This window comes from Ascidiella aspersa, chromosome 6, assembly GCF_963924565.1.
Source record: "Ascidiella aspersa chromosome 6, kaAscAspe10.2, whole genome shotgun sequence".
Lineage (NCBI taxonomy): Eukaryota > Metazoa > Chordata > Ascidiacea > Phlebobranchia > Ascidiidae > Ascidiella > Ascidiella aspersa.
In genome coordinates this window covers 29,127,791-29,199,879 of record NC_139452.1, presented here as the reverse complement: position 1 = coordinate 29,199,879, position 72,089 = coordinate 29,127,791, and the positions used below count along the sequence as shown (strand labels likewise).

Here is a 72,089-nt window from a genome sequence, read left to right as displayed (position 1 = left end):
AAAAGGGGATTTACATAGACACGTCGTATAGGCGTCTATTAAATTATTAAACGCCCTATTAAAAACCAGTTATTAACATATTTCTAAATAAGGATGTAGTGTAGCCATTTGGATCTCAGGTAGCAACAGCACAACTACACTTTAGCAGAAACGTTATAATATCGACAGTTCTGTTATTATAACTAAACTTACAGTTTCATCAAGACAAACGACCACATGTGCTCTTCTGACCAGCAACATTTGCCAGAATTCCTCTTCATTATCTTCTATTGGACACTGGGAGGCGATAAATTTACCACCAAACATTAAATCCTCAACGTAGGAAGCATTTAATTCTACGGTGTCTTGCAACTTATCCGACCAGATCTTAACAGTGTTGTATTTATCTTAGAAAACAAATAAACAAAGAGGTTAAGATAAGTTCAATATAGAAAGATAAAACTTAACTTACAACTAGTTAAACCGTTTTGACCAGTAATCCATACATCTCCGAATCTCCACTTGTTTAAGGTTGCAAACTCGTTTCTGGCAAGTTGATTTCTGTGCAAATCGAAATTACGTACTGAGTGTAGGAATGTTGAAAACTTGCCATGTTAATATGCAAAATAATAGTTTAAAAATTTAATAAAGATATATAAAACTAAACGTTATTTGGATTTTTTGTCAAATAATTTAAGTTTTCCAAGGTATATAAAAAAATCGGTATCGGGTATCGGTTGACAAAATTGTAAAAAATCGGTTATCGGTATCGGCCCAAAAAAGTGATGTCGGTCGATCTCTAGACTATAAAGCGTTACGTTGGATCGCAAATTATGGCAAGAGGTTTTTACAGCAATTTGGTATCGGATCGGCACTGATATCGCCCTAGTGTAGGACTAGTAGCGATACTGCCACTTGGTATTAGATATCGGCTATCAGACAACCCTTAAACTAACATATCAACATATTACTGCAACATGAACTTGAAATAATCAATAGATTATTTTACAGATATCTATAAACGAAACTCACAGCTGAGCCTTTGACATCCTTTGTAGTTTGCTTACATTTCTGTCCGAATCCGGTAGAGAGACATATTCGAGAACAAGTTTATTTATGAGTGCGTACTGTTTCTAAAGACAAAATACTCGCACATTAAAAAACAAAATTCAAACATTTTCGTGTTTGAAACAATTAAAAATAAGTTAACATTTTTTTAGCCAGGTGTAATCTTACCCAGTTTTGGACCATTTCGGATCTATTTTCTCTCATTTTTAAAACACATTCCTTCACATTAACTTTTCCATTGATGTCTGCTTCGTCAAATAAAACGTCCATTGCAATGTAAGTTCCTGTTCTACCAACTCCAGCACTAAAGTAAATCATATTGAAAAGACACTTTTAACATGGCTTGGCAAATTTAACGAAGAGGTTAATTAGCAGCGATAAAATAAGCAAAATTATAAAACATTTTCAGTGTACGTTTCATTTGGGAGACAAAACAATATCGTCTAGTGTTAAACAGTGTTGTAATGACTTAAGTAATTGCTTTCAATAGACTTGACCTGGCAAATTTCAATAGTTTAACTTTTACTTTTTACAACAAGGACTTCACTTGAAATTGACTTACTCTTTTAAAACTTGACTTGGTCTTGCTTGTTTTTTATTCAAATTAACTTGACTTGGACTTAAGTCATTTTAAAATAACTTGTGTAGAACGCTGATATTCAAGGTTAGAATTTTGTTTTTTAAATGACATTTACCTGCAATGTACAACGATTGGATTCCTTCTGTTGTGGCTTTCTTCGACCATTTTACGCAATCTAATAAGACTAGTTGTAGTTATTGGTGTTCCGTGGTCAGGCCAACCAATGTAGTGGAGCTGAATGACTATGCGTTGTTCCTAAATGTAAACAGAAGGTTAAGTTTCTATATATATATATATATATATATACAAAGGGTTAGTTTTATGTTACAGAAACTTAGTATAATTTATGGCTAAGTATATAAATAATATATGACGAGATAGCAAATACCCTTAATGTAGAAACTTTAAATTTCCGTTGAATAATAGCACCGAATACGTTTTCTTCCAGTGTGTTAATTCTGTATTTTCCAAACGTCATGCTGGAACCCACTTCTGGCCAGTATTGCTCGCATTTTGTCTGCACAAAGCAATATTAGGCTTAAAACTCATTAAGTAAATGAATGCGCAAAATACACCAACAAGAAGAGTCACTAAAACGGGTGGCTAAAGGTTGTAGTTAGACGTCGAATGAACATCAAAGCCCATACAGAAGTAACAGCATTTTGTAAGCGTTTCCTAATAACTCTTAAGAAAATAGCTGGAGGTTTAAGTGAGATGTGGAATGAGTAAGCGTTTCGAATAAATCCCCTTGGTCTTTTACAGCGTTATAAAAAATACGGCTAATGTTTTGGGGGCTTTTATATTTATTCTACGCCTTACTGCGACCTCCAGTCATTATATTAAGATTCATTCGGAACGTTCAAAATGTTACCTATTTCTGTATGGGCTTTCATATTTATTCTACGTTTAACTACAACCTCCATCCACTATCTTTAACATTTATTCAACACGTTCGCACAATGCAACATACTTCTGTAGAGGCTTTGATTTTCATTCTACGTCCAACTACAACCTCCAGCCTTTATCTTAAGATTTAGCCAAAACATTCAAAATGTTACCTACTTCTGTATGGGCTTTGATATTTATTCTACGTTCAACTACAACCTCCAATCATTATCTTAATATTTATTTTAAACGCTCACAAAACACTAATTATACTTCTGTTTGGGCTTTGATATTCTTTATAACGAGTAACGACTTACTTTTCCGCTTTCTTTAAGACCGGTTAGCATTACAACGATTGGAGAACTGTTCTCCCATATCATCATCCAAAAGTCGTCAATCGTTGTGGGCCTGGGTCCTTGGGCAGCTATGAATTTACGCGGGCTCTTATAACCCTGCAATTAATAACATTAGGTAAATAGAAGGAAAACGTTTTTTCAACAATATGAAATTTACAGGAATATACGATGCGTTGATGTAGTCGTTTTCAACATTCCCAATCAGTTTCACTCTGGCGTGATCCACTGCAATAAAAGTATGTGTTGATTTTGATGACAGTGATAAACAAGTTCTGGTGCGATATTGATGGAGGTTGTAGTTAGACGTACAATAAATAACGAAGCGCTTTAGAAAGTAGGTTGTATTTTGCGAAATAAATCTTTATCGATATTACAAAGGAATATATTTAATTATTCGTAACGTTCCTAAAATTCTGCCCACATCTGTATAGGTTTTGATATTCTTACTACATCTTACTACAACTTTCAGACATTGTCTTCAGATTTGTTTAAAACGTTCAAAAAATCGAAATAATTTTGTAGGGGCTTTAACATTTTACTTACTTGGTAAAATATTGATGTATCTATTCTTCAAAGCATTTTCGCGTCGTTTTGAAACTTCATTGGAAGCTTGAGTTTTTGCGCTTTCCTCTTTGATTTTCTACATGGTATTGATTATTATGTTTTAAATAGAATTTCGAAAGGCTAACCCTAGTTATAAACAGGGATGTTATCTACACTCGAATAATAACCGTTGGTCGATGTAAAGTATCGATACTCGTCCGATACAAGGGTGCTATCGGTATCGCTCCAAAACCAAATTTATTTGTGTATTACAGACGTTGTTTCGATTCGAAAACAGCGTTTAGTTTGTTAGAAATGACATGAATAGACGGTTACCATCTTTAAAACGCTAAAACAAATTTTGTCGTCATAACCTCGAATAAAGTACTTCTTAAAGTTCAATTACATCAAGGTTACTAAGTTTATTATAGTAATGACGTTAGATAGTATCAGATCAGACTGTAGTACGATTTTTGCCCAGAGTAAAGTGTCGAAAAAAACACATAAGTATTACAAGCTTAGTTTTTAGTTTAATGTCACAGAAAATAACTATAACTAACGGGTACTGACGCCTTAATAAAACAAATACTTACATTAAAATCATCTCTAAATTCTGAGAATTCGTTTTCCGAATTGGACAAGTAGCTTCCAAACAGCAATTCCTTTAAAGACATCGAAACTTCTGGGATGTTACCCACTTGATATATTGAGTCCGAAATGTCTGAAAACACATAATAATTCCATCATGTTTTTTCAATTATTTCCCACCAAAACTTAGTGAAACGTAACTTTGAAAGTGGATACAAAACTAAAAATATAGTAAATTTGTTCAGCTGCAACGTGACCAGTCTTTGCGGCTTTACTATGTTTTAGATAAAAGGTTGAAACACAACAAATTTAATGTGAGAAAGTAAAACTAAATTTCACTTAGGTATTAAGTGAAGGAAGAGGAAAAAACGGTACACCAACAGGTAGTGCAATTATACAAACACACACACACACACAATCACACATATACATAAAAAAGTAAGTTCTTAAAAACTTTCAAATTATAAAAAATGTGAATACTATTTGTAATTGTATCGCCTTTTCTGCTGTGCGCTTTTCACTATTTTTTTTTGTTCTTACACTGCACTGATGAAGCAGATTGTTCAAAATCGAGTCTTAAAAATACAATTTGTCAAAACCTTAGGTTTTTTCTACAATGTTTTTTCTTTAAACAAATAATTTTAAGCAAAAAGTAGTTTATTTACCAAGTTCAGCGGCGTTACTTTCTTCTTTCGGTGTAAGGTTGTTATTTCTGTAAAAATGCCACAGTACAGGTTTAAGTGCAAGGTTCACATTGGGTAAGGCAAACACACTTACCTTCTGTAGTACACAAAGCCTCCTGCACATAAAGCTATGGCGGCTAGAACCCCAAATATTATTCCAACTATAGCTCCAACAGATGGAGGTGGCGATATTGCTGTGGTAAATTAAACTGAAGTTATAAGAATATCAAGCCCATACAGAAGTAGGTATCATTTTGAACGTTTCGAATAACAACTCATTATTCATTTTCAACATAGCTAAACTGAAGTTAATATCGGACGAGAAGGCAAAACTCTCTACCAACCATTGAACATACAACATAAGTTTAGGATTTCCACATATCAGTTTAGGTGATGAAAAACTGTATTCTAAATCACAAATTACATTAACGTAAAAGTATCAACAACATACGTTAGTTAAAAAAAAAATAACTAGCTGAAAGTTAAAGATGGTTACACAAATTGACATTTTACACAGAGTGTATAGTTTAATGTATAGCTTTACTGTCATTATTACAGTATTATTAACGTGATTATTTATTTATTGGATAACATATCAATAACCTGCTTATCATACAGCAACGCACACACCATATTTATTTAAGTTTTAAGCAACATGTTTAACCTTAACGTATACCAACTTCAATATTGGCAAAAAAATTATACCAAAGCAAACAAAATCAATAACTAAAGTTGTTAGATTTACGTAAAAATACCTGGTGAAAGTAATAATTAAACACAGGAAAGTCACCAATTACATTTTAACAAGAGCATTAGGAAACCGCACAATATAGTCCACTACAACCCACATCAGTATGAACACTTCAATAACTTACGCTGGGCTGATGTGCAAAATCCTTCTACTAATTCCCATTCATTAGAACCTTCGCAAGTAACAGCTCGTATCTACACAGTTAAAAAGATAGCAACAACCGACGAGTTGCAGTTTATCTAAAACACAAACACAACTTATCTGATATCTTACCGTGAAGTTTATACGCTCATTATTGCCGTGATACTCAGTCGAAATGTTCATACGTACTTCCGCATAATAGTCAGAACTTGGCAGCCTGTACTCGTGAAAAGTTATGTTCAGACTACTTTCTGCGGCAACCTAAAACAAACAACGTAAATACTTTCGCTTCGTTGCTGAACAATGGCTTCAAAACTTCGCGAAAACACGTTTTTGGTCACCAATATTACACAGCGCTTTATCTATAGCAATTGTAACTTTTCCCTTGATATGCAAATGTAACAACTGATTCCAAAACAAAATCCTTGAAATACAAAACATTCGACAAATGGGTACCGACGCAGAAATCGAGACTTGCGTTGAACATTGTAAAAATCGATAGATAAAAATCGTCAGGTGTCAACGAAGTTATAAAGCGACGTTTCGGCAGCAGATACCAGCTGACCTTATCAGGGTTAATAATTAATTAAAACGAGAACCTTGATGAGGTCATCTGCTATCTGTTGCGAAAAGTCGGTTTATAAATTCGTTTACACCAGAAGAGCGATTTCTATTTACTGATTCCCTGGTGAAGCTTACTCTATAGTTAAAAACGGCTCGAGGAAAGTTGTAAAACAACTTAAAATGGTTGGCAGACTGAAACAATTCTGAATGCCTATGTATGAAACCAATAAGTTATTGCGGAACTATAAATATCAAAGTTTGAAACGCCACTTGTCAGAAAATTAGTACTATTTTTCGTGTTTTAAAAACTTACCATATAGCTTGTTATGTGTCCACTTTCGTCTGCCGGCATTACAATTGTACATATACTTGAGCTTATGTCTATTCTTGCATCTTCAACAGGGTCGGCCAAGCCGTAGCTGGTTTCACCTTTTAGTATGTGATGAATGGAGTGTTCCAAGCACCCTCCAAATACAGCAACAGCCTGTGAGAAAAGTTTCAATTTTTACTTTTAGCCCCGTAGGCTGTCAGTATTTTAATTATCTGACCGCCGCACACATATAAAAAAAAATACAAAAAATACACACAATGTGTAAGTTTTCAGCAATCCACGTTTAATGCAGCAAACAAGTTACAGAAAGTATGTTTAGGAAAAATGCTGCAGATTTGAATGTACAATGCTAGAATATTGTCGGTGTTAATGCAAGATATACCGCAACTTTTCTTATTATCTCCAGTGGTTTTTGAGTTAGTACTTGGTATCGCATTACACTTTAAAACACATATCTTGCCTGAATAGTGTAGGTGGTGCGTTGTACCAATCCAGTAATGGTTGCGGATAATTTATCGTAATCTACAGCCAGTTCTTCAAAGTCATCACCGGTTATTAAAACCTGATAGAAATTAGTGTAATGTTCCAAGTTAATGCATGAAAAAGTAAATTGAGCTGATGACTTACGTTTTTGTTCAAATTGTTGACAGTGCGGAGTATTTGGGGCCAGGTGACTTGTAGATTAGATGAGTTGCAAGAAAATGCTCGCACAATTGGACGAACTGTCAGGTACATTACATAAGTGTAATATATAAGAATTAACGTAGTGGTTAAACAGTGAAATTACGGGTAAATTTCTCCTAGGATTATAGCTATACCAATTTGCCCTTATAGTTTTTGATAAGTTACTATTTCAATGAAACTACGGTAATATACTGGCTGTGATTACGACTATAAGCACTTTCTTTTTCACTTGTCAATCAAATTTGGAATTTCATGCCGTGTTGTTATGTACGTTAAACTATTCCAGAACTCTACTTCACGGCCTATAGTTATACAAAGGAAATACGCACCTTACGTCACTAACTTTAAGTTTATCGACTAAATGTGTATTTCTTAATCACGGAGACCTTTAAACTATGTTTATCGAACAAAGAAAACTATAACTTACACTCAACTTGGCACAAATAATAGGCTTCTGATACAGAACACGGATCTGCGATTTCCTTCCAACCATGGCCATATTGTAAGGTTGTGACTGAACATTCTGCGTTTTTCTCGTTGGCAACAAACACGTTGAATTCTGAAAAAAAGGAACTGAGTGTATTTTTAGATTATTTGTCATATCAAAAAAACGACGTTAGAGACATGGGTAAAGTTAAACAAGAACGTTCAAAGTTTGACGAGAGATGGAACTCGTATCCAAATTCATTATGCTTTATCATGTCTACTTATAATAAGTCATATTGTTCGTCACATACAGGTATTTGAAATCCATACCAGGTACGTAAAACGTTCCGGTTATTTCGGTAAATGTTTCATCAGTGGTAACATCTTTGCTTAGTTTCGATGAATAATCGCCTTTTGAAGTGAGAATATAGACTGGAGAATACCCAGTCCGTGAAACACAACTTGCAAACAAAGCAAATACCTCCTTCCATCCTAAACAGTTAATGTAAATAGTAGAGGACATTTGATTTACATAGCTTCAACAATGTCATAAAGTTAGAAATAATATAATAGTATATTTTCAAACCTTAACACAGTTACTAACTTTAGCGTTTAGACGATCTAAAAAATTTAAAACTCCCAGACATCAATATTAAAATCATGATTTGACAAGCTGTCTTTGATGACCAGTACAAAGTTTTTACAAGTTCTAGTGATTTTAGAATGATTATAGGTATTGCAGTTACATATATAAACCTACCGTCTTTACCACATGACGAAGTGCCAACTTGCCACTTATCTACCAGTTCGTCAATTGGATCACAGAATGTAACTCTTTGTAATATTTCCTCCCTGGCAATTATTTGAATTGTAACACTAAAATTACATTTTTTTAAACATTGAATAGATAATAATCGCTAAGATGTATTAGACTACTATTATTATACGAAAAAACGGAATAAAAATCTCAAAGCAGTAAATAAAGTCGCTAAAGGTGCGGCAAAATATCTAAATACAACAAAGTCAATAAAGAAAAGAAGTTTACAAAACGAAAAAAATTACATTTCCCCTATGATTTAACGCTGTACCCATAAACAGCATTGACGAGCTTGTTCTGCAAATATTGACTTGTGCAAACATAAAGATCAGCTGATCAAAGAGTGCCTTGTACCAACCTGAACATGTCAATATATTCCAAACTACTTTCACTTGTGAGACCAGGCAACTGGTGAAGTGAAAATGTGAAAGAAGTGTCGTTCCCATAAATCCAAACCCGCTGCACATCTAAAAATACCTAAGATTTATTAACTTTTGAAACAGGAACAAAATTACCATTCTATAAATTAATAAAGTCTTTTGCGTAACGGAATTAGTTTATTTGCTTTATTTCAAATAAAGTTTTAAATGAATTCATTAAGCATGGCAACAGCTGTTTAAAAGGGGCAATGAAATTGGAAATTATTCTGATAGAATTAAATGATGCACCTGAGAAAATGTTTTATAAGTGTACTTTATCTAAAAGTTTTTCGTTAACCCTATAAAAACAGGTTAAACGAAATTCGAATGATGTTTTATTTAACACCAAGCTTAAGGTTAGCGCAATACGCATCTCCTTGGCCAATTATATAATATAAGAAATATTAATTGCGTACAGATATAGTAGAATCCTATATGGTTTGACAGGGCATACGCAAGCTACGCGGGTATGTGTTTTTTTACAGGTGGTAAAAAACTCGTGGTTTGACTGTTATTACATAAACAATGGAGCAGAATGGTTGAAGGTTGTAGCAAGAGGTAGTAAGAATATCAATGCCCATACAGGTAACAATTTTTTTAATAATATCAAAGCCCAAGTAGGTAACAGTTTGCAAACGTTTAGAATAACTCTACTTATTTTCAACATATTTAAAACGTTCAAAATTATACTTAGTTCTGTATCGGCTTTGGTGTTCTTACTACGTATAAATTAACAATGTTTTGCCCATGGTAAGGCCTAATACTTAAGATGCTTACAAATGAATAAAAACGAATGAAACATTTTTGGTACTATAGCAGTGGCTTATTGGTAGATGACACGCACCTTGCAAATACTTCACGTTTAAGTTAGGAACAAGGACGTTATTTCGTTCATCTGCTGTAATATTGGCGAGTGTTCCTCCTAACAAGCCACAAGCTTCATTCAGTGCTGATATTTCTTGGCGCTCGTCAGATAAAGTCAAAATACGATCGCCGTTGGCAATAAGCGTCGTGCTACATACTAAATAAACGATAGATTATGTTATTCTGTGTCGCCTATGACAGGTGCATTGGAGGAATTAAAAAGCCAAACCCCCCATAGGAACAAATATGAGTGAAAAAGTTGACAATTGGACAAAGTGATAGAGAGGTTTACCTGCTGAATATAATGAAGCATTTACTATATAAGTTACCCTATTCACCTCAAATGGTCTGTTTGCTAAAAAGGAATTCTTTCTTTAAACAGGGGCGGAATTTGTTTATTCACAGGGTATAGCAACCTTTATGCTACGTTTTTAGGTTTATTCAGAGAATATTGCTGTCTTTTTGTATAGGAAATATACTTTGTGAAATAAATACAACGGATCAACAACACTAATAAACATTAAGTCATACAGTTCAAGAAGCTTACTTTTGTCATCGATTGACACAAAATAAGATCCAGCAACATTTTTCTCCTCACTCTCTCCTTCACAAGTCGAACACTTGATCTGTAACAGATACGTTGTATTGCAGGTACATCTTTAAAACAGATAAGTGGAACTAATGCAGAGAGAGCCAACACGTATATTTTGTAAAAACGATATGGCATACTTGTTTGGGTTAATGTTTTTCAGCCGTTTTTACCAACTATCCCTATGCGGCTTTCATCTGGTTTTATGTGGCTTTAAAGTTCTTTATTTAAGTTCGATAGTATGTATAGTAGGTAATATTCTTGTTTGGTTTGATAATATTGATTGTTGCCGGTTCTGACTGAGACCTTTATCACTTATTGTAGAATCAAGTCGATAGATTTCAAAAGCTTCCACATGGATATGTAATATATTTAATAAATTCCGGTTAAGTAACTGTTTGTATTATTGTAATCCGCTTGGTGTTGCTGGCGAAACATTCAACATAAATCTAGTCGAGCAAACGTATTAATGTAGGCGGGAAAAACGGAGTGATATTCATCTTGTTTAAGATGTGGCGCGTTTAGTAAAGTAAAAAATGCGATTCTTATTCTCTGATTGTTTGGCCACCAATTAATAATGGTTCACGATTGGATTTATGTCGGCATAATTTAACAATAGCCTACAACACCAAATTTGTGTCCCCGGAAAATCTCGCATCCATTGATGGTACAAATATTGTAGAAACATATGAAATTGTAACTTACTGTGAAGTTCATTGGTTCTTTTGTCCTAATATGGTTGGGATTTATTCTGAACCTCTGCATACCCCCGGGTTTAGCTTTGAATTCGTCTTCATAACCATTTGTTGACAAAACCTAATTAAAATCAAGTTGTTTAAACAAAAATGCACGTATTATGTTTGTATTCTTTTGAACGTAGCCATCCAAGCTACTTCGGGTTGTAACTCCTATATAACGACCTAGAAATGCTGCAAACCTTATAAACTCTGTCGTCGTAATACGGTTTATCGACAAACTCAGGAACGTTTATGAACAGTTCGCCGGCCGATGTTGTGACGTAAGCTGATGTGACGTCATCAGGTGTACCAAAACCTGTTTCATATTGAATCGTTTTCTCAAGTGACAATCCACTGCAGCCTTCATTGGAACTTATGGTAACCTGGAAACAATTACAAATATACACAAATGTAATACGTTTGCTGATTTACTGCTAAATATCTACAGTTCGACTTCAATTTTACACGAAGTATCGCTTCTTATATAAATTATGTTTCTCTAACTTTCGATGTGCAAAATGAACAGTCAAAAACATATCAAACATTTGTATTTTATGAAAAAAATAACATAGTCAGGTACCTTGAAGTAAAACTGGTGGGCTTTTAAAGTTCATTAAGCTTCAGTCGCAAAATACTGCGTGAATTAATCAGATACTGTGCGTGAATAAATATGTAGTTCTAAATTTCCAAAAAATGTTCAGGTCTTAAATTAAAATTATACTTCTGGCTGTATTTTGCAACTACCATTAGAAATGCAAATCCCCTAGCTTTTTTTTGCTTTCTTTTAGAGTATATGGCATTGCAATGGTAAGAGCTGATGCAACTAGTCCTAGAGCCTTTCGATTCATTACCGTGCTTGTGTAGTTAATTCTGGGTAGCAAATCTGTTATGTTGACACCAAGTCTTTCAAAGTCAACAGAAGATGGTTCTATATCGTCAGTAACTATATTCACCTAAAGAGTAAAGTTATTTGGTTTGTTGAAAGCTGTAAATGTCAAAACTATTTTAGCCTTTAGTAGTATAAAGCTACCCTTAGCGATAGATCTGGAACCAGCGTGGAGAGATTTAGAAGGTTGCCATCCCAAGCTATTTCCATGGAGCTTGAATTACACGGGATGTGTTTGTTGTGCAGAATAACTATAAAATACCCACAACATATTAACCATACATAGTGACAGTTTGACTAATTTACTAAAGTCGTACCTGGTGCGGAGCAAGCATAGAAGGTTTTGGTGTCAGGACAATTGGGGGGAATTTCCCAACTATTACCATAGTGAAGTATCGGACACAAAACAGTGTTGTCCCTAGTTGCAATTTCACCAAAGCGAACATTTATATCTAAAAACAAGTTAAAATTTGCAAGCGGTGTTATTTTAAGGATTGTCTTATACTTTGTAACATGCTCAACCTGGAATAAAGAACTCTCCAATTTTATCAAAATTTGTTTCAACACTATTATCCGATTTTAGTTTGGTTGAATTAGTTTGAGTGGATCGGAACATGTAAACTCTTCTGTACCCACTGGCCTGTGTTAGCTTTCCATATAAGGAAAACCTGGACTTCCATCCTAAAAAACGCGTTTAAAAAACCCAAAACTGAGAAGTATTAAAAATCAAAACTGAGTTTTAGCCACTTACCATTTTGATTGCATTCTGTTGTTCCAACTTGCCATTTTTCTGAAGCACCATCGTAGTTACAAAAGTATATAAGATCACCCTCTTCAGAATGCCTGTTACAAATTAGATAAATGGGAAGTTAGATTAGAGATTTATTCCTAGTAGGCCTACACTGGGGAGGATTTTTTTTGGTTACAAATTATAGATTTATCAATTTTGCTTAGGTATAGATCATATTTTGTTACCTGTTAAACAAATCTAAATAAGTCAAATGATTGTTTCCTGTGGGAGCTTTCCAATTTTCATCTATTGTGTCTGAGAAAGTATACTTGAAAACTTGATCGTCGGATTTCAAGCGATAAATCCACACTCTCTGAATATCTGAACAGTTAGAACGCTATATATTAGTTACACATTGCCAATATCCCGCTGTATTAACACAAAAAAGATAAGGATTTTACACTGTGTTATTTGTTTGAACCATTTATTTAACAAAAGTTAGCAAATGATAAGATTTGTATCGTTTAATTGTTAGGAGCCTGTCACGGACGTTTTGTTTGCCTATAAAAAATAAAAAATCCCACGGCTTTCAAAAAAAAGTATTGTTACCTGGAAGATACATTTCATTCAGGATGGGAAAGAGTCCTTCTGGCATATCCGCTTCATTAGCAACGTCTAATGCACCTTTTAACTGTTCGCAAGCGTTTTTTGCATCTACAACGCCCACCATATCATTTGATAATGTCGAAACCTTTTCACCTTTGCTTGTAAGTGACGGACGGCAAGCTAAAAAAATGCACACCTTGATTGTGTCTTAAGAAACCTTTAAAATCACTACATACCAACTTTAGGTTCAGGGGTAAAACAGTTTCCTGCAACTGGTTTTGAAACTGTGTGTCCTTCGCAATTTGAAGCAGAAATCTGGAATACAAATGTTTTTAGAAGGTGTATGCTCCTAATCGAAAACACGTGTAAATGCTGACTAACTTCAAAGCTTAGTTTTCCCCATCCAGTATAGGTGATTAGTGGTATTGCTATTTCGCACATTTCCTGAACGCAACCCTCGCTAAATTCCAGAATGTCGTTCGGCGAACCGGTTTCGCCATGTACACTAATCTGAAAAAAAAAAAGTTACTTATGGTACGATATAAGAATGCATTGAGTTTTCCAACAGCGCAATTTCAAATTCATTTCAAATAAAATAACGGAAAAAATCCCTTTGATTTTTGTGCAATAATAAAAAGTGCGGAGCTGTAATGTAGCTTGATAATAAATCTCAAAGCCAAAAAGGTTAGTAAATCAACATGGATGGCTTCTGGTGTACTAATAATACGTAAGCCGTAATCGTCGGTCAAAAAGCAGGTTCAGAAGGGTAAATACTGCACCCGAAGAGTATAGTGGTTTACACACATATGTAGGTGCATGTTTCATTGCATAAATCGACATTATCTTGATTGAGACGTTTAGATATAAAATTGTATGATCAGCAGTTAATGTGACTAAAATATTAAATTTATCCGAATCCACTTATAAAAGGACAAATGTTATTCTAATCATTCTGAGTTTCTCATCACCTAAATTGGTTTCCCGGCTAATAGTGTATGTTAAACATTAAACATCAGGTACAGTACCAAAAGCTTACCAAAACTTTAAATGGTCCTTTTGGGAGAGGATTCGCAAAGTGGACAAGACATTTATCATCTGATTTGATGACGTGACCATATGTGACGTCATTAGGACTTCCAGGACCCATTTCCACCACTTGTGAAGAACTTAAGGCTCTCAAGTCATCGCAGTCTAGTTTCGCTGTCACCTGTGATTTTTAGCAACTGCAGTTTTAAACAGATAAATGGTCTGTCCTAAAATACCAGTTGCTAAAAAGGCTATTTAAATTGTTATGTTGATTTTTGTTCAGATGTCGATAGAAAAGTAATAAACTACCAATATGCTGTAGCTTTTGCCGGGATCGAGCCCTCCTAAAATCGTTGATTTTTCATCGACGACCTCAACACTTGATTGAACGCTGGAGTCAAGCATACCTTTTACTGAGACCTGTAAAACATTGTTTTATATACGCAATAAGAGAACAAAAACCTTTATACTTACAGTCAGCGTTCTGTGGTACTTGATTGCAAGCGGAAGTAGATTCCAGCTTACTTCCAAAGCGGTCGAGTTGCATTCAATGTTACTTACGTTAAATTTTACTGTTAAGATGCAACAAATCGTTTGGCATGACGGAAAAGTATACAAAACAAACCGTCATCGCATATAAACTTACGTTTTGATTGGCACGAATAGAATGCTTGGGTTTGATCGCAATTCGCATTTAGCTCTTGGTCGGCAAAATCACTCCAAATCTTCTGTTGACAGGAGCCATGTGTCGTATTCTCAAACTCGCCAGCAATTTCACCATCGCTCCATTGCCATTTGTTTGAAGTTGTGTTAAATTGAGCTCCGATAAAAACATCAGTGACTGAATTAAAATAAATATATTTTAAACGGATTGAGTCTACCGATAAAATAAAATCTTGCCGACTACGGCAAAATTTCCTGATTCTGTCGAGTCCCGAGTCTGGCTCCGACTTAACAGCCTGTATTTCACCCACCTACGTAAATAAAATAAGGCGGATATTCAGCAATCCATTTCTATTAGTGTCATGTAACTCTTTCACCCACAACCTATATATGGTTGGGAAACATTCCACTTTTACAATTTGCAGTTTGTGGGTATCGGTCTCAAAATGTGGTAGCCTACTGCACATGCGCACGTCGGTAGATATTTAGCAACCCATTTATGAAGGTAGCATATAACTCATCCACCCACATTACATGGTTGTAAATGTTCTACCTTATGCTATTATGCCTTTGCAATTTACAGTTGAATGTCCTATCTGTTTTGAAACTTATTACTGCGCATGCGCACGTCGGATTTGGGACTTAGTCAAAACGTATAATCTTACTAGAGTCCCGACTTCGGGTCCAAGCTCTGTAATGCTCTAACAGGGAAATAATTTAACATGATAATGCAAAGCACAAGGTCTTATTTTTAAAAATGTAAACTAAAAGCACATCGCTTTTACCTCAACGATTAAAATAATAATACTTTTTTACAGGTGGTAAAAAATTCTTCTAATCTAAATTGTCAATCACGATTTCAGGGTGAATACACAGTTATTGTAGGCTTCAGGAAAATGTTGCCCATAAGTGGAGAGTTAACTTAATGTGGATTTTACTATGATTATTTGTACAACTTGTATACCTGGTGCATAAAATGTTCCTTTTAAGTTGTTAAATTCATTGTAGTTGTCATCCTCAACGTCAGTCAATCTCATCGACCATGGTTCTTTGGCTTGATCGTAAACGTAAATAGCTTTGTAACCTGCTTCTGATGATGCAAGTCCATGTAACACGAAATCTTCCATCCAGCCAGCACCTATCGGCATCATAGATATTTTATGCTCCGACACAATGTTATTTTTAATGTTGGTTGTGACCTACCATTGCAAGTTGTTTGGGCTCTAACAGACCACTTTTCATTTCCAGATTTACAAAAGTAAATAGGTATGAAGACACCAGGAGAAGACCTGAAATATTAAATATTGATGGCCACAATTGCTACGTAACTGTTCGAATTACTCTTATAACTCAAATAAAATAAATAATAAGTAACTACATACTTACGATGTGTAAAGGTCAAGGTACCACAAATGTCCGAGATGTTGGGGACTCCCCCAAGGTGAAGCCTGGTTTGAAGATTTCGTGTATTTGTAAAGATTTGTTTGGTCCTCGTTGTAATATATCCAAACTCGCTGAATATCTACGTACAATAAAAAATAGACGTTGCTTAATATGTAGTAGATCCACACTCTTGCAATACCTAAAACAGGGGTTCTTAAACTGGGGTCCATCAACAAATTTTATGGGGTCCAGGTCCAGGAACGCCTAATTTATATATTAGTGTATATTTAAGTAAAACAAATTATCAAAGAAAAAAAATTATGAAATAAAACAATTTAATGAAAAATTAAACTGTTTTGCACTGACTGCATTAATTTCACTTTCACATTTTTTGACCGAAATCAGCAGATTTATGAAATCTATTTGTATTGTGCCGTTAATTTATGACGGGATTTTAAATTTTTTTTGCCAACCGTGGTCCACGCGAGCCCTCCCCAAAATTGTTAAAGGTTTGTGGTAAAAAAAGTTCAAGAACCTCTGATCCAAACAATTAAGTTTTTGGAGCTTAATGCCTAAGACCGTTATCTGACTAAGCTAAAAATATCTTTCTCGGATTAAATGTTTTTGTCCAAAACATATTTATGTTAAGCAGCTTAAAATATCAGTTAGGTATCTATATAACAGCTGCACGATTCGACAAGACTTGAAATCAAGGGTACGAATATGAACTGCGCTATATTAGAAGACGCAATATAACAATGTCGAGTACATGAATGGGTACGCATTCATAGAGTTATCGTCACCCACGTGTTCTGCTGTATTGAATCGGACATGTTAGATTAAAACGAAAGAAAGCAATTTAAAAGTAGAATAAGGTTTTTATATCATAGCTTTTCAAATTTTTTATATTTAAAGAAATAATTTCTTTTTTCCCTGCGTTTAGGCAACGACTCCTCCAGTAAATAATGTACAAGTTGAATTCTTACTTTTAACACTATTACCTTTAACTTACTTTTTGGATATTTTAATTTGGCGGCCTCAGTCACAGTTTGATTGACTTCTGTTTCTCTGGTGACAACCAAATATCCACCTAGCTCCTCGCATCTTTCCTCTGCCGTATACGCATCGCTCAACTCATCCGATAAAGTGACCACGCTGTCGCCAACCGACGATAGATCAGGTGCACAATCTGCTGCAAAATTAAGCAAAAACATTTGTGCAAATATCAAGGCATTTTTTTAAACTTGCAAATCGTTTGGTCGTTTGGCTTATCTGCACCAAGCTAAAAAAATGTTCGCACTTTGCCTCACCTTTTGTATATGTGTACGGTAAAGAACATAACAGCAGGATCAATAGGAAAGTCAGTTTCGTCATTACCTACACTTTATCAGCCTGGTAAATCTAATAAATAAAAACAATTTCGAATTCACTTCGAAATTTACTCAAATAAAGATACTGATGATGCTTGTAGTAGCGAAATATATTCATCATATAACATCCAAACAAACTGATATTCGGTTCACGAAGTTCTGCAATTAGTTTAATCTTTCATAAATGGTTAAAGCAAAGAAATATAACATCTAAAACTGGATCAAATTATTGTCTGGAACGTGTACCAAGCTAAGATCTTTCTCTCCTGTTCAACACAATCATATTGTTAGCTTTTAGCACCTTGTTTGTTGGCGTATAACACGTTTCGTCGGCATTAAGCGGCAGTATTTACCTAGCACAAGCTTTGCAAAAACGCTTTCACTCTTTTGTTTGTGATCATGTCTTTGATTTGACAGGTACAGTTCAAAATTTTAAAGCGTTAGCCCGAAAACATTGAATATTTTCAGTCGTTGAAAAAGTGCTATTGAATGATTATTATGACAATGTATGACCTTGCTATTTAAAAATCTAATATTTATATTACTGTGGTTAAAGTTTGTTTACCTAAAATCCCTTTTATTATAAACAACCATTTTACTTTGTTTTACACAGTCGTAAATCGCATGAAGTGCACACCAACGGGTTTTTTCATACCTGCAAAACATGGAATTGACCAAGCATTTAGAAAATTATAGTCTGGAGATTTTTCTTTAACTTTACTCCATCCCATCTAGAAGGAAACGACGGGTGTATGAAACAAAAAGAAAAACTGGTAAAATGCAGATATTACTTTTGTTTGGTTGTAAATAATTCCTGATCCAAAACAAGTCCGATGTTTCGGCTGAACTTTAATTTTGCCTAACTAGTATTTTGCGTGTCTTCTTCATATATCTTTAAAATGCAAAACAGAATTGTTACTACAGAAATGCTTTACGGAAATGGCTAATCAACTCCTAATGTTGCAATTCGCTTTAAATAGATATGTTAAAAATTGTAAAAACTAACACATATTTAATCATTGTCAATGTTAGTACAATACACCATATCAACGTTCTAGCATTTCAAAAAAATCACCCAAATAGCGTATTTCTCAGCGTAAAAAACTTGATATCAAAAGTAGCCTGTTAAATACTGTTTTCAATCCTTTTTTATTTAAATCCACAACGATTGTGTCGGCAAGTTTTTTTGTCGGTTTTTGTGCTCAAGAATACATTTAGTTCACTTTGATTGCGTCACAGATTTGATTAACTTTGTTTTTGTCCGTTTTTCTGCATGAAAATAGACAAAAAGTAAGTTCCCCCAAAAAATATTTTGAAACTGTTACACGCAGTTTTCAGTATGCTTATTTTTTTTCAATTCTCAACACTTGAGTTTTTAATCTATATTTTACTATTTTAATCACTATAGTTGTTTAAGGAACTGACAGAGATATAATAATTAAGGAGATTAAAATCAGTTGATTTGAACAACTTAAAACGAGTAAGAAAAAAAAAATAAAGCCTCTTTGCAAAACTGTTTCAATCACAGTGAAACAGTAACATAAAACTGCTTGTGAATAACACAATATTTTTCCTTAGGTATAACTTTGTATAATTTAACGCTATTTAAAACAAACATCGAAGATGCACTTTGATTAGTGAGAACGCAAACAGTTCCGTTTGGTATGGCTACAAATATCTAAGGTTAGGTCTTGTAATAAAGGGGGTTTTAAATCAGCGTTTCGTAACCGATCGCTCGCGATTCTAAATTGTACACACCACATATTTGAATCGCCAGCTGCTGTAGTTAATGCAGTGCCTATATCAGCCTTTTACGGCTAGTGGGAACCCTCAGAAATAAAAAAAGATTTCAGCACCCCTATAAGATGTTTCCGTAGGTAATTCACTAGAATAGCACCATAAACGGAACTGGAACAACATTCATGCCGCGGCACTCTGGTTGAGAACCACTGAGTTAATGGTTAGGTTTATTAAGATTGGTTGTGAGCAAAATTTCAATAAAATCGATGAACTTCAGTAATCAATGCAGCGACATTTTTCCAATCAACTTCGAACGTTTTCATGCTCTTATGCTTTGTTCGCTTACACAAAGTTAAGTGAATGGAACTGGGTTGACAAACCTTTATATTTTGGTCACAACAACAAAGTTTAGAAAAAACGTTTTAAATGGTGGTCTGCATAAATAACTTTAATGTGAATCCAAACTTTGCACAAATTTACAACGCAGTTGATTAGACAAAATATCATTTATGTGGCGGTAAAATGCATATCATACGTGAGAATATACAACTCAAACAAAGTGTGAAAGTAAACGAAAATCATTGAAAAACACAACGTGATTCAAATCCAAGTGACACACATTTCACCAGAAAAACATAACTTTTGCGTGTTTACAAATCTTTGGTATTTTAGTGTAAAACCAGAAAATGTTGATAAAAACAATTGCCATTAAGTATTAAAGCACCTGCTTTTTGTCAAATTTTAAAAGTTATTTTACGTAATAAGAATATCAAAGCCCATACAGAAGTATGTATCATTTTGAACGTTTCGAATAACTCTTTATTCATTTTCAACATAAATCATTTTCAACATTATTCGAAACGTTCAAAATGATACCTACTTCTGTATGGGCTTTGATATTCTTATTACGTCTGACTACAACCTCCAACCATTATGCTCCAAAAGTTATTTTGTTTTCGTTAAATATTTTTGATATTTGGGCTCGTATTTGGAAAGACTTAGTAAGAAGTAAACAAATACATTTTATTACCAATTCTGTTTAACATTATAACTGGTGTGGCTTAAAGTCACATAACATACCGACTGGGAGAGTAGGTCTAATGAAAAATATATATAAAGTTATTGTAAACAACTGGCCTTTAACAACTGATTACTATGCAATTGAAAAAAAAGAAAAACTATGAAACAAAATGTTTCGGCAAGGAGATATTATGCATTCCCGCTTATTGTTTTGTTCTTGGAACGTTACAATACACGGGTTCATTATTATCACTTGCTTTTGCTTCATCAGCATTAAAGCTGAAGTTTTCGTAAGCATTGAAGAGAGACAAATAATCCAAGACCACAGAGTAGCAGTAGTTGTAGAGTTCCTAGAAAAAGAAGAAGCATAACTTTAGGAATCCTTTTTTGAACAGTCGTTTAAAGATTTCTATATCTTATATCAGTTAGACTGAAAATATAGGATTTTTATACGTTTGAACTGTGATTTATTACAATAAGTAACCAATTGAAGAGAGGGGGATGCGAACATTTTTTGCACAATGTGCGCAAAAATGTGCACGCAAAAATGTGAAAAAATTGTGCGCATATGTTAAAAGGGCTTCAAAAATGTGCGCACTTTTTTTCACAATGTGCGCACATTTTTAACAGCCTTCAAAAAAGTGCGCACTTTTTTTCACAATGTGCGCACATTTTAAACTGCCTTAAAAAATGTGCGCACATTTTTAAGTTAGAAATCTAACTCTAACTCTAACTCTAACTCTAACCCTAACTTAAACTCTAACTTAAAAATGTTAGCACATTGTGAAAATGTGCGCACATTTTTTGCACATTTTGGCGTGCACATTTTTGTGCAAAATAACGCCACGTCCCCTGTTGCAATTGAAGGTAATTCTAATCTACAGAACTTATGTTACAAGGCCGAACCAGTTTAAAATACTGGATAATACAATAATAACTAATGAACACAAATGACAAAACAACTTTTCGGTATTCATATCTGCCCAAACATTTAAGCATTTGCCCCAAAACTCTACTGTTGAGTAAAAACAAGACACACTAAAAGTTGGCAAATTGGATAATTTACCAAACTGTCCACCATGTTTGGTCTCATATCTCGCAGGTCTTTGATGGTCCGGAAAACGTCGACTCTGTTTTGTGACTTGAGACGTTCCAGAATGTTCACCAGGGCAATAAATGTCCCAGTTTTGTCGCAACCGTTTCTAACAGAAAAGAAGACAAAAGGTTGATCCTGTTTAAAAAATGTTTTGATAAAGGACAACCCTCGTTAATTATTATTGTTGTAGAGTTTCGATTTATCCTTATATTGCTTAAACAGTTTTGTGTTTTAAGTTAGAAAATTAAGTTAATTGGGTTCGTACTTGCAGCAAACTACAACGAAATCCCCTTGCTTCTTTGCTTTCATCTCTTGCATTTTGTCGATGAGCTTGATAAGGTTATTAGCTGATGGTGGTTTCTTCTTCCAAGTATTCGCTTGAATCACACAGACTTCAAACTCAACGGACTCCTAAACATTTGATGTTTTTAAGGTGTTGACCAACATGGAGAGAATAATGTTCGAAAAAAGTTTAAATATGTTCGAGCAGTATAGAGGTTATATATACAACTAGAGGGGTAACATAATTAAAGTAATACTGCAAAATTCATGAAAGTGTGTGGTTAATTAAAATTCAAACGCTTTGCAGAAAAAAAAAGTATTTTGTTGCCAATTTTAAAATCTTTATAGCAAAAGTATTGGCCTCACGTGATTACTCCCGGATAAATAGTACAAAGCAGATTTTATTATCCTAAAACCGTATTAAGGGTTTATTATAGTTGCTTAACTCGTAAAAAAATCTGTCACATCTGTCCTTGTAACACAAATAAGAACCAAGTTTTGTTGTTATTAAATTAAGGCAAATACAGCCTTAAATAAGGTATTCAAAGGTTTTTTGGGTGTTTCAAATAAAAAAAAATTTTTCACCCACTGTTGAAATGTAAGACCTATATAATATAAAACTTTAAAAAAATATACAGCCATAGTTACCTGTCTGCTTGACCATAGAAGAGCATCGTGTGTGCTCAAACCATCTTCATTTTGCTGATCATTAAACTGCAGGGTGATGTCACCGAATTGTTGGTCGGTAGAAGAAAATTGCAAAGGGCTCTAGCAATTCAAATAACAACTATTTTGTTAGATCAGTGATATGATAAACTAAAATATAACCACTTAAAAATAGCCCCAGGTTTAACCTGACATATCAATAAAAAAACAATAATATTTGGTGAATATTTTGAAACCTGGTGCATGTTTTGCTATTTAAGGTACAGTTATGAAGCGTTTTAAAAAAATATGTTTTACATATATATCTTTTAAAAGACAACTGTTGCTTCACAGTTTACAAACTTTAGACTTTGACTAAATATTGTCCGGCATTACGTAATTATCTTCCTAGCTATTATGAGGTGATTTGCGTAATTTGTAAGTCAAAATACTAAAAATTGCTATTATTTAATCTAAAATATGGTTTGTATTACTCGTGGTTTAATCTAAAATATGGTTGGTATTACTTATGGTTTAATCTAAAATATGGTTGGTATTACTTATGGTTTAATCTAAAATATGGTTGGTATTACTTATGGTTTAATCTAAAATATGGTTGGTATTACATATCATTTAATCTAAAATATGGTTGGTATTACATATCATTTAATCTAAAATATGGTTGGTATTACTTATGGTTTAATCTAAAATATGGTTGGTATTACATATCATTTAATCTAAAATATGGTTGGTATTACTTATGGTTTAATCCAAAATATGGTTGGTATTACTTATGGTTTAATCTAAAATATGGTTGGTATTACTTATGGTTTAATCTGAAACAATGGTTGGTATTACATATCATTTAATCTAAAATATGGTTGGTATTTTTTATGGTTTAATCTAAAATATGGTTGGTATTACATATCATTTAATCTAAAATATGGTTGGTATTACATATCATTTAATCTAAAATATGGTTGGTATTACTTATGGTTTAATCTAAAATATGGTTGGTATTACATATCATTTAATCTAAAATATGGTTGGTATTACTTATGGTTTAATCTAAAATATGGTTGGTATTACTTATGGTTTAATCTAAAATATGGTTGGTATTACTTATGGTTTAATCTAAAATATGGTTGGTATTACTTATCATTTAATCTAAAATATGGTTGGTATCACTTATCATTTAATCTAAAATATGGTTGGTATTACTTATGGTTTAATCTAAAATATGGTTGGTATTACTATGGTTGGTATTACTTATCATTTAATCTAAAATATGGTTGGTATTACTTATCATTTAATCTAAAATATGGTTGGTATTACTTATGGTTTAATCTAAAATATGGTTGGTATTACTTATGGTTTAATCTAAAATATGGTTGGTATTACTATGGTTGGTATTACTTATCATTTAATCTAAAATATGGTTGGTATTACTTATCATTTAATCTAAAATATGGTTGGTATTACTTATGGTTTAATCTAAAATATGGTTGGTATTACTTATGGTCGTTACTGTCAATAATTCGTTTGTATCCTACATCGAGCACTACGTCATTTTCTACACGGTGTTTATATCAAATCAACCTAGAAATAAACATTGCTATCATTAAATCTAAAATATGGTGGGTATTACTCACAGATTCATCAAGGCACACAACTACACTAGCTTTTCTCATCGATAACATTCGCCAGAATTCTTCTTCTTGGTTGGCAGCTGGGTATTCCATGGCGATAAAGTTGCCTCCGAACTTTAAAGACTGGAATAACATATTAGTTCAAATAATGCTCACTCTCAAAATAAAATAATAAAAAACAAAAATCCAAATCAGGCAAAACAAGTATTTTAGATATTGCAGAATGATTTTTTAAGATAATTAATTACAAACTTTTAAATTATGCCCAACAAACGATTAAATTATGTAAAATATATTTCAGATATTGTACGAAGAATAATTTACAATAATACTTGTCAAGATTAACTTTCAAATATTACACGACCAAAAATGTTACATGGTAGAAAAACTAATAATTTTAAATGTTTCATTAAAAATCAAGCACAAACAAAATGTCATTTATTATTATCATCAAACAACTGAAATTTCCAAAAAAGCAAAACTAAACAATTTTCACAAATCGCATTCAACAATTGTAAATAAAGCCAAATAAACGCTTCAACTAATGCATAACTTAAAGGTTAATGTTACTTTACCTCAATATAAGACTCTAACTTACCTCAATATAAGACGCATTAAAAGTAACAACCTCTTGTCTACGATCTGACCATACTTTCACAGTATTAGATTCATCTGAAACAAAACATATATTTATGTAGGCTTTTTACAAATCCTCTAATATATGTTCAAGTCTTAATCAAGTATTTGGCCAAATGACTTTGGCCAGGTAAAGTCCTTATTGGTACAACGATTTTCGAGCCGCGTCAAAACACTTACATTTCAACACATAACTTTAAATTATTGCGACAATAAATGGGATATAGAAGGCCTTACTCACAAGTTGTGAGGTTCGTGTTGCCAGGAATCCAATGTTCTCCGTACCTCCAAGTTTTAAGGGTTGCAAACTCACGGTTGGCGAGTTGGTTTCTAAACATTACAAAATTACCATGCTATTCAAAGCTGGATACATACACAGTACACACATATGTATTCAACAACTGTGAACTAGCCCTTCTGAAGCTGCTTTTTAAACAACGGTTACGGCTTACATATCATTAGTACACCTCAGTTGGTAGAGCGACGGTTCCGGTATGGCCGGAGGTCGTGAGTTCGAACCTCAAAGCAGGCTAGCTGTTTTTCTAGCCCGCCATGCTTGCTACATTGATACGACAGATTTAGGTCTACGATGAATGTTGGTGTACTATATACATTTCTTTTTTAAACTGTGAATAAACACACCGAAGAGGCAAATTGAACATTTAAAGAGTTTGCATTCGTATAACACGGACGAGTATTTTTTACATTTACTAATACATTTTTGTCTAATTTTTCCATAAACAATTGTTATCTTTCTAATAAAAACGCACATTTCCACAGGTATGTCGAGTATTTTAATATTTCAATATATATTTTTGATATATTTTCAAATACAAATTTAGAATAAAGGAAAATGTTACTTTTTATTCAAAACGTATTGAAGCAAATGACTCGCAATGATTGCATCATCAATAATTGTTACTTGTTATCATTAGTTTTACTTAACGGTAAACTGTAAACTATGATTTCGTTTAATAAAACCAATACTAAAATAAATCATTACACACTGATATGCGTAAGCGTTCTGTGGGCCATATTTTGACAGGCATAGAAATTCTTTTACTTACATTTCAGCTTTTGACAATCGTTGCAGTTTAGTGATCAGTTTGTCAGAATCAGGCAGGCCCGCATATTCAACAAGGATTTTTTTCACCAAGGCGTATTGTTTCTGCAAGAAAGTGTGTGATTTATATTATCATTGGAAATACATTACCAGAAAAATATTATCGAAACATTAAGTTTTAGAGATTGAAATATTACCACAAACAATTTGAAACCAAACCTACCCAGTTTTGAACCATTTCAGATCTGTTTTTCCTCATTTGTAAAACGCATTTCTTCATATTCGCTTTGCCGCCATTATCCATTTCGTCGAACAAAACGTCCATTGCAATGTAAGTACCAGTTCTGCCTACTCCAGCGCTAAAAATAAAAATTATCTACAATACGTGTTAAATTCCGTTAAAGTTTAACATTAAAAGGTTTACATTCAGAAGTAGAATATGTTTATTTATTTGGGGTTTATTGCAGAAAAATATATCAATAAAACACGCAACCAAATTTAAAAGCTAAATAATATCACTTTATCAACGAACTTTATATTCAAAGTGCAAACCTTTTTTTAATTGGCCTACTGAAATTATACCATTTATTGGTTTGCAATGTTAGATTTTATAGGTGTTTATTGCATCATTCCTAATAGGTCAAAGTATTTTAGCTTAACCTGCTGATAATTGTAGTTTTTCGCACAATATGGTTCATATTTAAACTAAGGTTTTCTGTTCTTATGTTTATTAAAAAATAAGTTTAATCAAATACAGATGCCTTGTAATTTTAACTTTCATTTCATTCCCTAGTTTCACGTGTTTGTTCCAGATGAATATTGCCATAATTTTACCTGCAATGTACAACGATGGGATTTTCTCTGTCGTGATTTTCTTCGACCATTTTGCGTAAGCGAAAAAGACTAGTTGTAGTTATTGGTGTTCCGTGGTCAGGCCAGCCAATGTAGTGGAACTGGATCACTAAACGTTGCTCCTAAATAGAAAAAATCGTATTAGCGCTTGTTTGAAGTTTAACCTACATACATGTAACTTACCCCAACAGTTGAAATACCAAATTTCCTTTGAATAATGTCGCCAAAGCAGTTTTCTTCCAGTGTGTTAATCTTGCATTTGCCGAAAGTAGCGCTGCCGCCAAGTTCAGGCCAATACTGGTCGCATTTAGTCTAAAAAACGAATGTTCAAAATTGAAAAAAAAGAATCGTCTAAAACGAATGTTGAAAGACTTAAAGTTCAAAATGAACATCAAAGCTGAGAATAAACAACTGATATGTGGTCATTAATAAGCAGTTACATGATGTTTACTTAAACGAGCAGGGTGCATCAATTACATTCACTTTCAAATAACTACTGAAAAAAACAACAAATAGTTCTTCCTTGCATGTATTTTTAGAATGTTTGTGGCTAGTTAAAGTTATCAGAACTTTTTTACATCTACCTTTGCATTTTCTTTTAACCCTGTTAGCATCACAACGATTGGGGAGCTTTGTTCCCACACCATCATCCAAAAATCGTCAATCGTTGTCGGTTTGGGGCCTTGGGAAGCTATAAATTTCCTGTCGTTTTTATATCCCTGTAAAACAACAAAGGGGAATGAAATGCTGTTTGCCTGATAAAGTTAATAGCACTCTTTACTCAATAAACAACAGTCCTGTGTACGCTATGCACGAAACCGTAATGTAGCCTAATAATTTGAAAGCAAGGTCGAGTAGATCGATATAATTTTAACAGAGACGTTTCTATACTTGTATCTTCTATACGAACTTGTAAGCCTTTATCAAGCTGATGTCGATCTACTCGACCGTTTTGGATTTGTAATTTATTATTAAAATAGCAGTCTTACCGCAATATACGATGCGTTGATGTAATCGTTTTCCAGGTTTCCAACAAGCTTTACTCTGGCGTGATCCACTGCAATAAATAAACAAATATTACTGTGCGTCTTATACTTGAATTTTCACACATATATAGTTACTTGGATAAATGTTCCTGTATCTGTTCTTGGTCGAGTTTTCCGACAGTTGTGAGACGTCATTTAAAGGTTCATCTCTTTTACTCTCTTCCTGTATTTTCTGAAAATTAAGCATGGTATTTAGTTTTTTTTTCGAAAACGATAAACCACCTAAAGAAAGCCGTGAATCAGGTGTTCGCTTTCACATCATCAGAATCTCACATTTCAAACCAAGTTGGTGTCTAAATCCATTTATTCAAGTCCGTTTTTTTTCTAACTAGGTTTGGCGTAAAAACAGGTTGCAGGTCTAGATCAATTTAATACAAGTGTTACATCTATATAAAGGTATGCGGTAATCCACATGTTTCAACGCTTTCTGTGAATGGAGAATATGCCCAATTTCAAATTACATTTTAAGAAGCGTATGTTTTAACCACATTACCTTGAATTCTTCTTGAATGCTTTGGAACCCATTTTCTGATTCAGAAAGATAAATCCCAAATAAAAGATGTTTGGAGAAAGATGAAGTTTCAGGTTTGACCGCTACAGCGTAAATATCATCCAAGGCGCCTGATCAAAAATTCCGGCTAAGTTCTTATTTTCTGTATACTTTTTTTTTATCAAAAATAGTTGATTCAAAATAAATATTTTTTTTGTCTTAATAGGACTCGCTAGGCGTGTTATATTTCCTAATTGTTAGTTAGACAGTTCAAACTCACTACAGAGATCTCCTTTTTGATGTAATGTGATTTATTTTGTTGAGCGGGCAGGAGACACAAACTGATCTAAAGCTATAAAAATGGCAACTATTCAGTACGGGTAACAAACACGGAAATAAAAAAAAGAAAAAAATTAAACTATATCTACAATCTATAAATTCAGTCTATAATGTTAGCAGTGAAAACTTTTTCAACTTTGGGTGTTTTTTTGTCGAACAGAAAAACATTTTTTGGCATTTTTTCAAAAAATTATAAAAAAGGGTTTAAAGATTTTTTTGATTTAATTTCTTTCGGGTTTATATTGAATTAGTAGAACATTCTTCCCCTATTTTAACGAAGTATTTTTTTCGTCGGTGTCAAAATTAACAACTCTAACGCAAGTTTTGGCTACACTGACTTTTTAATTAAAAACAAAACAAAGTCATACTTTGTTGTGGGCCATTTTCTGTCGATTTGGATTTTCTTCGCCTGTGAAAAAAAGCGTAAGATTATTTCAGGCGTCAAAACAAAAAAATTACATTTTGATTAAAACTCCTTACTTTTTATAGTAGACGAATCCTGCAGCACACAAAGCTAGGGCGGCCAGAACCCCAAATATTGATCCAATAATAGCACCGATTGGTGTTGGAGATATTACTAGAAATAAACGGTGGTAAATTCATCAATGAGGTAAAATAAATATTTAGTGGTATTCTAAACACCATTATTAGTGGAATATAAATTATAGCTGCTATACATTATTGCATTATTACATTGTTATAAATTAGTTTTTTTAGCAGCAAAAGTCCTTACTCTTTGGTGATGTGCAAAATCCCTCGACAGGTTCGAAATTGTTTGCTCCTTCGCAAGTGATGGCTTGTATCTATAAAAAAGTTTTAACCAACTTGCCAAATGGTTTAACGAAGCATCGTATTGCATCGTATTGCAGATAACATCAGTTACAAATAACGAATGGGCGAAAAATAGCAAAACCATAACAAAGGTCGGTTATGTGGTGTAGCATTGAATGGCACTAAACAGTTTAATAATTTTGAATTCCCAAATAGAATTAAGATTACTTTTTTGAATATGGTTCACTTATTGCTTAAGTTTGCTTACATGCTTTTCAACGATATTAAAATACCTCATATGACTTACTGTGAGGTTTATACGCTCGTTATTGCCGTGATATTCCATCGAAATGTTAGTTCGCATTTCTTTGTTATATCCGGAGCTTGGCAGTTTGTAATCGTGATAAGTTGTGTTCAAAACACTTTTAGCAGCAATCTATAGGTACACAAATAACATTTTTTTATACGGCTAAACAAACAGTTGAATGAAAGTTAAAATATATTTTTCAGGTTGATTAATGTGTTTTACAGTTTTCAGAAAAATAAATAAATAGTTTCCTGCTACAAATTTCTGTTAATTAATTGTATTTGTCAAACTTCGCGACATTCGCTTTCATTGATTTTAAACACTAAACAGGAAGGTTTGTAAGCCGGACTTTCCTTTAAAATCTAATATTTATCTAAAATAAAGCGTCCTTATACAGAATAAATGAATCGTGTTTCAACCAAGCCAGTTTTCCAGTCGTTAAAATGAGCGATTTTATGTCTGGTTTCCACCAATATCCAGCACTACTAAAAACCTGCATGTTTAAGGCTAGAGCAAGGATCTAATGTCGGACTTACCAAATATTGAAGTACATTACTAGTTGGATCTCCTGGCATAACGATCGTACACACTATAGACGTTGAATCTATTCTTGCATTTTTAACAGGGTCAGCTAAACCGTAGCTTGTTTTGGCAGTAAACGGTTGTGGTATTGAGTGTTCCAGACAACCACCAAACACAGCGGTGACCTGTGTATAACATGGTGTAGTTATATTACCTTGAACAGCATTAAGAATAACCAAGGTATGGATAGGCTATCTTTGGACAGTTTAAGATTTTCAGAAGACGCTATTGACAATTGCATAAATTAATTTATAATCACAAACGGCTGTATGCGTGCCAGAGCGAACCAGGTAAATAGCCTAAAAGCGCTTTCTGTCGCAATTTGTCCGCCAAACATAGCAATATAAACGAACAGAAGCATAATGCATTACATAACGTTAACAATAATTAAGGGCTATCTGTATACTGTTTCACGATTTACCAGACTTTATTTGACATGCTACGTATATTTGAAGCAAAATCATTCATATACATTTTATTGGTAAGTTTAGTTTACATACTTATGAGGTAGAGTGGGTTCTAATATAACCGGAAGTCTAGTTTAAAGTTTTATAAAACCGAATAGATAGGGCACGTTTGTCTTTTAAGTTACGTTTCGAGCCTTAATTTAGCTTTGTTTTATAATAAAGTTATAATTAGAATGACTTACAGTAAAATTGTACGTTTTTCGTTGCGTCAAACCAGTAATAACTGCAAACAATCCTTCGTAGACCACAGTTATTTCCGCAAAGCCGCCACCAGTTATTGCCACCTATGAAAGCTTTTAGTTACATACAGTCCGAATAACATAAGTTCGAAAACCAAAAATATAGCTCCCATGAAAATTATACTTGTTCCTTGAAATGTTAAGGGAAAATATAATTAGGACCTATTTTTATTATAAATGATTTGGTAGCAACAGTTTATAAACACACAAGTTTTGTGGAGTTTTTAATAATACATTTCTGTTGCTACATTAATCATGAAATTCGATTAACATAAAAAAAACTAGGTGCACTTTTTGTAATGTAGCTTGACAATAATTTTCAAAACCAAACAGTCCGAAAAAAATCGACATAATTTTAAAGACGTTACGGACGATGGCACAAGTGCGATTCTATAAGTCTTTTAAGATGGTTTAGATTTGCTCGCTGTATTTGGCTTTGATATTCACTTTCCAGTATTTTATTTTTTAATTATCAAGTCGATTATATATTATTAAAAACCTTACATTTTTGTTTAGATGTTTGACATTGTCAAGTATTGAAGGCCAGCTGACATTTAATTGTGAAGAGTTACAAGCGATTGATTCCACAGCTGGTGTAACTGCAAAATAAACAAATAAAACTTTAGGCATAACGCAACCATCAAACATGTACAAATCAAAGCCCATACAGAAGAAGGTGTCATTATTAACGTTTCGAATAAATCTTAATACAATGGCTTGGGGTTGTAGTTGGACGTAGAAGAATATCAAAGCTTATATAGAAGTAGGAAGCATTTAGAGCGTTTAAAAATCGTAAGATAATGGTTGAGGGTTGTAGTTAGATGTAGAATTATTATCAAAGCCCATACAGAAGTAGATAACATTTTGAACATGTTGAATAACTCTTTATACATTTTCAACGTAGTGAGAAGCCACTGATGATACCTATTTCTATGGATTTTGATCAGTCTTAATTACAACCTCCAACCATTGTACTCCAAAACATTTACACTTAGTAGTAAAAAATTGCCGAAAGAGCACCTCGTTTGTTCGTGCAGTTACACTTACATTTAATTTGGCAGGAATAATAAGCTTTCGAAATTGAGCAAGTCTCCATTAGATTCCAACCTCTACCATAATGTAGCGCTGTAGTCGGACAACCTTCTGTACTTTCGCTTGCAACAAATACGTTAAAATCTGTTGAAGACAAATGTAGTTTCGGAATTTGCCAAGTAGACTTTAAAATGTATTTCTTTTTTTAAAAAAATGACTTACTAGGTATGTAAAATGGCACAGATACAGTAGACTCATTATTTGTGCTTTCTTGACTCAGCTTAGACGACCAGTCGTCACCAGATGTGTGAATATAGATGGGAGAGTAACTTGGTAGTGAGGTGTTACTTGCAAACAGCGCAAACACTTCTTTCCAACCTAAAAAAACAAAATTATTTAAGAACATTAAAAATATACCATATTTAATAAATAAAAACACCGCGATCTATTTTAGCAATGTACATCACTTAATATTTTTGTCGAAAATTAAGTTCAAGTGAAAAAATATTTAGTAAAACGAAGATTTACCATCCTGTCCACACGACTCTAGTCCAACTTGCCATTTCTGCAAGGTTTCATTTACTGGCTGACAAAAAGTCACTTTCTGCAATGACGGCACAATTCTAAAATAAAAAATAAAATAAATAAAAAGGTGTTTTATTGTTTCTTGCGTTTTCCATATTATTGCAACTAGAATATCGAAAAGCATAGCACACGTGTTTTTTTAGTAAGGTCAATAAGGATATATAAGCCACAGAATGTTAATTATTGTCTTCTTTATAATGTGTTGTCAGTTTTACCTTTTAACCGTTCACAGTTTAACACGGATGCGGGTATTGTAATTTAGATTTGACTTATTGTTTAGTGATACACAAGGTTTGTTAAGATTTTTTCAGACTTCAGAGATTTATATAGGCCCACAGATACCTTTGTTAAACGTACACAGCTTCAGATATGTATGTTTTATTGGACAACTAGGAAACCATAACTTCAGGATTATTTATTAGAATTTGCCGCCCCGTAAAACAAAAGCAAACAACGCCCTGCACGAACCTGTTAAACATGTCAATGTATTCCAAACCACTTTCGTATTTAATGCTCGGATGTTCGAAAAGTGAATAAGAGAAATATTGGGCGTTCTCGTAAATCCAAACACGTTGTAAATCTATAAGGAAGTTGTCACATCGTTAAGCTCGGCTTTTTATCAACCAAAATTTATAGAACAACTTTTATGGTACATCATACGTTATAATAACAACGTGAATATAAAACTTGAAATGATTTGAACTTGTTGCTACAAGTAATCACCGATACCTATTTTATAAAATTGCTCTAATGACTTAAGTAAAGTCACAGCAGTTATCCCAAATAACTAAAGTCCAGTTATTTTGCTCCGAATAATTAAGCCAAGTCTAGTGATTTAAAAGCACTGACTCAAGTACACCTTATTCACGCTGTATTATATAACATAAAAACGTAGCTTTGTTAAGGCCGTAGAGCGACGGTCCCAGTATGACCGAGGTCGTGAGTTCGAACCTCACCGCAGCCGAATTTTAACCCTGGCCTTTGCTTGAACGAAAATCCCCAATTGATCGACTGGTTCAGTTAGTCTGTTGAAGATTTACGGTGCATTCTAGTACGTAGCCGTTGTTTAGGGATAGATCAAAGTTGTTGTACACGTATGTATGTGAATGTTTTCATGGACATACCTTGTAAGTACTTCGCATTCAGATGGGATTCAATGGTGTTTGTCGGAGTGTTAATGATTGCCATATTTCCCCCTAACTCGTTACACGCGTTGTCAACATCAGAAATGGCTATTACCTCGTCGGATAAAGTCAATATACGTTCGTTATCGGCAATCAACGTTGTGCTGCAAACTAAAAAAAATACTTTATTAATCCAAAAACTCTCGTGTAATTAAGTATGATAGAAGAGCTATTTTTTTATTAAACGTTTATTTGTTGTAGCTAAAGCAAAGCAATGTAAATAATCTCGATTTGCAATGACTAATTAGGCTTCAAAGCAGTTAAACTAATAATTTTTTTTTGAAAAATTGCGATATTAGTTTAAAACAAACATCAGATTAATTAAGGACAATCAATAACAATTATTACATTAATCACTTTTACCTTCGGTGTTTAATTGATTGGCACATCATAAATAGGTTCAAAAAGAAACAACTAAACGAGCTTTCAAAGCAAATAAACAAGAGATAGACAAATAGCGGTATTGGGTTGTTATAAACAGATTATGTCAATTAAGGACAGTTAACATCACTGAATACATTAATGATTTTTACCTTGGGTGTTTTCATCAATTGACACAAAATAAGTAGGTTAAAAAAACTAAACAAGCTATCAAAGCAAATAAACACGAAATTAGACAAATTGCGGTATTTGGTTGTTATAAACAGATTATGTCAATTAAGGACAGTTAACATCACTGAATACATTAATGATTTTTACCTTGGGTGTTTTCATCAATTGACACAAAATAAGTAGGTTAAAAAAACTAAACAAGCTATCAAAGCAAATAAACACGAAATTAGACAAATTGCGGTATTGGGTTGTTATAAACAGATTATGTCAATTAAGGACAGTTAACATCACTGAATACATTAATGATTTTTACCTTGGGTGTTTTCATCAATTGACACAAAATAAGTAGGTTAAAAAAACTAAACAAGCTATCAAAGCAAATAAACACGAAATTAGACAAATTGCGGTATTGGGTTGTTATAAACAGATTATGTCAATTAAGGACAGTTAACATCACTGAATACATTAATGATTTTTACCTTGGGTGTTTTCATCAATTGACACAAAATAAGTAGGTTAAAAAAACTAAACAAGCTATCAAAGCAAATAAACACGAAATTAGACAAATTGCGGTATTGGGTTGTTATAAACAGATTATGTCAATTAAGGACAGTTAACATCACTGAATATATCATTACCTTGGGTATTTTCATCAATTGGCACAAAATAAGTTCCAGCAACAGCTTTCACTTTGCTTTCACTTTCACAAGTTGAACAGCTTATCTGTAACGGAAAGCTTACAGCAACTTACAGGTTTTGACATATTGAGTACACAAACACAGATTTTCAACCTTCAAAGGGCGTAAATGTAGTGTTTTCGTTAGCGTTTGTTTCTACGTGTATTTAAATTGGATAAAGCCATAAAGGGTCAAAAAATGCACACATATATTGCCATACATGTTTTTGGTTGCACAGGAATGTGTAATGCCCCTAAAGAAGTGTACTTACGAATTGAGCAACATATCGGAAACAGGTTCTGGCATTTACTTGATTTACATTAAACAATGAAACGTAAGTGTGGACATAAACCTAGAAGTTCAACTTTATGATGGCGTAGAACTAATGAAGGTGCATACTTAGTGTTTTGGAGTTTGTCTTTACGTATATTTGATTTGGATAGAGGCATAAAGGATCCTAAAATCACACATATATCTACGGAATGTTCTAGGTACAAACACAAATGTGCAATGCGTCCACCAAAAGAAGTTGTTAATTTTCATTAACTTACGTAAAAATAATTACTAAGATTTTCCGCAAAAATAAGCAGACATGAGTTAATTCGTAAAGTAATCCACCTTAAAGTTGACTTCTTCTTGTCCCTTGAAATCCTCGGTGTTAATCTCAAACTGTTGAATGCCGCCGACATCAGAATCCTCTTCAGGTGTCAGGTGGTATGTTTTACCATTTGGCACAGAAATCTAAATAAAATATAACATTAGCGCATTTGGAAAGATTTAGTCGTTATTGGCCGACCAAATATTAGGTGCAAGCAAGTCAAAAATAAAAAATCTTGCCTAAAGACCTCGGTCATACCGGGACCGTAGCTCTACCAACTGAGGAGCAAGTCGAGAAACAACCATTGCACCGTTGCCGCCTACCTCCTGTTTGTAAAACTAGCCTGCAGTGAGATTCGAATTCACCGCCTTGGTCTTTTCGGGACCGTCGCTCTACCAACTAGGTTCAGAGGTAAGCAAGTGGATAAACAATCTTATTACCATTGTCTGCTGCATTCTGTTCGTAAAATTAGGCTGTGGTGAGGTTCGAACTCACGACCTCCGGCCATACCAGGATCGTCGCTCTACCAGCTGTGCTACACAGGTTCAGAGAGGAGCAAGTCGAGAAGCAACTATAGCGCCATTGTATGCTGCATTGTGTTTGTAAAATTATGCTGTGGTGAGAATGGAACTCCTCACGACCTTGGTCATACCGGGACCGTCGCTCTATCAAGTTAGAAACGCAAGCGTAGAGCAAAGCAAGTTAGGAACTAACAATGGATTACTGGCCTATTCAGTTTTACAGTGTTTACAAAATCAACTAAATATACATGGCTCAATTAAAACCAGAGGTCCTCTGTACTTACGTTGTAGCTGCGTTTGTCGTAGAACGGCTTTTCTACGAATTCTGGAACGTTGACGAAAACCTTGTCATCTTTTGTAGTGACGTAAGAAGATATGACGTCATCTGGTGTACCGAGACCAGTTTCGTAGCTCAAAGTTGTACTGAGTGACAATCCAACGCAACCAGAAGTTACTGTTATCTGGGCCTTTAATGAAATTGTTTGATGTGAAACAAAGTTTAAACAAATTCACAATAAAAATTATAAACAGACGTAACAGGAATATCAAAGCCCATACAGAAGTAGGTATCAAAAGTAGGTATCTCTAACCATTATGCTAAAAAAAATAGCATATGTGTATCTTACTTCAGTTGTGTAGTTGTTTCTTGGTTCGAAACCGGTAATATTTGCTTCAAGTTCAGAATAAGACACGTTTTGAACGTCAGAGATTACTTCAGTTGATATACTAACCTAAAATCCGTTTGACATGGTTTATGTTGAAACACTTTGAATAAACTATACAATTGGAAATACTTACATTAAACTTAATTTCATCAATGTCTGGCAGAAGAGGATTAAATTTTGAAAGATTGTCGTTCCAGGTAATTCGCATTCTGGTTGAGTTACATGGAACGTGCTCATAGTTTAAATCGGCTGAATAAAACAAGCAGGTTTAAAATAAATTCAAATGTACATGACAATATGATTTAAACGAACATTGACATATTTTATAGATTAACGCATTAGCTACAAATTGTTTCAAGTGTTATATGTTTTTCTACGTCTCATGTGGTTTAATTCATGTATTGGGCTCATGTCATTTTAATCTAGTTATCCTTTACAGATAATGACTTATGTTTGTTATTAATCAACTAGGTTTTAGCAATGTGAATGATAATTTTGGCGTTTTGATTCACAAATTACAGATTGCTTAAATAAAAAAACACCAACTTTAGTTAAATTCAGCGTATCCTAAAACGAATATAGATATTACTTTCGTTTTATTCAGATCGGGTGTTGGCTTTTCATATTTACTTATGACAAATTTGATTTTCCTTATAAATTCATTTTCACTTTAATACTCACGTGAAACAGAACAAGCATAATACGAAGGTCGGTCGTCATCACAGCCATCTACTTTCTCCCAACCTTGGTCGTAATGTAGTCTTGTAGTTTGACAAGAAGTACTTTCTGTTTCCCCGAATATATGTTTTGTCACTTCGCCAACGTATACGTTAATATCTAGATATAATGAAAACAAGTATATTTTAACCGAACTTAAAACTGAGCAAAATGAATATTTATGAACTTTTATTCATGTTTGTCAGTTGCTTAACGCAAACGTTCACATCGATATATATCCAAATTTACTTTAACAAACTCCAGCTAAAATGGAAAGAATGGTAATTTCTAAACAGGTATATTAAAACAAAAAACAAGTATCTATTTAATTGAAAAGTTTGTTCTAATAAGGTGAATGTTCTAAATTTATAAGCGAATTTCCAATATATTTTTCGATTTTTTAAAGTTATACCTGGAATTGCAAATTCGCCGGCTTTTTCAAAACCATCATCAGTTGTGTTGACAAGTTTTAGCTTCACTGATTCTGTAGTCGTCGATTTAAACGTGTAAATTTTCTTAAAACCTTCAGTTTCTTCCGTTTGACCAAACAAGTAAAACCACAACTTCGAATCTGAAACGCAAGTTAAACAACAATTCATTTAAACATGTTAAATGAAGATTTTAATCTACGACAGCTTACTTTCAGGACATTCATTCGAGCTTACTTGCCACTTCTCATCAACGCCGTCACCCGATTTGCAAAAATTAATAGATTTAAGTTTAACATCATTTCTAAATAAAAGCAAAACAAGATTGGTTAATAGTAAGAAAACAGTGTCCAATATAAGGCGTAGAAAACAGTCAATTATTTATCTTATCGATATTTTTTTAAATAATAAATCTTGTAGCACATGAGCCAGTTTCCAAGTTTAGGCTGCAATTCACAGATAAGGCATTTAAGCAACACTTGTATATATTCTTTATAATCTTACCAAAAGTGACTACCTTAACAAATATTTTAGCTATACTTTGTGTGTTGTGAGTAATCACTGTTGTGCTTAAACCCTAATCTGGTGTTTAGGTACATAAAAGTAGTTTATGCTTTTTGGTGTAGTTTATGCTTTTGTTGAAAAAAAGATGAATTGACAAATGGGTTTAGTGTCTTTAATATACGTGGTTTGTTTTATACATAACGAGCATGATTACATAATAAACAAATATCGCACTAGAATAACAATTAAGCACATAGGCGATAATAACAGAAGGGGTATATTTTGCGTTGATTTCCCAGTACGATAGGAATAATGGTCTTAATTTTGTTCCGGCGGAACAAATATCGTTTCGGAATTGCAAAATTTATTTCATGACCAATATTGAAAACAAAATTTTCTTCCACTGAAATAAATTTTCCTAAATGTGAAGTCATTTTCATTAGCTGAAAACTGCTTCGACATTTTCGTTTCGGCTTGTTGTTGTTTTAGTTTTTATGTAGTATGTTGTCGGCCATTTTTGTTTCGGGTTAATTCTCTATTTGAGCAACATACTTGCTAAAAAATTTAAAGGTACAGGCGCAAACCCAACGGTAAATTTAAATAGAAGCATCCTATGTTAAACACCGTGCTCTCTACCTGTTGTACAAGTCAAAATGGGAAATACTCTCATTTTCTAAAGGAACCACCCAACCGTCGTCTGAGGTGTTTGAAAATGAGTATTTGTAAAGCTGGACATTCATTTCATTGCGGTAAACCCAAATGCGTTGGATGTCTGAAAATTGGAACCGTTATGGTTTATGATAGAAACTTTTGACTTGCTATTCATTTTCTTGTAGTTATATAAGGTAAGTTACGGGTAAGGTTACACAGCTACTGTCGGACACAAATATTAATAAGAATATTAATCATACGTAGTAAGAACATCAAGGTCCATACAGACGTAAGTAGCATTTTGAACGGTCCGAAATAATTTTTATTTTATGTTGCAAATGAATAAAAATTATTCGAAACGTTTAAAATTCTACCGATTTCTGTATGGGCTCTGATATTCTTACTATATGTCTTACTACAACCTCAAACCATTTACTCCGAAATATTAATGCTAAAAACAACAAAACTGATAAAATTCTCCAAATTACTGTTATATTACATGTTAAATTAACGAGATTAACCTTTGAGATACTTTTGATTAAGTCGTTCATAAAACGTTTCGCTCAAATCGGATTCTTTGAGTTCTGTAAGGTTTCCACCGAGCTTTGAACACTTGCTTGCTGCCTCAAAAGCATTTGTGAAATCGTTGGAAAGTGTTTCAACGAATTCCCCGCTACTTGTCAATGTAGGCGCACAAACTATAGTGTAATAATAAATAGGTTTTATTGTTTTCTTAAAAGTTAAATTTTGATGGTTTCTATGTAAATGGTTTAAATAGCGGCGTTCAGCAATTATGGTATTTTGTTTTTAAAAAAAAATAATATTTAATCCATGTCGGCGGTTCGTAAAGTATTTTGCCTAACGGACAGTTTTTCTTTTATAAAAAATATTCAATTGTAAAGTTGCACGGAAACCTTAAAATTCTCGGCGACCCAAGTTTGTAAAACCTAAAGAACATACGTGATTATTGGCAAATACTTTTAAATATACAACTTTTAAATATACAACTTACAAATACGTTTGTCAAACGTTGTTTTTTGTACAACCTAACATAAGTGAAAAACACCTAACCTGGTGCCATATCATAGCCCAGACCAACACAGGTTCCGGCCACTGTTCTCGTTTCTGTTGAACCTTCGCAATTGGAAGCATTAACCTTTAGTAGAAAAAAATTCAATATATTTTATTGGTTTTTAGCTCGCATGTGTATTAGCATTCATGTTGTAAAAAATTTAGAAATATTGGAATAAATAACAGGAACTATCGCAAAATCTTATCCTTTATAGAAAACGATCTACAGCTTTCTTGTGGCAAAAATAGTTCTTTTAAAACTTTTTCTTATATCCCTGTCTTCCGCAAATGCTTACCATAAATTCAATTGTTTCTCCTTGGGAAAAATCCATTATGTTAAATGGAATCTGGCAAATGTCGGTTTTGCAGTATGACGTGGAATCGAACAGTACTCCAGGGAGGTTGTTTGCAGAAATCTGCAACACAGAACAGCTCAATAAGCCACTTTCACTTATACAAACTTTTACTTGGGAATTCATATTGGACTGTTTAAGCATTGCACCGTAAATTTGTACCTTCTCTATCGTCCTTAAATATAATAGAAACAACTGCTGAGTATTACAAAGCTTGATTTCTATAAAAAATAGTCCGCGGATTGATTTAAACTTACGATCTCTAAACGTTGCATGTATATCTGTTCTTACAATAACGTCGCTAACTCCGTGGTTTAATTGGGTTACAGGCAGCTATTTTTTGTTATTTTATGTTATTTTATTTTATTTCATTGAAGAAGATTGAAGATATAAAAGTTTACTTTGAAACACATAATAGTTCAAGGTTACAGTTAAACGTGAAAAAATAAAAGGCTTATACAGAAATAGGTAATATTTAAACTTTTTGAATGAGAGTATAAAAACGTATATATTTATTTTAATTGATTTTAAGAGAAATATATTTATTTATAAGTTTTGTTAGCTTACTTGTATGTAACATAACGCTAAAGAAGTAAAACTTACCGCTATATCAAACGATTCTTCAGATAAGGGGTTTGCAAACGTGACGTTACAACTAACTTCTGATTTGATGACGTAGGGATGAGTGACGTCACTGGGTTGACCGGGACCCATCGTGCGAATAAACGAGGACGTAAAACTTTCTGCATCGTCACATACGAAGCTTCCGGTGACCTTTAATTGTTAAAACGAACAGCAAATTTGCTAAGAATTGTATAAAATTACACACAAACAACGAACTTTTTTTTAACTAACTTTTATCAGCATAAACGAATCCTAAAAAGGCATTCCAATATAAACTCGTTGTTGAGCAAATTTAATCTATTTTAAATAGTTTTATATTGGTAACTTTGAAATATGATATAAAATATTGTGTCCTAATTTGTTTTTACCACACCTTTTTTTTTCTCTAAACCAAACGTTTGATTTAAATCATTAAGCCTATTCACGAAAAAAATTATTAGTATTTTTACTATCTAGTAACTAACCTTTGTTTATTGTTATTTTTGTAAGTTAGTATTTGCAATTTGTGTGGTACATTTTAGCCGCTGAATCTATCACGAAGTATTTACTTTCCTTACAGACTTACTGTTATGTCATACGTCGAACGAGGAAGAAGTCCGGTAAGAACAGTGAACGATTCTTTGATCACCTTGTCTGCTAAATCACTCGCATTTACAGAGACTTTTACCTAAAGTGGCATTTAAAGCACATTCCTTACGATTTGTTGAAAGGTTTATTTCATAATTAATAAGACACACCTGCAAGGTTTTGTCAAACTTGATTGCAAGGGGTAACAGATTCCAACTAATGTTAAGGGCAGTAGAATTGCATTCAATTGCTTCCACCTTAAATTCAGCTGCAAAATAAAATAGTTGTTGCTTGTTTTGCCAGAAGGCGTAAAATGTTTATCACCTTTGACTTGACACGAATAGTAGGTTTTGTTTGTGCAATGTCGGTTTGAAATTTCGTTAAATCGATAATTCCACACTTTCTGCTGACAGGTTGTGTGGCCAACATCTGTAAACTCTGTAGCATTTTCACCATCGCTCCATTTCCATTGTTGGCTTGTTTCATCAAATCGAGCCCCGATAAAAACGTCGCTGCTTTCTAGTTGTGGAAATTATTGGGAAATAATTTAAGGAACTAAAGACTGTGGTTAAGTCCAGTAACCCGACTAATATAGTACAAACTATTTTAACGACGGTTGTAACATAAGCTTGTTTATACCCATAAAAAGCACGCACAAGGACCATCTAACTTAAGTTAGTAAACTTATATTGATATTGGTAAGTGAGTGATTTTACTGTATTAAGAAGAAGTAATAAAAAAACAAATTTTAAAATATAAATACGATCTAAAACATGCGACTCATTAAGAGTTAGGTTATCATAATGATAAAAATTAAGTTTTCAGATAAAACCCAACAAGAGTGAAAAGGATGAAATCAAAACAAAAGAATATAAACAAATGACATAATATCATCTAACAACTCAATAATAAAAACGTTATTCAATGTGTTGTTTAGCACCTGACAGCATTTATTATCCTTTCAAAAATAAAACCAAGTACTTCTATTTTACAAACACTTTGCACCCTGAAGAAAATTTTATATTACTTATTTTTTGTTGTTCTTGTGAATAATTTATTATTCTATGGTACTCATTTGTTTTCGCTTAAAAGTTATTGAACTTTTTGAATTTGTTCACACAAATTTACCTGGTGCGTAAAACGTTCCTTTCTTGTTGTCAAAACCATTGTAGTTGTCATCCTTGACATCAGTTAATCTGATTGACCAAGAGCAACAACCCTCATCATAAGCATAAATAGCTTTGTAGCCCGGTTCGAGTGAGGCAAGCCCATAGGCCGAAAACATTTCTGTCCAATCTGACAAGCAATGTTTACTTTTAACGAAATCGAACAAAACTTTAATTATTGCAACTTACGAGGATGGCATGCTCTGTTCACTGAAACAATCCACTTTTCTGTTGTACTTTTATGTTCGCAAAATCGAATTGGGATCGATGTATCTGTTGACCTAAAATACTTAATGCATAGTTACAGCATTCAAACGCATTCTTGTTATACACACAAGTTTTGCTGATGCACTTACAAGGTGTAAAGGTCGATATACCACAAATGTCCGAGATGTTGGGGACTAACCCAAGGTGAAGCCTCGTTTGAAGATAACGAATATTTGTAAAGATTATTCGTGTGGTTGTTGTAATAAATCCATACGCGAACTGTATCTATACAGAAAATTACAAGTGGATTGTATATAATTACAAGTGGATTGTATATTATCAAAAGTCGATACATCATGTATAAATATCTCATTTTTGCTCTTAAATGGAGGTCGAAAATATCCCACTTTTAGTTTTAATACTGGCCCGCGAAGGGCAGTTGGGCAGCGGTCATATATCGCGAAAATTGACTACAACCTAAGTTCGTGTATCAATCTGGCATAGGACCGGCTGAGTGGTAGTCTGATTCTAGACTGGTATCGGTGCCGATCGGATGCCAAATGTTTAGGCATGCCCAAAAGTTTGGTATAATATTTTCATGATGTCCACTCAGAATGTTAAGGTTAGTTAGCGGAAGCAATAGCAGTAGCTGAAAGGTCTCAATTCGTTTACCCTTGTCGACAGCTGTCGTTTTGTTTATGGTATCGTGCTACAACAGTAAGGAGGTTTCATTCAGATTCTTAATGCTAAAATCAAATTTAGGCCAATAACCCAAAAAAATTCACCTAAACGCTCCAATCCAATATATTATGGTTTCATACGGTCATATATCGCGAAAATTGGCGTTGTATCGCCTCGCGGTAGGCTACGTTTTGTATCGGGTATTGTTTTGGATTTAAATTTAAAGTTTTAAAAATCGCTAAATGTAGCAAACAAATTCCAGAAGTACATATGTAAAGACAACTGTTACAAAATAAATACTGCCTTTAAAATGCAAAAGAATACAGTTCCTATACCTGGTGCGTAAAACACTCCTTTTACAAGCAAATTGTTAAAACCATTGTAGTTGTCATCCTTAACATCAGTCAATCTCGTCGACCACGGTGCTTCACCTTGATTGTAAGCGTAAACAGCTCTGTAACCTGCTTTAGGTGAGCTGACACCAAACAACACGAACTGCTCCTTCCAACCTTGAACAAAACGCACTTAGACTCAGTCTCGCAATATAACATTACCAACAGATAAACAAGTTTTTGAATGTTTAACTTACCACTGCCACAGTTGTTGTCCACACCAACACTCCACCTTTCGCTTGTTCCAGTTTCACTTTTCGTTTTGCAGAAACGAATGGGTATAGAAATGGGTGAGAATGTTGACCTGAAAAGGCTATATACTAGAGTCCAACAAAATTTGATAAATAATTAAAATGGTTTAATGCAGTGATTCGGCACCCCTCAAAAATAATAAATAGGTTTTGAGTAGCCGACTGGAAATTTTTCTAAATATTTTACTAAAATGTCACTATAGATGAAACTGGAACAACACAATCCACTTAAAACATATACGAAAATGTCATTCAAAATAATGTTCTCGAATGGTACACAAATAGTTGTATCAAGAGGCTTACAAAGTGAATAAAAATCAGATTCTTAAACATTCTCAAATACCTATCAGCATACTTGAGCATTAGAAATAGCACATCAAGGCGCCGCGGCATCCCAGGTGAGAACTACTGCAAAGTACTTACGAGTTGTAAAGGTCGATGTACCACAAATGTCCGAGATGTTGGGGACTAACCCAAGGTGAATCCTCGTTTGCAGATGACGAATATTTGTAAAGATTGGTTTCGTCCTTGTTATAATAAATCCAAACTCGTTGGGTGTCTTTAATAAATAAAAATAACACTTCGTGAAATTGTTTTGCACGTAATAAATCCGTACGTATCCGAATAGCGAGTTGTTGATTGCAAATGTTAAAACGGTATTATTTTGCAAAACTGTTTTATAAAAGGTTTAACGAAAGCGACATGTATCAAGGTCACGTATATTGTTTATTGTCAAAAGCGCCTGTTATCGCAAACATGCCATTTTCTCCAAATCTCCAGCCTTGCACGGACCAAATACTTCGGATTTATAGCTAAATTAATTTATTAGGTAGTGCAACAGTAAGGTAAAAGTGAAATATCATGTAGTAAGACTTGTTTTTTTTTTGCCTGTTGCCAGTGTGTCACGCGCAAAAAAAAAGTGTGTCCGCGCACCAATTAAATCCGCGCCACCGCTGCGGAAAATACTACAAATTATGAACTGGGGAATATCATGATTTTCGTCCTGGGCTAATTGATTTCTATTGCAGATTTCCCAGCTTAGACTCATTTTAATGCCTTTGGACGAACAAGTATTTTAATGCGTCAGAAAATAGAAACACAATGTTTTACGGGACGATTAGATTTTAATTTTTTAAACCCATTTCGCTTTTTTTGTAAGATTTGGTTCATCCCAATATTTAAAAAGTCTTTATAGCAGCGATAATTCATTTAAGAGTCAATTTTTTTTGACATACTTTTTCAAAACTTAAAATACCTGGTGCATAAAACGTTTCGGGTGACTTGTTGAAGCCCTCGTAGTCAGCCTCAACATCTGTCAATCTTGTTGACAATGGTCCTTTATCTCTATTATAAGCGTAAATAGCTTTGTAACCTGGTTGTGGTAAGTGAAGAGCATACAACACGAATTGCTCCGATGGATCTAAATAATAAGCGCTTTAACTTTGTGTTCTTACAATCAATTCGATATTTAGACTCACCTTCGCTGCAGGTTCCGTTTACGCTGACAACCCACGTTTCATTTGAGTCTTTGACATACCCACAGAAGCTAACGGGGATAGACTCTTTTGAAAAACTGGACCTAAAAACGTCAATAGAAATTTACCGCGTTTTAATTGTGCTATATAAAATTAAACACTTACGAATTGTAAAGGTCGAAATACCACAAAACGTCATCGTTAGGCCTCACCCAAGATGATAAGTCTACGTTTGCAGATCGTGAGTATTTGTAAATATCAGGATTGTCCTTGTTGTAATAGATCCAAACTCGCTGAGTGTCTGTATCTGTACGCAAAAAATATTCGCCAGCAGATTGTTTTCGTATCTCGATAGAGAACACAACTTTACAAAAAGACGTCATAACAATAAATTGAACGAATGGTATCCTCGATTTGTAGGGTGGCATTTATAACATATACAAACTCATCTATATGCAGCAAGTAAAGGTATGTTTGCGGTCAGGATTATTTGCCCTGAGCAGGGGCGCCCGCAGAAAATGTTCCAGGGGGGGGGTCAATCAGGGGCGTAACCAATGAATAATGACGTCTTAAAACAGCAAAGAACGTTTTTCCCGGGTGTTATCAGATTAACGCAACATCTGCGCCGGGCTGTGTGCCAAGTGAGCTAAATTACAAGCTGCGGTTGAGGGGAAATAAGTTGTGTCCTTTGCACACTTAGCACATGGTCTTAGAGTATGCTTAAAGAGTATAATTTTGCGTTAACCATCATTACTTAAAAATGGAGACTTTGAAACGCGCACGACAGTCACCATTATACCTCCTTTTAAGAACTGCTTCAGTTAAACAAATGTTGATGTTACCCCATAGGCGTAACCAGGGGAGGGGGCTGAGGGGTCATGCCCCCCAAAAAAAATTTATTAAAAGTTATTCTTAATAATTTGTTTTTTTAGCACTTATGAGCAGTACCATAACATTCGATCACAGACATACAACACCTTCAATTGCCATGCATTGCTACGTCACAAACGATATAGTTAATATTACGTTTGCTATACATTAATGTAGTTTTACTACTTTTAGACAGTTTTTGCTCTTTTAACGGTTTTGGGTATTGCGTTAACACTCAGCAAGTTGCTGCTCGAAAAGGTTTGCTGGCATTGTAATTTGTGTTCGTTACGGCAGTTAATACAATGACAAAAGCTAAACAAAAAAGTCCAAACTTTTTGGCACCCCCCAAAAATTTTCGGCTGGCTACGCCACTGTGTTACACCAACATCGGATATTAGCGCAGAGACCGAATAGCGAGGAACATATTTCGTATAACTCGACGTTTTTAGCGAGTAAAATGGAAAGAAGGTTTGACTTAGCGTTGTCAATTGTCGAATACACACTTGCTAATCAGTCAACCTAAACAAATAACGAAAGAGAAAAACTTCCAGCGTTTACGGTCGACCAAACAAAAGACGAAAAACGGCGTTGTGCCCTCGATTTTGGTTTCGCAATAGATTAAGACGCGTGACCCAATTACTTGAAAAGCACGCCGCTTCGAACAGTTTGTTAAGCCATGGCAAAAACGAACAAAAAACGATAATATCACTTACAAAAGGGGGTAAGAACTCCCGCCCCCTGGATACGCCACTGGGGGCAATTGATAATGTATAATATTTTAACCTTCATAAGTAATACATATTACACTTATAAATAATACTAGTAATCGCATTTTGAAATTCCAGGGGGGGCAAGTGCCCCCCCCCCCCCTTGCCACCCCGCGGGCGCCCATGGCCCTGAGCAAACTGAGCGTGCAACGATTTTTATGGAGCAATATTTCCAAAAGTTGTGACGTTACAGAGTTACATTCTTTACAGTTCTTGTTTTGGCTTAACCTTCCTAGAAAACATACTTTTAGCAAAAAAATATTAAAATAATAAATATTCATAAGTTTGGATCTTAATATTCAGCGATATTAACCCTTAACTGTTGAGCCAACAAGTTCAAATTTTAACGATATAAACTTGGAGGCACCATCTTTAACAAGAGCCATAAATCGTGTTTAAATTTAATGTTCCTTTCGCAATTCATAACTGCTCAAGTTTAAAAATTCCTTTTGAAATTAAAGTACCCAAAAAGCAATTAATAGTGACGTTACAGAGTGAAATTTTTACACATTCCTTGTATTGGCTACACATTTTCCAGCAAAAAGCTTTTTCAACACAAACTTTTAGCTAAAAATATTTAAACAAAATTAATATTCATAAATTGAAAATAGGGTCACCGCTCTACAAATTAAGCAACACTCAGTTTTAAAGAAAAAATTAAAATCTGCTTGCTGCATTCTTTTAGTCATTAAAATCCTATGAAATAAAATCACCAGTTGCCAACCGACCATTTTAAACTCTATAAATGCACGTATATAAAAGACTGTTTAATTTTTAGCTAGTGCCGAATTTTGCTCCACAGCATGACTGATTAATGTCGAAACATTTGCGAAGTCTCCTGGCATAAAGTTTTACAAATGAATAGGATTCTAGACCAGCGCCAAAAATAAATTCAGTACATGCCTCGAATTCAACGAAAGTATAATTCAGCAGGTTTATATATTTTACACATGGCCACAAGTGTGAATTTCTTTACCTGCTTGTTTTACAAAGTTGTACTTTTGCCTCGAAGCTCTAATCACAGTTTCATTGACTTTCGTATCTCTGGTCACAGACAAATATCCACCTAGCTCTTCGCATCTTTTCTCTGCCGTATACGCATCGCTCAACTCATCCGATAAAGTGATCACGCTGTCGCCAACCGACGATAGATCAGGTGCGCAATCTAAAAAAATGAGTTCGGATAACATATTCAGGGCATAAATTAGTCGTTTTAAAATACATAAAAACACAAGCCCAAAATTTGACGTATCAAATTTTGAACGTAATTTTACCTAATACTTACAACTTATTTAGCTTTCAAATTAAGCTCGGCAGTTTTAAACAATCAATAAAAGTTTTTTTGTTTTATATCAAATTTTATTTATTTATGGTAATTAGTTTTTCTCACCTTCCCCAATTGCGCTTTGGCAAAACGAAAGCAACAGAATATTTAAAACAACAAGATAATACATGCTAGATAAAAAATATGCAATTTATACGATCTTTTCACCAAGAATAAATTAGTCTAACAACTAACAACGATTTAGTGGTGAAACTAAAATATAAAAATATATACTTGAACAAATTTATAAAAAATATATACTAAAAACAAATTACATGACCTGCTAGTTATAGAACGTGACCAAACTTAAGTAACAAATGATCGAGATTTGACTTTTAATTTACCTAAAAAGCTTATCGTCAGTTATTTCGTTTATATCTAATAGGCTTTTTTTAAATCATACTAAATTAGGCTATAATACCTCGGTAAGTTCTACGTAAATCGGTCTATTATAGATTTTATATTAGGTAAGTGCTACTAATCTACAAGGCACAACCTTACACAAAGCCTTAATCTCTACTTAACACATGCACATGCCTGTTTCACTAGCAATTTATACAGTTTGGCGCCTACGCATAAACTGCTGTCGTTAAACTAAGCCATTATAGCCGTGAACGAACAAGTCTTTCGCTTTATTGTTTACCAATTTGCGCTTGCTTTATTCGAGTGACAACATTGGTTTGCGCTGCTCGTGCAATCTTTTTATAACCTGTAAAACTAGGGACGTGCAACACAAGGCTTGCCTAATTCATGTTGATAATGTTGACGAGGGCATTCGTTTTATAAGAATCACGCTTAGTTACATCCCAAACTTTGTGTACTGTGATACGTAGGCCGTAATTGTTGGACCAAAAGCAGCTTCAGAAGGGCAAGATCTGCTGAACACATATGTGGGTGTGTACCCTTTATTAGTTACACTGCCTTATATCTGGCCAATTTATATTCTGATGACAAACTCTACTAGCAATACTTATAGTCCAGACTCGCCTATTAACGAAAAAAAGCATAACTTATTTCACAAAGAGGTAAAACACACGTTATGACGCAACAATGCGTGTAGCCGCAGTACACTAAACTTAAGGACAATGTGACCACGTATACTATATCACTGTCATAGATGTAACGCACCGCTTCTCAACCGATGCGCCGCGGCGCACTGGTGCGCACTGGTGCGCCATGGAAGGCTTTGAGTGCGCCGCGAGCCAAATAAAAATATTTTAATATATATAAAGCATGTATTTTTTTACTTTCCTATTAAGCCTAGCCAGTGGAAAACACAATAATACCTACAAAGTAAGACCTTAAAAGCAACCATTAGCAGCGACCTAATAACGCCATATTCGCAGTAATAACCATGACAGATTAAAATATAAAATAGTCGAGATAAGACCTGTACATGTCGAAATAAGTCCAAAATGAATCGGAATATGACTATTCTTAGGTTCCGAAGACTGATATACGCACAATTGTGCTTTGAAGTTTGGCTTAACCCGGGCATTTCTCCTAAAAATCAATTGCAATTTCATTTTCCCTTTGGATTAACGTTTCCTGCGTTATGGGCAGAAAACACGGGTAGGTTGGGGCGCTTACATATTTGGACTGCGCACAATGTACGAAAATATATTTTTTTATTTAGGCCTATTGCACTTAAATCGTAAATACAGACAAATGTAAGAAGCCTACCAATAAACCACAAGCTAAATCCCTAGAAAATTAAACTTGAACCTGAGAAATTTAACCGGGTAAATTTAAATTTAAACAATATAATTATATTTTTTTCTGTATTGACGTAATGTAATTAAATATGAATATTAACGTCGTGTCATAAACTTAGCGGTTGAACGGTTTTTTCATTCCTCGTTACGTCATAATATTCCGTTCTCTCTCTCTCCCCTCTCTTTGACATGAACCAGATATAAAGAGTCTTAGGGACCTAGGAATAGTACCAACAAACCAAAGGTATCACCCTAACCCGCTACAGAACCACTACTTTAAATACCCTAGCTTCAGAATAGGCGTCACAATGTAACGCGTCCCCCCACTAGGAATCAATGATTTAAATGTTTTGTTCATAATTTGTCTACCATTATCTGTTATGCGCAGACAGGACAATAAGTTAACCAACACTTTTGTCGATTTTACTGCACCATAATTATAACCTAATTAAAGGCTTTTTGAGCCTTTAAAGCAGTGTTTCCTTACTTGTGGCTATTTACCCCTAACTGGATAAAAGGTATTTAGAATTCGGGGTTTTACATTTTCAACGTTCATTGAAATACAAAACTATGTAGCCATAACTTACATTGTTTAAATAATATTAAATTCTAGTCTAAGAATCTAAGGAAGAACAAAAGTGAAATTCGACAATTTTTTCACTGAACTGTGGATATTTTAGCAGTAATGACAAATTAATCCTTCGCGTATTTTAGACACACACTGTTTTACTTTCTATTGGCGAAGTGGGAGCACATCGTTGTGTGGGTTATAGCGTAAATGTAAATAAAGGCCCCTGGTTAAACTTTGGTGCATTGACGCGAGTCAGACGCAATTGTTGTCATTTCCGCTCATTATAAAATAATTTTTGACCTGCATAAACATTGCTACGACCCTCTTGTTTATTTTTGTGAAACATATACAATATATAGATATATATAATGCTATACAACTGTTAGTTTTTCGGATTTTGATATGTATAGACAAGCACACATGTTACTTTGACCGATTGGTTTAAAATCTACAAATTTGAGTTAAAAGCGTTTAATATTGAAGGTGTTTTTACCATTTTTCGGTTTATTTCTGCCGTTTTTTTCGCATCACCCTCAAGGGACGAATATGCGAGAATAATCGAGCCTGTATCAACACGAAAGCTATAACGTGTAATTTTCAACAACCTACCTAAGTTAATTTAATTGTTTGCTAATCATTTAACTTTCACTCTGTCGTGGTATGTCAAAATTTGTACCCTTTAAGGCAGGGCTGCGGAGTCGAGTCGGGACTCGGGGAGTCGGTTTGTTTTGCTGGAGTCGGACTCGGGACTCGGACTCGGGACTCGATTAAGACCACGTAAAACTACTTGAGTCCCGAGTCTGACATGCGCATGCGCAGTGCCAAATTTTATAACTGATATGGCCGCCAACTTTTAATTGTAAAGGTGGAATAGCAAATGGTGAATAGTTTCCAACCATGTGTCATGAGTAAATAATTATACGACACCCCTGTAAGTGAATTGCCTAGATATCCACGTTATTTTATTTTTTTTGGCAAAATACAGAGTGTAGGGTCAAGGTCGGAATCGGGACTCGACGAAATCGCACATTTGACCGAAGTCTGACTCGGGACTCGGGTTATTTTTAACCGACTCCGCAGCCCTGCTTTAAGGACTAGGTATATTTGATACCTGGTAATTTGTTTCTATAATGAGACACGATATTTGGTTAAAATTTAATGTCAATTCGATAACAAATGACGCCATTACACCATGCCCAAATAAAGAAATTTAATCTAATAGGAACATGCAATAGTAATATTTTTAATGTTTAAAGAGCCCGAAATATCGGACAAAAACCGATACGATAACTGTGTATCGGTTGTGGGCTCAGATCCGATATAATCGGACATCCAATAAAATAAGGGGAAATTTTTCGTAGGCTATAACGTGTAATTTTTAACAACCTACTTAAGTTACTTAATACGTCATTACGATATGGCCTAAGCAAAATTAATGAAATAGAAACAAGAAATCGTAATTTCTATTTTCAAGAAATCGTAATTTTTTAATCGGCCCAGAATTACAAACAAACGTAAAACTTTAAGTTGTACCATCAATAGTTTAGACTTGCGTGATATTCAAGCAAACAATCCCGGCAAAAAATACGTCATACGAGAGAAAGAACCTCCAGAAAATAAAAGTTGCTTACCCGTGAGTTCGCGACGGCGCTCGCTTGAGATGCGCGACTTTCTCTCATAGAAAGATACTAATGTTTTTTTATCTGATGGGAGCACATGACTTTCGTTTCTCGGCAAACTTATGGCGTTGACAATCGAAAATTGACCGGCGGGAAAACTTTGCCATTTATTATAAAAAATGTAGTATAGAAAGACAAGTTCTAAAAACACTAAACCGCCTCGGTATAAAACTTGATTACTATATTCACGTCGTTACCTTACAACGTTTTCATCGGAATCAGAATTTCTGACCTACACATCTTTTACAAAAAAATTACTTAACGTTGCAAAAATATTTCATTTTTAAATCTAAATAATCTGTTTTTGCTTAATGACGGTTGTGAAATAACACAGTAGCGAACAAAAAAGTCCAGACGTACTGCAAAATATTGTAAAAAAAACTTATTCTGGGTTGCAATTTTTTTTCGACAGTTGTATAATACAACTCTGCTAATTAATAACTACGGAAAATCTAAACCAGTGGTTCTCAAACTTTTGAACAGGGAGCGCACAAAGAAAATAAACAAAATTGCGGCAGACTTTTTATCGTTGCCTTACAATTACGCTTACTACTTAGCAAAGTAGTTCATAATTACTTTTGCTAAACGAATAGGTCGAAAAAAGTTAACACAGTCCCGCAGCATGCTTAAGAATCTCACCACTCGAAAACCACTGCTCTAAATCAATAACAAAACCCACGCGTATCCCAATAAGATTCACTTTTGATAACATGTGTAAACTCTGTGGAATTTGCCCTTCTTTACATTCAATGCTAAAACATACAATCAACACAATAATAGCAATCAACACAATAATAACAATCAACACAATAATAATAACGGTAATAACTAAATAACACGCACAATATTTAATAATATCAGTCTTTTGTTAACTGACTCTTCGGATTCTATGTCTATTGTTACGTCATAAACATAATGCTGGCCTAAATAAATAAAAAATGGTACGTTTGGTAATCTTTACAAATTTTTTGGAATTTTACGATATAACTAGAAGAGCCACAAAAAACATGCCGGAGAGCCGCATGCGCTCGCGAGCCGCAGTTTGCCCACCCCTGATCTAATATATGAATTACAACAACGTAGCAGGGGTACGTGATCTATCAACACTCTGCGATTCGGTCATCTTAGCTGCAGAGTGCATGGAAAGTTTACTACATACAACCAACCCACCAAACGCGTGTATCACAGTGTAACGTCAAAACAATCCGGGGAGTTTAAGGAATTGCATCAGATAAACTTTGAGGAAACAGCTGACCTAATACAAAGGAGTCAACGATTGCACTGTATACGAACTTACTGTGAACACTAGCTAACCCTTCGTTACCCATTTCTTTATTTAACTGCTGAAAGATGCGATGCTCACTGAAGACAAAATGAAATAGGACTGCCTCCAATAATAATCCATACTAAAACAACGAGAACACGTATTTATGTGTATTTTATGCGCTTGACATTGGTTTCTTTATACGATTAAAATTTTAGTGCGGTGGTTATCAAAACTCTTTTAATTTGCGGCACACTAAAAGCAAATCAACAAATAGTCGCCGCGCACTTCTAGAAAACAGCAGATTTTGAATTTAATAATCGCACCTTATACAAGGCAAGGCAATAGGTGAATGCCTTTAAATTAACATTTTTTTCGTGCATTTAAATCTCGAATGCTTAGATGCATGAGTGATTATAATGCAAAGAACGTATTTTAAAAGTTAAAAAGATGGCTAAATACTTAGGATCTGTCAAGACACACGTGACACAGTTTAAAGATTACTGATATGGAGGAAAGTTTTCCCTTTTTACAAACACTTTCGAGAAAAAAAGGTTTTTCGATTTTTCCTAAATGGATACTTAGATGATAATTGACTTAATTCAGACGTTATTAAATCACATTAAGGTTTATTATAATAATACCCTGAGTCGTATTACACAGCATCAGTTAGAAAGACATGCTATTTTTTTGAATTTTTTTTGAAAACTACAGAAAATACTTGCTTTAAAATAACTTAATTCCCCATTCAACATGTTAACAAATAAGTTTGACAAAAAATTCCTTTGTTGCTACAGTGATATTTATTGTTTTCAAATAAACTTTTTTTAGGACTTTTGACACAGGCATGAAAATAAGCATATAATTCGCATACCAGCTAATATTGAGTTTACCGTTTGTTTGTACGAAGCGTATATGTTTGTTTAAACTTATAGACCCAACTATTCACCTAAGAACAACATAGCTGTGACATGTTGAAAATTTCGTCATACGTTGAACTATTGCCATCTTTTTCACTTTGGTTGACAAAATAACCCAACTTAAGTAAGACTAGGCATTATTATTCATAATTATTTACTGCTGGATAGGTTTGATTGCTTTAAATTATAATATAAATATTTTTCTAATTGATAGTAGTGATATTACACGATTTTGGGCTGCGTGCTTTACTTAGGTGCTAGACCAGTGGTTCTCAATCTTTAACTTCCGTGGCCTATTTTCGTAGCACAAAAATTCTGTGGCCCAATAAATGTTTATTAAAAAACAACTATAAAATAGGTTTAGAACAAAACACAGCAGAACATATTTCAAAACAGATTATTTATTCAACCCTGCATTAGTGAGATACTTGCTGCTGAACAATAAATTTACATTCCTTTTTAATTCCTCCCCAAGCCATTATTGCTGTAAAATTAAGTATAGTGACATAAATGAAACTGAATTCTTCAGTAAATGTAGCTATTTTAAATTGGTCTGTGGCCCAATAAAATGTTTCCCCGACCGTTTCGGTCCCCAAAAACACCTTAAAAAAACATTGTCCTTGATGAATACTAAATTAGGATACAATATCTCTGTAATTTCTACGTAAAGCCAGTCTACTGTTCACAAATTTTATGTAAGTGCTTCCCGAAAGGCCCAATCTTCTAATAAACAAAAATCTCGATTTAACATATCCACATGCCTGTTTCACTAGCAACTTTTAAAAGGATTCTTTAATATTACACAATTAGGCTAAAATATTCCTCCAATTTTAACGTAAAGCGGTCTATTGTCGATTTTATGATAGGTAAGGGCTTTCAGAAAGCACAACCTTCCAAAAAGCCTTAATCGCTACTGAACACATCCACATGCCTGTTTCACTTGCAACTTATACAGTTTGGCGCCTATGCATAAACTGCTGTCGTTAAACTAAGCCATTATTACCGTGAACGAACAAGTCTTTCGCTTTATTGTTTACCGATTCGCGCTCGCTTTATTTGAGTGACACCATTGGTTTGCGCTGCTCGTGCAATAATTTTATAACCTCTACAACTAGGGACGTGCAACACAAGGCTAGCCTTATTCATATTGATAATGTTGACGAGGGCATTCCTTTTATAAGAATCACACTTAGTTACATCCCAAACTTTGTGTACTACAAGGGTGTCCAACTCAAACATGCTGACGTGCCAATTTTTATCTTATAACTTCTTCCCGTGCCAAAGTCTAGCAACTATTTTTTTTTCTAATATTAAAAGCGGTTTTATACAAAAAATGATACCAGTATAGTGTTATAAGATCAGAAGTAATTGTTTGCTGTCGTGTTTGTTGCCGTAATTGATGGGATTGTTTTCTATTGTGAATAAACAATGTCACTTGGCTGATATTTGGTTTAAAATTTCTGTTAATCCGATACCAAATGACGTCATTACTACATGCCCAAATAAGGAAATTTAATCTAATAGAAACATGCAATAGTAATATTTTTGATGTTTAAAGCCTGCAGTATCGTACAAGAACCGATACGATAACTTTGAAACCTGTATCGAGTCAGATCCGATATTATCGAACATCCAGTGAAACAAGGGTAAATTTTTGAAGACTAACAACGTGTAATGTACAGCAACCTACTTAAGTTACTTAATACGTCATTACCATATGCCAAATAAGCAAAATTAATGAAATAGAAATAAGCAATAGTAATGTTTTTAAACATTAAATACTGGAGAAGAACCGATACAATAACTTTGTATCGGTTATGGGCACAAATCCCATATTATCGCACACCCCTACAGTTTGAATAGAGGGATCAGCTGGCCCTACGTGTTCCTCTATTTAATATTAGACAAATACGGTCATTTACAAAGATCGCTAAAGCTTAACCACTTTCCTTGTACTTTGGAGCATAATGGTTGGAGGTTGTAGTAAGACGTAATAAGAATATCAAACCCCATACAGAAGTAGGTTGCATTTTGGACGTTTCGAATAACTCTTTATTCATTTTTAACATCTATGTTTTATTCATTTTCAACATCTATGGCTTTGATATTCCTTGCACTGATTTACAAGTATCGCCTTGATTTAATTTTACCAATGCACACAATGTTCGCAGCGGAGAGAAGGCTGCTTGCTGCTTTTGTTTGAAGAACCTGACGGCAAACATTTGTGTGTGATGAAAATTCAACGAACAAAGTCTGATATGCGGTTAGATGTTAATGTAAAACTTTCGATAGTGATGTGTATGTTTCAATGATCTTAAACACACAGTTCCTTTGAAATACATTTTCGCTTGTTTTATATGCAAAGCGCTAATTACGCAGAATTAAGCTATTATGTTACGAAAACAATTTAGGCAGATGTGGGTTCTGAGAACATAGGAACCGTTTTATTTTATTTCTACAAAAAACGAAACTATTGTTTAATTATAAACAGTTACATTTTTTTAAATACGTTTTATTTTAACACGCCAAATTTTTTTAGCTTATAGCGCAAAAACATCTGGAATAATTTTCTATATGCATAAATATTCTAAGTCATTTCCATTTGACTAATTGACATCATAGCCTTTTATCAAATAAACCAAATATAACTGTTAGATAATATACTGTGGAAAATAGCCACCTGAAATATTTTATTTCAACGTACGTATCTTTCATTTTAGGGATATCAACATTATTGGTGTTGATAGGTAAATTAATTTAAAACCACCAAGTACCAATAGACATACAATTCCTCGAAAAGTAAATATAGAAAATAAACCTTATATGCAGCCTAGCTTAAAGCCTAAGTTAAAATATGCTTACCAAGTTGTCCACCATGTTTGGTCTCATATCTCCGAGGTCTTTGATGGTCCGGAAAACGTCGACTCTGTTTTGTGACTTGAGACGTTCCAGAATGTTCACCAGGGCAATGAATGTCGCAGTATTGTCGCAACCGTTTCTAAACACAAAAGGTATATACAAATAATAAATCATTTACTGGATAGTTACACATATATACGTTGACGACTTTTAAACAAGAAGTAAAGAGCAGAAGAGACATTTAATGATTTATGATGATAATTATGTTTTTCTGATGAGCTTAAAATAATCTATTGATGGGGGCTTATTCGTACAAAAAATCGCAGTTATGGCTGTTATTTTATTAGAAAACTTCCTTATATGTTCAATTTGAACTGTTTTTGTAATACATTTTTTTTTACATTTTTCTATAGCTGCGTACTCTTAGGGGGTCGGGGGATAAAAGTTAAAAATACTTTTTTCTGCTGTCCGGTCATTAAACGGATGAGTAATGCAGCGTTTTATAAATGCTGTTCAAACAACTGTCATACGGTAAACAGCAGGACCTGTTGCATTTTACGCTGTCTTTCTTTTCAGTTCTTTCGTCGATTTTTTGATTTTCTTTGTTATTTAATTCCGCTTATGCTGAAAAAACACAATAATAACCACCCATTTGCTTAATGTGTTTGTAAAGAGGTATCTCTATTGGTAATTTTTTCATATTTGCTTCGCGTGTGTACTCCAAAAGTCTGCTTAAAATCGTTCTGGCTATTTCTTTTTCCCGTTTGCATCCAGCCTACCGAGGTCGTTAACTGACCACTTCGCTTTTCTTGGACGTTAGTTTTATATAAATTCTACTATACAGGAAACAACGAAATACATGCCTTACCGGCAAGAAGTGTTTTAACTGCGCTGTAAGTTATTTTAATGAAAGCTAAGCTATGCCAACTTTTTCGATAGTAGACTACAATAAATCTATAAGCGACCTGACAGTATGCAATTTGAAATACATTGGCAGTTAGTGGTGGCCAAGCTCCCTTGTTAAAATATATATATTCTATATAGGCGCCAGGTTACCAGTTAAGCTCCTAAATGTTTTGTTATCAGAATAATAGTTGCAGTGCGATAGCATTTGTTTGCTATTCGCAATGTAGGTTATACACGGATTGATATTGGCTAGTCATTAGCTATATAGGAACACACAGTAAGGCCTCGAAATCAACATTACCTAAAGCAGAATAATCTATAATACTATAGTACAGTGGTTCGCAACCTTTTATGGGTTGTGGCACCCCTAAAGTAATTTTGTAGAGTAACTCACTTTAATGTCTAGTGGTTTACTATAATTAAACGAAACTGGAACAATACAAATAAACTCTGAGCAATGTAGGAATTATATTCTGATTTATTACATTATAATTATACACATAGAATAAGAGGCTTCGTATGAATAGCAAAATTAAAATTCCTAAAGATTCCAAAATATCTCGAGGCACCCTTGAGCATTAAAAATGGCACACCAGGGCGCCGCGGCTTAAAAATGGCACACCAGGGCGCCACTGCTATAGTATGAAGCCAAATAGGCAGACGTATACCTAGCAGAACAAGATCGAAAATGGTCATAATAAGACCAAACATGTCGGATAAGGCCTGAGTCGACCAAATAACGACAAAATATTTGTTTAAAACATTTTTTCAAAGACTTTATAAAACATTTTCATAAAACTTTTTGCCACTTGCATACGTCTTTGCGAGCATGTGCCTGTGGATCTGTTATGCGTCACCATTCTTATCGCTTTTTACTTCGTGAATTTTAATAGTCATCATTTATACTTTGACCTAATGTAGCACCGTTGTGCTTGTCGATAACTCGATACATATTGTCTTTATACAGTGCAACCTAATTCCTCTATCACACGTGGGATTGTGAATCAGACAAGGATTGTTTTAGGTGTAAGACCTTTGGTGTAGCCAGCCATACCGCGCTTATTTAAACAGCTTGTAAGCCACTGAAAGCAGAGGTTCGAATCGAACAGACAAGCACTTAAATTGGTCCCTTTAAAAATTTCCCCTCAAGCTTCACTGACCCAGGCAAGACTTGCCGCGTCAGCATTCCTCGGCTTTGTGACGCAACAGTCGTGCGAGACGTCCGTCGGCCCGAAAAAAATGCGTCAGCAGAAAATAATGGAAAAGTTCCGAAATCTGCCGCTTCGAAGTTTTGTGCGTTTTTTCGGCACCAAAGAATTTCAGAAACGCAAAAAAAGTCAAATAAGGACAGGTTCTGATTAGAAATCTCGCGTTGGTCACTGGTTTCTAAAAATTAACTGCAGTCAGGGTGGTTGTGCTTCAAAGATACACAAACTTACGGGACTCTTTTTGGTTTAAATGCAAAAGCCTACACACGAAAAGCAGTCAATATATATTCAAATTGCCTTTGTTTTATGCAACACGACAGTAGGCCATTTCAACGGTTTAAAGCCAGCATCGGTTACACCTAGATAGGTTATAAACGCCAATCTGCTATTAGAGTAGACAAATAATAGCAGTTTTGCATTAGTAGTTACTTCTTGTAGTTGTATATGTCGGCATTTAAAAAAGTCTATATGCACTGGGATTTTCGCTGGTTTAAAATGTAGGCCTACATCGCTATACCTAACGACATTGGAAGGTCTTAAAAAGTTAATGAAAAAAAAACATAGTTTTTTTAGGTTACTACTAAAGCCTTTTTCTAGTGGTTTCTTTGTCAACTTGTCCACTTACGTTTGAAATGCCATATAATTTGTTCGGAATCGAATCGTATCTACATTACCAAAAACCTTGACCGCTTTGCCTGCGACATAGGGTTCAGTTGAACTGGCCCTTAAACAAGAGGTATTTTAAATCTTTTTTAAATTGATGTACGACAAAGGGCAGTTTCTCACAAAATACTTGATTTAAATTTAAAAGAGCTAAACAGTTCGGGAAAATACACACAGAAAGAAAAAGGCGAAATTTTTATAGTGTGAACTGTCGATTTTCACTTAATATTTGCCGTCAATGTGTTCTCTTTTTGTCTTGTTGAGTAAAAGGATAATTGCTAATTAACACACTTTTTTCGTGCTCTTTACTAAACATTTGCCAGCAGTTTACCACAATTCTTCAAGGTCGTGCATTATCCGTAAGCTAATTAGTCATTTTTGTTTTACAAAGGTCGAAATATTAAAATACAGCGAACCAAAGATCAGAAAACGCTGTTCCTTCATCAAAAAAAAAACGCCCTCAGTCACGTCATAACAAAACGAAAAAGCAGCGAAATGACGTCAGTCAAATGGTGCAGGTATAGCGACCGAATGCATCGAGTCCCTTTCTAATTCCAGCTCCTTTAAACGCCTGGCCACTTTCTGCTGAATCCACGAATTCCCACACAGCGAGTTTTGTCGCGAAAGGTGCAGCCGTTTTGGGTTTGCAATGGGAAAAAACGCAGAGCTTTTCGCTGCGGTGGCCTGCGTGTGTTTTTAGTCGCAACTTGGTGAAGCTCGTAACCCCAGAGTGCATACTATTGCTGCACTTTGAAAATTCTGCAGAGCTTTCTTTATTTAGTTGTACGGGTACAAAAGGCAGTCTAATAGATTAAAAAACGTATTTTTTTTATTTACGGCCTATGAAAAAGTCTACAAAGAGTGCAATTCAATAAAGACGACTGTTGAAGCTTGTAGCCCCGAAGTGCATACTACCGCTGCACACTTACTACACCTGTGCATTCAAAATTCTACAGAGCTATCTCTATATAGCCGAGGTGAACGGGTACGCCAGGCAATCTGATGGATTGCAAAACTTTGTTTTAAAAAAAGGTTTATTAAAAGGTCTATAAAGAGTGCATTTTGGTAAAGTCGTCTATTTGAAGTAACCCGAAGTGCATACCGTCGCACACTTCTTACACTTGATGCATTTAGAATTCTGCATACAAAGCGTTCTATGTATAGCCGAGGTGTGCGGGTACTGCAGCGGTGCTTTTTCATTGAATTGCAAAATTTTATTGCAATTTCATTGAATTGCAAAATTTTTTTTGGAAAGTTTGAGGACCACGAAAATGTCTATAAGGGTTATTTATGTAAAGTTATCTGATAGTATTTTTTGTAACATAATGGCTGGAGGTTGTCGTGCGACCAAGTAATAATATCAAAGCCCATACAGAAGTAGGAAGCGCTTTTAAACGTTCAGAATATCTATTTACTTATTTTCAACATAATCAACCTTTTTTATGCTAAAAATGAATAGAGAGATATTCGAAACTATTAAAAATTCTACCTACTTCTGTATGGACTTTGATATACTAACTAGATCTGATAGTAGAATTTTAGTTATTTTGTGAGAGTATCATATGAACTCCAGCTTACACGAAGCAGTTATAGTCGATTTATTTGAATTAAAGAACATATTACGCCCAATATAAACCTTTAAACCGGTTTTACCGGGTTTTTAAACTGTTTTTGTGTATACCTAGGTAGAGCAGTGGAAATATTAAGCAAAAAACGTTGAAGGTTAACTTAGTATAAAGCAGAAATAAAGCCTATAGTTTAGTGTTCCCTGCATGGTTTTCAAAAGTTTGGCAAAAAATCCTTCATCTTTTGCAATTGCGTAAATGCAAGTTGCGTTTGGACCAGGGGATTTTGCATTATTTTAATGTGGACCCTAAAAATAATCAATGTTTTTTGGTTCACGATGATCTTCTAAAAACATTTTTTGGTTTGCGTGGACCCGGGTCGGCATGTAACTGTTTTGGACAAACTATATAACTGAAATAAAGTTTAAATACCTTCAAAATAAGGCGGGGAAGTTTTTTGGTTTATTCTTTTTTATTTGGAAATAATTATTTCAAATTCATGTTGAAACATTTATTCAAATTTGTTTTTTCTTTTTTTCAAATAATACAATAAGATTTTGACTAAGCATTCATTGGCCAACTAGTCACCTGGCTCCAATTTAAAACCCTGATTTAGACGGTAATGTGATTGTTTTGGTGTGTGGTCACAAACCGTTAAATATTTACATTAGGGGCCAAACTGCGCGTTTAAAACGAGAAGTTGTTTAGATTCCCACGTTCTGCGATAATTTTGAGTAAGCTGAAAGAATTTCCGTTCAGTTAGTTTGAAATAAAAGATCTGTGGGAAAGTTTACAACAGCTTGGGTTCATTATATTTTTTTTAAATCAAAGAACTTATTTATATTATTTAAAACTATAGTTAATCATTTAAAACCAGTTATCTAGAAATATTTTTACGTTGGACGACTTGCATTAAAATATTAAGCTCTGCGAAAAAAAAAACTGATAATTCAAAAGAATTTCTATTCAATGTAATAATGTGGTTTTAGGGCGTTTTAATTCCAGCTCTTTTAAATGAAATGCTTCTGCTTCAAGTAAAAAGAAGAAGGTATTAAACTGCTGTTGAAAAGCATTTGTGCCATTAAAAAAACGTTTGATATATAGGCTATTTTGATGTAAAAATATTTAAAAAAAAATGTTTGATATGTGATTTGGTGTAAAAAAATATCAAAAAGCATAAATAAAATATATTTTGGTGTCTTAAAAATTGACCAAAAATTTTACTAAAACGTTCAATAGGCCACATCTTTTGGTGTGAAAAATATAACTAACAATGTTTAAAAAAACGTTCGTTATATCGTTTGGTGTAATATATATTAAATACAAATGTCAAGAAAAATGTTTGATATATATTTTAGTGTAAAATAAAATTGAAAACAAATGTTAAAAAAATGTGTGATATTTTTTTGTTTAGGAAACATATATTTAAAACATGTTTGATATATCTTTTAGTGTAAATAAACGAAAACTGTTAAAAAGAAATGCTGTGATATTTATTTAGGTGTAAAAAAAAAAAAAAAAACGTTTGATACATTATTTTGTGACTTTTACTTATCCTTTGCATTAGGAATCTTAGGGCCTTAATTAACCATGGGCAAACCTGAAGGCGAAGATTTCGTGGCTGTGAAGGATGAACACGTGGACAGGCAGAAATGGACCAAATCCTTCGACTTTCTATTTGCCACAGTTGGCATGTCGGTTGGGTTGGGAAATGTGTGGAGATTCCCGTATCTCTGCTTCAAGAACGGTGGAGGTGAATTACATATAGCATACAAATGGTACAAAGTGACCATGGATACAAATCGCTTTTCTGGTGTAAACGATTTAAAAACCGACGTTTCGGCAGCAGATACCAGCTGACCTCATTAGGGTTAATAATTAACGTGTAAAATCTACAGTTAATCCCATTATTAACCCTGGTGAGGTCAGCTGGTATCTGCTGCCGAAACGTCGGTTTATACTTCGTTTACACCAGAAGAGCGATTTGTATCTATTGATATGTTCCCTGGTGGAGCTAACTCTATTTTTAAAGTGACCATGGAGCAGACCATCTATAATAACACTCATGTAATAATCGAAAGCCGCTTGATTGATACTATACCCCACACACAACTGTAGCTTTCTAATCGTGGTGTGTTTTTAATAGGAAAATACGCTTAACGCCGATTTTATTCGATACCTTGCTCAATTTATAACGACTAATTGGTACTTCCAAACGACAAGTAAAATAAAGCCTTGACAATATACCCTAACAAAATAGATGTTGGCTCCTTGATTTAACCTACCATTGCATGTTGTTGAGGACTGACTATAGGTAGAACTAACTAGTCATTTTCTCGCCTATTGCGCTGTGTGTGTTGATCAGAACCTAGAAATATTACGCTGCGACAATTTTTTAATTTCTAGAAATAATGAACTTGTAGGCTTGTCCGTAGGTCGTGAGTTCGAACCTCACCGCAGGTTGTTTCTCTAACGAACGTGGCTGTTCTTGCATTTTAATTCTGATCTGATTGGTTTCAGCAAGCTTTTTTGACGGCATTAGATAGCTATATGCCCTTTACTTCAGATTTTTAATAAATTTGGGCTATTGGGGAACTCTATAGACGATCAGGGAACTTCATTTGAAAATCGCTGTCCTAAACAAGGGGATATTACCTTTAAGCCTTTACACTAATTAAACAAAAACAGGAAGGGCATTATTTAGTGATATTTGACCATTGTTTTCTTAACCTTGTTGACTATAAATATAAATACGTCTAACTACAACCTCCAGCTTGTATCGATTTATTCAAAACATTTAGCACATTCTTTACCTTTTTCCAGGAGCCTTTCTTGTTCCCTACTTCTTTTTCGCGGTCACGATCGCAATTCCTGTGGTTATTCTGGAAACTTCGATCGGTCAAAAAGTGCGCAAGGGAATCGTGCAGAGCTGGGCCACCGTGCCAATATTCAAAGGTAACCTGTTGGACACTCAAATATTTTATGTTTTTACAAATTGCTTTAGATCAGACCTGGTCAAACAAAGCAATTTAAACGGCGCGCGGATTACTTTATATAAAACATTTATAATTTTAGAATATTTTTTTAAACAAATTACACTTATATTCCACCATCACTTATTCCCACTACTACCAGCTATAGTCAAAACTTGGGCATTCATAGCTTTACAAATTATTCACAATTATACCATGTGTATTTCAGTTCCCCTTTTTAAATCGGCCATGAAACTGCATTTTTACATAATTATCTTAACTCCGTAAGGGCACGACGTCCGAATTATGCTCTTAAAAAGCGCTTTAATTTATAACATTAACCAATTTAATAAAAACCCGTTTATGATTTGCAGGAATCGCCTTCGCGCAAACTATGGTTGTGTTTCACTCCAACGTGAGCTACCCCATCATCCTGGTGTGGGCTCTCAAGTACTTTGTTAACAGCTTTCGGAGCACCCTACCCTGGTCCACCTGTGACAACGACTGGAACACAGCACGCTGCATCACACCTGAAGGAATTGGCAACAAAACGTGGAAGAATGAAACCCTGTACCCAAACGGGACTGTATCTTCTGCCACTGAGTATTGGATGTGAGTCAGTTGTGTAATGCTGACATTTTGTAAGTCATTTGTGAAATGACGTGAGTATAAGTCTTCTAAAAAAAAGTCAAGTCCGAGTCCAAGTTATCAGTCGTTCAAGTCAAGAAGTTGAGTTGCCCTCATAACAATTTTATTTTATATTTGTAAAATAATTGACTTGTGTTCAAGTTGTTTTTTAAGACTTGACGAGGAATTTATTTCAAAATGACTTGTTTACAAAACTGGCTACACGAGTGTCGGTTGTTGCTTCAAATCTAAATATATCAAATTAGTATTACCACTAGGCAATGGGTATCGGTTCTTTTTGGTTGGAAAAAAATTGGTTTTGCGTAGGACCTCAGTTATATCATTTTTATTTTTAGGAGAGAAGTTCTCAACGTTTCCTCGGGCCTCGACAAACCGGGAAATATGAGGTGGGATTTAGCACTCTATCTTCTTATTCTGTGGGTCTGGATTTACTTGTGCACTTTCAAGGGCATTAAGTGGTCGGCCAAGGTGAAACGTTTTACCTTTCTTTGCTCAAGGCTTTTTCTCGATAGCTATTTATGTTTTTAAATATTTTTTTACTGTGTTGGCCATTCAGGCGACTAATAAACAGTTTATTTAATCTTATATAAATATTATTGCATCTTTCCTTACTTTTTGTTGGTCTGTGCACGATTAGTGTTGGTTAAATTTATCACTTTTATGAAAAAATATTTCGCAAAAATAAGTTAAAACAGAATTCAATTGTTGCCTAGATTTATATAACATTTTATAATTTTTTTTTTAAATATATATCATTAAATTACAATGCTAACGAGAAAAAAATTATACTCTCGCAGCTATCTTCGCTTTGTTTAAAATTACCTTTTTGTATTTTAAAATGAATCTTACCTTTGTTTGTCTATTGTTTCGTCATAGGTAATCTACGTCACAGCTACAGCTCCCTTTCTTTTGATCGGCATCATTCTAGTGAGGGGTGTAACACTAGAGGGCGCTGGAGACGGACTGAGGTATTATCTCATCCCGGATATTGTGAGACTTTCTGATATACAAGTAAGTAAAAATGCCTGGTTAAGGTTTACAACGGTTTTACGTACAATGCTTTTTTCCTAAAGCGAAAATTAGACATTTATTTATTTTTGCGACATATTATGAGACTTTCCGATATACAAGTCATTTACAACACTGCCATAAAACAAGGTCGGTAAACTATAAGGACATAGCTAAGGAAGAATTAGTCGCAGTCAGTAACGACCTAATAGGCTCCGAAGAATAGGCAGTCACACAACTCGAATTAGCCGCAGAAAAACCACGTAGTAGAAGAGGTATGTATCTTGTCTTTTGACTAGAACGCATGTCACGCATTGTGCACATTCTGCACGCGTTCTAATATGAGCGTTAGTTTCGTGTTGGTTTAACCTACTTGAGAGTTATTTATCCGCGACAGCCGCGTCAGCAATTTGAAAACGCAAAACGTTGAAAGTATACATTCCACCGAAAATTTACACCTGAAACTCGTGTTACAGGAATAGCTCACAGTACGAATAAGGTTCTTAATACTTACACTTAAACAAAGTGCATTGTCTTATATAGTAACATATAACATCCTTACTTAGGTTTGGATTGCCGCAGCCACCCAAGTTCTCTACTCGTACGCCACCGCTTGCGGCGCTATAGCGACCCTGGGAAGTTACAACAAATACACGCACGACTTTTGGAGGTGGGTTCTGACATGGTAGGGTTGTTAGGTTGGGGGCGTAATACGAGGGCCGAAGGTTTTGCAATAAGAGCAAAAAACTGTGGCAAATAATGAGGTGTTTGTGTTAATAGACAAAAATTTTTAGGTTTATATTAAAAACGTTTAACACATTTTCGTCATGATTATAATCTATACCTGCCTTTGTCAGTCATGAAAAATTCAGGTTATTTTATGGGAACATTTGCTTTGTAGTACTACAAGGTTACAAATACAATCAGTTTAATATCGGCCAGTAGTATACTGATATATTGTAAGCAATTATTTGTATATATGGGCTATATTTCACAGTACATTCTACCATTTTTCTAGGGACTCATTTTTGATCGCCGGTTTCAACTCTCTTGCCAGTTTTGCAAGTGGCATCGCTGTTTTTTCCACACTCGGATTCATGGCTAACTACCAGGTATGATTGGGATCACATCAGTACCATTGTTTTCCATTCTCATTCATATGTACAGTACAGGTAAACCTGTATTCACAGTATACATAACTTTAGGGGCGACCGACAAAAAAACTATATTTTTGGCAGCTTTTGCCATGTAAATATGAATATCTCAGCACTTTGCTCTGACATCTACCTGTTTTTTACTATTTTTTGTCCGTTTTAAAGAAATATAATAATCAGCCAAAAAGCGTTACATACTATGCATGTTGACCCATGTGTCTCGTAAAAATTAGAATATAAAGGCCGTTACTTTGAATAATATGAACATGTTTCTAATGCATCTCTTATATATGAATTAAAAGTTCTGCATTTTATCTGCAATTTGAAAACGGATACACTCAACAAAAAGGTGTTTTTAAAATTATTTGTTATTAGTAGTGACGTTTGTGACGGTTTGGCTTAACATTTTCATTACGTGTGTTAAATCATGACTTAAATCAGGACTTCTGTTTCATTTCTTCACCAATATCCATATGGGAATAAATACTACCTATATTTCGGACAATTTACTCCGTACGAGTCCAACATCAAGTCAACATATACCAAACTGAACATTACTAACCTGTGTTATATACCGACTTACAGAACACTACAGTGGCGGAGGTAGCTTCGTCCGGACCCGGCCTCGCCTTCATAGCTTACCCCCAGACCCTCTCCTTACTCCCTCTTCCACAGTTCTGGTGTGTCGTCTTCTTTCTAATGATCCTATTCCTTGGATTCGACTCAGAGGTGAGTTTCAAGGTTTCGACAGAAGAAAATTTTGATTTAAATCCTAGAGTTGAATTATAAGCCATATAGTGGAATAGGAGTTAGACCAATCGTATTTGATAACAACATAATATACTTGATTCTTATACTTACATTCATTTAATTATTTGGGGTGCAAGAAATCCAACAAAGCTTATATAATTGTGTGCATAACAACGATAGGTTCAATACATCGGAAGCCTTCGCAGACTAACAGAATCTGTCGATCAATGATGTAAGGCAGGCTAGAAAAACATTTAGTATGTGGTAAGGTTCGAACTCACGACCCCCGTCATACCGGGAGCGTCGCCCTATAAAGTAAGCGACGCAGGCTCAGAGTGGAGCGAGATACACACACATATATATGTTCAACAACTGTGGTCTAGTCCTAACTCTTCAGAACCTGCTTTCTGTCCACGTATTTCTGCACTGAAAGCTATCACCGAAAGTCATCGCTGTAATACTAACGATTCCATTTAATTTTTCCAAAACATTTTTTTTTTAATTTTCAGTTTGTGTGCCAAGAAACGATGATGGGAATTATCTTCGACAACTTTCCGATATTTCGCAAACGAAGGGAATTAACCCAAGCAGTGTTTTGCTTCCTTCTTATGTGTATTGGACTCTCAATGACCACTGAGGTAAAATATTCGCTAGAATACCAAGTCGTTTATTCATTTTTAGTCGTTTTTTAACTACTAGAATTTAAAGGTGTGACCATGCGACTTTATATAAAAAAATACTCCGCAAGCCCAAATAAAATATTCTCTGCTACTGGCTTTTACGACCAACAAAAAGCATACAGCACATTCTGTATTCAAATAAAAAAACACTTCATGAAACTAAAACACAACTAAACAACAATAATAAAGCACTTTGACACTTCCAAGTTGTTTGTATGTAACTGCATGTCACAAAATAAGTCAAAAAATCACATGTATTTAAATTTGCAAACACCTGGTTGGGGTTATAACGACCTCATTTTAATTTTTTCTTTAAATAATTAATATAAAATGGTTGCCTTCATTGAACCAACGCAAAATCATTGTTATAAACCTGCTTATATTTGATAGTAGGATTTCTAATGCTGACAAACGCACATTGTCAGTCTAAATTGCTATAAGCTCGTTTTTTAAAGTGGCACAACTTGCGGAACATGTCTTAAATATAACAGTGTGGCGATTCGGATTTTTTATAAAAAAATACCCAGGAATTCTATGTAAAAATTGTCTGTTGCTGGCTTTTATGGTCAACAATACGCATGCAGCATATTTAGTACACAGTTTAAAGCACTTCATGAAACTAAAACGAAACTAGTAAGAATATCAAAGCCCATACAGAAGAAGGTAGCATTTTGAACGTTTGGAACACTTTCAACATACTTTTTCAACATAGATGATTTATTTTTTAACATGGTGTACTTCTGTATGGGCTTAAAAATATTCTTACCACATCTTACTATAACCTCCAGGCATTATGCTCTAAAATAGTGGTCGGCAAACTGAGGGCCACTACCCAAATTTAGGTCGCAGAGCCATTTTTTAATAGGTTTTATCATGTATTTGTGGGCCGCGTGATGGATAACCGTACATGTATTGTACTATCTTTTAGAAATTAGTGCGTGAGGCGTAACTTTCTAACGTCATGTTAAAAAATTGCATGTCCCCAGGCCTGACAAAAATCCTCGATTCGTCTCTGTTGTCGTAGTGGTTTTACGTAGTGGGCCTTAGCTTTGAAAAGAGTATTTTGGGCCGCGGGAAAAGTTGCCGACCACTGCTCTAAAACATAGCTAAACTGCAATAATAAAGCACTTTGGTACTTCTAAGTTCTCTGTATGCAGATGTATGTCCCTAGAAAAGTAAAAAAAACTGTCAAAAAAGTAACACAACTACTTTACTTCCAGGGAGGCGTGTTCTGGAAAGAGTATTTTGGGAAAGAGTATTTCAAAAAAAAGTTGCCGACCACTGCTCTAAAGCATAACTAAACTGCAATAATAAAGCACTTTGGTACTTCTAAGTTCTCTGTATGCAGCTGTATGTCCCTAAATAAGCCAAAATACTGTACGGAACTACTTTACTTACAGGGAGGCGTGTACGTGTTCGAGATCTACAACAACTACGGGGTTGCCGGTTGGTCAATGTTCTTCATCGTGGCTTGTGAGTTCGTGGCCATCGCCTGGTTCTACGGATTCGACAGGTACTGGGAGGAAATGAAGGACATGATTGGAGATAGATGGGGAAGAACGTGGATAATGGTGTCTTGGAAGTTCGTGGGACCTACCTTTTGTGGAGTGAGTAAAATTTTTGTATGAAAAACACTAGAAGGGATATGTGTGGATATTTCCGGGGAGACATTAAATAGGCTACCTTGGAAGAACCGGACTTAGAAAATTTAAAATGTTGATTATGCTCTCTTGTCCGCAGGGTTTACTTTTTGTAGAGTAAGTTACGTGTGTACCAAAAACACCATAAGCGATAGGTGTAGGTAAACGTGGACATTCTATGCATTCCTATTTGCCGGAATTAAAAAATTTAGAATGCAGATTATGATCTCTTAGTTACGTTTTTGTGAAGTGAATAATGTTTGATCTGAGAAAACTCCACAAGCGAAACTTGTGGGTAAAGAAATTTCCACGGGAATATTATAAAACGTGCCTATTTGACGGATTTTGAAAGTTTAGAAAGTGTATTATGCTCTCTTCGAAGTTAGTGGGACCCCATTTTTGTAGAGTAAGCAACATGTGTGCTGAAAATACACTATAAGCGATAGGTGTGGATAAAGGGGAACATTCTATGCCCTGTCTATTTGCCGGAACTAGAGAACTTAGAATGCAGATTAAGCACTCTTTGAAGTTCATGGGAGTAACTAACAAGTGTTCTAAAATAACACTGTAAGTGATAGGTGAGGGTACAGGTATTTGCAGAGATGACACAAAACTTTCCTATTTGCCGGAATTTCAAAGCTTTACAATCTACATTTCGATGGGTGTGGGTAAAATACTTCATGGGGGCAATATATGCCTTGCTTATTTGCCAGGTCTAGAAAAGTTTAAAATGTAGATTAATTATTCTCTCTTCGAAGTTCACCCACATTTTGTGAGGTGAGTTAAGTTTTTGTGACAGTTTGCAAGGAAAAGAAATACACCTCTAAGCATATTGTTCCCTTTACAGCTGATGGCTCTTTATTAAATGCTGCTACCATCGATAAAATTCCATTTACCACTTTCAAGAAAATACACCTCTAACCATATTCTTTCTATTCACAGCTGCTAGCTTTATAGTACACATTTAATCGCATTCTCCCCTTTAACAGCTGATGGCTCTTTACTACGTTGCCGTCCACCAGCCTCTCACCTACCAAGATTACGAGTACCCTGGTTGGGCGCAGGGAGTGGCCTTCCTCATGAGTCTAAGCTCCGTGCTCATGATACCTGGATTTGCCGTTTACAAGATCTT

At 34.4% G+C, this 72,089-nt stretch overlaps 3 protein-coding genes across 3 annotated transcripts in view; 1 reads left to right on the top strand and 2 right to left on the bottom strand.

Annotated features, from left to right (window-relative positions):
* Positions 1-20,474: 20,474 nt before the first annotated feature.
* LOC146141173 (uncharacterized) lies at positions 20,475-42,907 on the bottom strand. The gene is made up of 44 exons (XM_083392832.1): positions 42,751-42,907; positions 41,947-42,141; positions 41,793-41,890; positions 41,621-41,722; positions 41,035-41,205; positions 40,375-40,494; positions 40,079-40,163; positions 39,529-39,705; positions 38,993-39,128; positions 38,065-38,156; positions 37,837-37,995; positions 37,389-37,544; positions 36,841-36,956; positions 36,669-36,773; positions 36,327-36,509; positions 35,542-35,664; positions 34,885-34,969; positions 33,635-33,805; positions 32,979-33,090; positions 32,454-32,548; positions 32,148-32,303; positions 31,941-32,069; positions 31,398-31,492; positions 30,837-30,938; positions 30,142-30,312; positions 29,606-29,734; positions 29,261-29,330; positions 29,008-29,104; positions 28,896-28,936; positions 28,192-28,319; positions 27,774-27,870; positions 27,642-27,709; positions 27,237-27,371; positions 26,836-26,964; positions 26,635-26,774; positions 26,024-26,159; positions 25,805-25,905; positions 24,979-25,067; positions 24,700-24,773; positions 24,105-24,224; positions 22,456-22,575; positions 21,791-21,936; positions 21,496-21,631; positions 20,475-20,779 (listed from the first exon to the last, which is right to left on the bottom strand). Exons 1-44 carry the CDS (start codon positions 42,905-42,907, stop codon positions 20,633-20,635), a joined length of 5,394 nt encoding a protein of 1,797 aa, XP_083248958.1. The 3' UTR covers positions 20,475-20,632.
* A 1,831-nt stretch (positions 42,908-44,738) lies between these two features.
* On the bottom strand, positions 44,739-60,516 carry LOC146141172 (uncharacterized). Its single transcript, XM_083392831.1, has 8 exons — positions 60,503-60,516; positions 57,767-57,902; positions 57,055-57,112; positions 48,408-48,596; positions 45,960-46,101; positions 45,798-45,898; positions 45,575-45,739; positions 44,739-44,878 (listed from the first exon to the last, which is right to left on the bottom strand). Exons 1-8 carry the CDS (start codon positions 60,514-60,516, stop codon positions 44,739-44,741), a joined length of 945 nt encoding a protein of 314 aa, XP_083248957.1.
* A 3,161-nt stretch (positions 60,517-63,677) lies between these two features.
* The window catches only part of LOC146141171 (sodium- and chloride-dependent taurine transporter-like), a 10,333-nt gene continuing 1,921 nt past the window's right edge, over positions 63,678-72,089 (top strand). Inside the window, exons 1-11 of the mRNA XM_083393022.1 lie at positions 63,678-63,858; positions 64,929-65,060; positions 65,452-65,689; positions 66,061-66,193; positions 66,602-66,736; positions 67,300-67,403; positions 67,752-67,845; positions 68,473-68,616; positions 69,147-69,275; positions 70,718-70,924; positions 71,947-72,089. The exon at positions 71,947-72,089 is cut by the window's right edge and continues 46 nt beyond it. Coding sequence (XP_083249148.1) covers positions 63,696-63,858; positions 64,929-65,060; positions 65,452-65,689; positions 66,061-66,193; positions 66,602-66,736; positions 67,300-67,403; positions 67,752-67,845; positions 68,473-68,616; positions 69,147-69,275; positions 70,718-70,924; positions 71,947-72,089 — 1,622 coding nt within the window. The 5' untranslated portion in view covers positions 63,678-63,695. The remainder of the gene's footprint in view (positions 63,859-64,928; positions 65,061-65,451; positions 65,690-66,060; positions 66,194-66,601; positions 66,737-67,299; positions 67,404-67,751; positions 67,846-68,472; positions 68,617-69,146; positions 69,276-70,717; positions 70,925-71,946) is intronic.

Excerpts from the sequence above, each read along its gene's own strand:
- LOC146141173 (XM_083392832.1), bottom strand. The coding sequence starts at position 42,907 with ATGTTTTCGGCCTATGGGCTTGCCTCACTCGAACCGGGCTACAAAGCT. Across the intron at positions 25,068-25,804 it reads CGATTGTCAAAAGCTGAAAT|AAACCAACTCGCCAACCGTG; the intron begins GTAAGTAAAAGA and ends TGTAATGTTTAG. Across the intron at positions 21,937-22,455 it reads TTCTATGGTCAAGCAGACAG|GAGTCCGTTGAGTTTGAAGT; the intron begins GTAACTATGGCT and ends TCAAATGTTTAG.
- LOC146141172 (XM_083392831.1), bottom strand. Across the intron at positions 48,597-57,054 it reads TGCGAACATTGTGTGCATTG|ATTGCGCACCTGATCTATCG; the intron begins GTAAAATTAAAT and ends TCATTTTTTTAG. Across the intron at positions 46,102-48,407 it reads CAACTTTGTAAAACAAGCAG|ATACAGACACTCAGCGAGTT; the intron begins GTAAAGAAATTC and ends TTTTGCGTACAG.